This window comes from Molothrus aeneus, chromosome 1 (genome assembly GCF_037042795.1).
Source record: "Molothrus aeneus isolate 106 chromosome 1, BPBGC_Maene_1.0, whole genome shotgun sequence".
In the NCBI taxonomy this organism is placed as follows: Eukaryota; Metazoa; Chordata; class Aves; order Passeriformes; family Icteridae; genus Molothrus; species Molothrus aeneus.
The window spans coordinates 86898154-86970242 of NC_089646.1; the positions used below are offsets into that span (position 1 = coordinate 86898154).

The 72089-nt window shown below is 41.4% G+C and overlaps 1 protein-coding gene across 1 annotated transcript; it reads left to right on the plus strand.

The window, feature by feature from the left end:
* The first annotated feature begins 2757 nt into the window (after window positions 1-2757).
* Window positions 2758-32943, plus strand: INO80C (INO80 complex subunit C). Its single transcript, XM_066545886.1, has 5 exons — window positions 2758-2943; window positions 22953-23060; window positions 25971-26082; window positions 27779-27846; window positions 32217-32943. Exons 1-5 carry the CDS (start codon window positions 2809-2811, stop codon window positions 32346-32348), a joined length of 555 nt encoding a protein of 184 aa, XP_066401983.1. The 5' UTR covers window positions 2758-2808; the 3' UTR covers window positions 32349-32943.
* Window positions 32944-72089: the final 39146 nt, after the last annotated feature.

Below are 72089 nucleotides of genomic sequence, written 5' to 3' on the forward strand. Positions count from 1 at the left end.
GATGTGGATTGAGAACCGGCTGAACAGCAGATCCCAGAGGGTCATAATCAGTGGCACAGGGTCCTGTTGAAGGCCTGTCACTTGTGGTGTCCCCCAAGGTTCAATACTGGACCCAGTGTTGTTTAAATTGTTCATCAATGACTCAGATGAAGGGGCAGAAGCCTGCTCAGCAAGTTCCCTGATGACACAGAGCTGGGAGGAGAGGGTGATACCCCAGAGGGCTGTGCAGCCCTTCAGAGAGACCTCAACAGGGTGGAGATGGGCAGAGGGGAACTGTCTGAAATTCAACAGAGGCAAATGCAGTGTCCTGCACCTGGGGAGGAATAACCCCTTGCACCAGGACAGGCTGGGGGCTGAGCTGCTGGAAAGCAGCTCTGTGGAGAAGGACCTGGAGGTCCTGACAGACAACAAGCTGTCCATGAGTGAGCTCTCCATGAGTCATGGCCAAGAAGGCCATTTAGATCCTGAGGTGCACATTAGGAAGAGCATTGCCAGCAGGTGGAGGGAGGTGATCCTGCCCTTGTACTCAGATTTACTGAGGCTGCCTCTGGAGTGCTGTGTCCAGTTCTTGGCTCCTCAGCACAAGAGAAACAGAAGCTCCTGGAGCAGGTCAACATCTCTCTTATGAGGAAAGGCTGAGGGAATTTGGCCTGTCCAGCCTTGAGAAGAGACAACTGGGAGGAGACCTCATGAATGTCTGTCAGTATCTGAAGGGAGGATACCAAGAAGACGGATCCAGGCTCTGCTCAGTGGTGCTGAGCAATTGGACAAGAGGTAACAGCGAGAAATTGATGCGAAGGAAATTCCACTTGACTATGAGGAAGAACTTCTTTACTGTGCAGGTGACCAAGCACTGGAACAGGGTGCCCCAAGAGGGTGTGGGGTCTCCCTCACCAGAGATACTCAAGAAGTGTTGGGACACAATCCTGTGTCATGTTTCTGCCATGACCCTGCTTGAGCAGGGAGGTTGGACCAGATGAACCACCGCGGTCCCTTCAGCCTGACCCACTCTGTAATTCTGCAAAGCATTTGGTACTGTGCAAAATTCTGTTGTACTTAGCAGTGCTGCAATACACATGGGCCTTGTGATTTTTTTACTAAACCAATTGATAAAAATGGGTACAGGTAAGAAAATGCCTGACTAAGCACTATTTAAAAACTTTCACTGATGCAGCACGTTAAGTCTCTGCATGATTCACTTGCATTAAAGATGCTCCTCTCAGTAAAAACATCCCTGTGATAAGGTATGCTTCCTATTTAATTGGGCATGCCTGGGAGCTGAGCACACAGCATGTGCGTGGGAAAGGGATGGGACCCAGCCCTGGGAACAAGAAAAGGCCGACTGAGACAAGATCAACATTTTGAGCGCACAGCAAAGCAGATCTGGCTTTACCAAGGGACACAACTCCCCTGTGATTCCCAGTGCCCCTGCTAATTCCACACTCAGGTTACCCTTTTGAGCATGCTGTTCACTGAAGCGAGAAGAAAGATGAACTGCAGAGTACACACAAGCCTGAAACACTCACTAAGGGTAAATGCAATCCAGTTTACCAGTTGGCTTTGTGGCGCTGCTGGCAGCCTGTGTGCTCAGACAGACAGACAGCAACTACAGTTAGAAAGGAGAATATGGCACTTGGATGTTTGTACAAAGCCCTGCTTATGCCCCTGGAAAGCAAATCTTGTCCTGCTTTTCTGCTACATACACAGGTGCCTGGAACACAGCCTGGAAGTCCAAGCTTTCGTCTTCAACTCTCTTTCAGGCCTCCTTCAAAGTTTTTGTTTTACACAGCACTGCCTGGCACCCCTACTGTGCCCAAGCCTAGTCCTCATTACAGCACCGTCTATAAACGTGACCTAATTTTTATGCCCAAATATCAACTTCTTGGACCTCTGCCTCTCCGCAAGGCATGTGCTGGGACAGGATTGCATGCAGCTGGAAACCTGGCAAACTGGCACTGCGTACAAGCAGCTCAAAAAAACATGGCAATAAGTTGACCAGCATGTTGAATGCAGGTGCATGCGAGCGCAAAGCTCAGAAGTTTTCTCAGTCACTAAGCAGTTTAAGAACTGTGCAACATCACCTCGCCACCAACCAGTTCTCTAGGGCATGGTGTAAAACAGCACACATGGTAAGAGGACCATGAAAACTCTTTAGAGCACAGTCCAAATCCCTTCAAATCTATTCTACTATGCTTCTCCAGTGCAAAACTATTCCACATTCCAAGAGGAAAAATCACTAGACCAGGCCACTAACCAAGCCAAAACATTGTAGAAGCAACCAAATCTTAAGCAATACGAGTTACCCAGACAGGCAATCACAATATCAGCCAGCTGTAGAAATTTTTAATTTTTAAATTTGCATTTTCAAAGGTTACACAGTTAGAACCATAGAATTGTCAAGGTCGGAAGAGATCTTTAATATCATTAAGTCCAACTGCAAAGGCCTCTGTGCTATAAATGACTCAGACCCAGCGCCTTTTGCAGTCCCGCTCACCCTCTCCGGGGAGAAACCCCTCACCTTGGCACACTTTGCCACCTCCCACGCTCACGGGCTACCCCGGGCCGAGGCTGCCACCGCAGCCAGATCTCTCAGTAGTGGCCCATGACACTGCAGGGCAACGAGGAGGCGGCAGAGCTGCTTCCTTCCGAGCTCTACGCCTCACAAGCGCCGGCCAAGCCCCGCTCGCCATCGGCCTCCCCGACCAGGCCCGACCCGGGCCGGGCCATCACCGCGCATGCGCGGCAGCAGCACCGCCACAGCCGCCGGGGGACGGGAGCGGTCCCGGCCCGGGCGCGGAGCAGGGCGGCATGGCGAGCCTGGTCCCCGCCGCCGCCTCGTCTCCCGCCGGGGCTGCGTCGCGCAGCAAGAAGCGCCCGGCGAGCCCGGGCACCGGCGGCGGCCCCGCCAAGAAAAAGAAGGCGACGGCGCCTGGCGGCTCACAGGTAATGGTGAGAGGGGGGCGGCCGGCGCGCATGCGCGGTAGCGGCCTGCCTTTGCCCGCCCTTTCCCGCCGTGCTGGGAGTGTGTCCCGCAGCCCGTTCCCGCCGGGGCTGTCCCCGCTCCCGGTGCCGCGGGTATCGCGGGACACGCCCGCCTTCCCCGGCACCCCTGCCTCTTCCGTCCCGTCCCGCCCGTGGCCGCGCTGGGAGCTGCCGAGCCCGCTGCGGTGTCCCTCGGGCCGGCGGGGCCCTTCAGAGGTCGGGACGCCGACTGTGGGGCCTCCCTTCGTGCCGCTGCAGCGTGGAGGTTGTGTCCCCTCCCCGCCATGGGCGCAGCTGGGCCGGTGGCGGCGTTCCCCCCCTTCCCCGGGCCGGTGTGCTTAAGCGGGATGCCGTGGAAGGAGGCTGCGTGTGTGAGCACCGAGATACCGCGTGTGGTGACACACACGTGTGGTGGGCGACACGTCCTGAGCAAGGCGCCCCGCAGCTCTCTGTTCCCTTCCTGCATTCGCCTCCAGCAGCAGCAGCTCTGTACGCGGGGTTGTGCCAGCTCTGTACGCGGGGTTGTGCCGTGCCCGAGCTCCCTGCGTGCCCCCACATTCACAAATCTCCGACCCTGCGTGATGCTGATTTCAGTGTGAGGCAGCCGAGCTGTGGCGGAGGAGGGACTAGTGCTGGACAGAGCACGTTCCAGCAGCTGCTGGGTCTGCTGTGTGCAGTGCACATGGCCTTCTCTCAGTTGGACTGAGTGGATGGATAGAAGATTTACATGTGAAATAAAGATGTAACCTCAGAGCCTGAGTTTTGGGGAACAGGGTCAATCAGGGAGGGAGAAGGGATATTAATGTCAGTTTGTCCTAAACTCTAAACCTCAATCCCAGTGGGTGGTGCAGCCTCATTTTCTGCGTTGTGTCATGCCAGCACCCATCCCCAAGTTGATGTCGTCTGCCTCTTGATGATGAGGTGTAGATCACACCATTATAGAAATAAGCAATTACTCAAAAAATTCTGTTCTTCATCTGCCTCTTGATGATGAGGTGGCATCTCATGCTCCAGAATGAAGTCCTAGAAGATGTTCAGAGTCAGCGTGTACATGACATCTGTATAGACTTGAGATGGTGTTATGTCTTGGATTACTTGCAGAAAGATTTTGGTAGCTACAGTGGTCAAAAGAGGGTTGGAAAAAATGGCAGATTCGTTTCTTCCCCCTAGAAATGATTCTTGTCAGTAATATTTCATGAGCTATAACAGTAGCATAGCTACAAAGTCTGCCCTACCCTCAGTTAGGTTGCTTGTTTTCACATCAGGAAAAATACTCATGCATTTTTCAGCAATCTTCTCTCCAGGCAAATAGAAGCCATTTTGCACGCACGAGAGCAAAGACACAAACTCTTCCTCCTTTGAACGATGCTCTTGTTTTCACCCCGTGGTAGTTACATGGTTTCTTTTCTGGTGGGCTGATCCTAGGACAGGGACTACACACCACAGTGCTTAATGCCACTAACAAACTGCGCCACAACTGTGAAAAATTACTGCCTGACATGATCATGTTTGACAACTTTTTCAAGATGTGATAGAGATGATGATCTGAATTTTCCAGTGTGGAGCAGTCTGTTCTGTGCATATGTGTGTGTGTGTGTATGCAGATATAAAGCATTATATATTGATATCAAATGTGTATAAAGGAATTCGTGCTTAAGACTTCCCTTCAGCCTCTAAAACTGTTTTCCAAAGTTCACACCAAACTTAATCTTGTGGACAGTTTCCAGTGTTATGAGACAATCCATGATTTCTTACTCAAGCTGGGTTTCAATACTGTGTGACAAACAGTTTTTGTAATTCTTCTCACAAGTCATTTCAGTGGAGAAAGAAGTAATTTCTCAACACAACATCCAAGTCATCGTACGCATTCATTGACTTCAGCAGTGCAGACCAATCCCACAAGGAAAATAAAAAAATGCCTCGGAAAATGTGTAACCTCAGGAATGGGACAAGAAACAGCTCATTCTAGCAATCTCATTCAATGTTGCTGGCTAGTTCTGGAGTAAGCCAGTTCAAACAGAAATTAAATGGGGGCTCTGCATGTTTTGACTTAAAAATGTTGATTATGCCATAGCACACCAAAACATGTCATACCACAGCTCAGCATTAAATGGTTTGTGTTTTAAGTAAACTGACATTATTTCCTTGGTCAGCTAGCAGACTGCAGGTAAGATAATCCCTCCTGGAAGGTTTAAAACTACCTGCAGGGGTCAACTTAGATCTGGGGACCCCTTGTTGTATTAAGTAGTAACTTCTGCTGAGAACCTTGTGCTGGCCTATGTGACAATACACTTCACATTGTGCCAACTGTGAACATCCCCATGTGTCTGATTCCATCTTTGTGAAATTAAACAAAAAGGGATTTTTGTTAGTTCTGCAAATTGTATATTTAGATTTTCCCTCATGTGCTGTATGTCACAAGCAGCTGTCACAATGCTCACCCTGAAAGACACGCTGGTCTGGTAAAACTGCAAATTTCAAGAATGTGTTCATTTTTTATATAAAAAATTTACTTAAGAATAGCAATGTAATCAACTAGTTTAAGTGACTGTGTATATCCTACAAGAAGGCAGACACCATACAGATTATCACACACCATACAGATTTTTATAAACCATATTTTGATTTTGTTTCTCCAACATGTGAATTGCTACTTTCTCTAAGATACACCTTAGGAACATTACCAAAAAACATTCTTCATCTTTTCTTTAGAGTGTTGTGCTAGTAACACCAAGGTTCTGGGTTCAATTCCCATATGGGCCATTCACTTGAGAGCTGGAATTGATGATCTTTGTTGGTCCCTTCCAACTCAGAACATTCTGTGTGATTTGTGTGAGTTACCGACCCAAAGGTATTGAGTCATGTTTGTTTTGGAAGCACATTGCTCATAGGGCTTGTCAGTCATGTCTGCAGAAGGAGACACATGCTTTTTGGACATAATGCCTGTATTTACCAAATGTAATATTAAAAGTGAGTTTACAGGAAAGCATGATTGCAAATTGATTACTTCACTTTCATCAGCATTACACAATTATTCCTCCCATGTTGTTGTGCCACTGCAAAATACCTCAGACTTTGCTTCAGCCCTGTTGAGGATTATTATGTATATTAAATGGTAACATTAATGTGTCAAAACCAGTGCTGTGTAGTGATTTATACAGCACCATTCCCTTAGATATCCCTGCCCAGTGGTTCCCAGTAGCTGCTGATTCAGCTCCATCCCTGGCTGTTGTTCAGACTTGTTTCCAGGTCTCCTGTCTCATTAATTACTATCACTTAACCTGGGATAGAATCTCTGATACTGATCTTAAAATGCCACCAGTTGCTCTCCTTTAGTGTTCACACCATTATTTTTATAAATTATACTGCAACAGGAAGCTTTTAAAAGAGTATATTCTAGATCAAGATGTAAGTAATAAAGTAAAATGCTTTTTCCTGACACCTAACAATATTTAAAAATAGAATTTGCAGTAAGATAGGAGAATGATGTGGAAAAAAGTTTCTGATTTTATCATAGGAAAAATTAAAGAGAGAAATTATGCTAAATAATGTGGTAAATTAAATTTGCTTATATTATTTGTGAAATAACTTCAGACTTAAACTGGTGAGGTATTTATATTGATTTTATCTATAATTATTATTATTGCAGCAGTACTACTGATATGTCTGCTTAATGCTTTCTGTATTTCTCATTCTATGCTTACCAGCAAAAGCTATATAACAATCTTATAAAATAAAATCAAAATGGTTTTGTTACTATCCTGTTAAATAAGCTTGTCTAATGCACCACACAAGTGACTCTGATACAATTAGAACTCCATTTTTATTTTAGATGTATCTGTATTATGATGTTTTTATCTCATAAACTGAAGATCATCAGATTTCACAGTTCTGATAGACAGCTGTAAGTTCAATAAGTTGACTTCAATATATACATATTAACATGGTTACTGTTATGTACTCAAAGGCTGCCCACTAAAGGCAGGGAGCTTATCCTAGTACATAAACAGCACAGAATTTGACCCTAAGTTTCAATAAATTTAATCAATTCTCCTGTTATGCTGTTTTACCAAGCCTAGCACTCTTAGTAGGAAACCATCAAATCAATTTTAAAATATCTTTTTTTTTTAAAGAGCCCATTTGATCTGGATGTTAGTTCCTGAAAATCAAGACTAGGGTGAATGAGTTTAACTACAGAATTGGCAAGTACCACTAGAGCTACTGAGCTGAGCTGCTGCTGTCACCATGTTCTGGGACAACCTCATAGAGGACCTCCTTCAGTGTGCACAGTATGACAACTCTCTGAGTGAAAATTAAAAATTACCTACTTACCACTTCAGACCTTGTTTACTGCAACCAGTATGATACCAAACTTATTCTAATTATTTTAGTAATAGGCTTATTAGACTTACAGACTTTCTGCTAGACCATATTAGACTTTCTGCTACAGAAAAGCATGATTCTGCTTTGTAGTTGGGAATTTAATAAATAAGTAGCATTTCTCACCAGTCCACCTGCCCTGAAAGACAGAAGAATCTGACACAGTATACTAGTAAGGAGATATAAGTGCATATCTATTTGCCAGTTTATTAAAAAGCTATAATGTCATTATGCTCTAGACTACACTTTTTGTTTTAAAACCTCTCTCATCCTGTAAGATTGTAACAAAAATGCGTTAATTTAACCAGTGAAGCAGTTCCAGTCTGAGGCTACTGCTTGCCTGGAATAGTATCTTTAAAAGATACAATGTGTTCCCACGGGATGTTAATTCAAACCTAATTAACTTGATTTAAATGACACTTCCATTGGATAAAATACAGATACCATGATAGATTGCAGGTGATTGCTAGTTACTGATAAAAACTACTAAGGTGAGCTCTTCAAGTTCAGCCACTTGCACAATTGTACCAAACCCTACCCAAGAGTTTTGGCTCTTACAAAACTGGCAGGCAGTTCAAAACAAATTGCCGTGTCTTAACAAGAGATTTAGCAGGTAGCATTTCAATTGGCAGAGCTATCCCACACATACTAACGCGCTCTGGCCTCACAGTACGTGTCACCAGACCACAGAGAAAATCCCCCAGACTTGCAGCTCTCAGATGGAAGCTCTCAGAGGGTCAGTGCTTATATCTAATCCCTTCAGAGTCTGCACCACAAAGATACTTTCTGCAACAAAGCTGATAGTGAATAGCTGCAATACTCTTCCCAAAATACATCTTATTTTCAGGCACTCCACTAAGGAGAAACGGGATTATCCCGAAGCACCATTTTTTGTCACTTGCACATTTGAAGTTAAATCTGTTAAAGAATGAGAATCCCTCCAGTCCCTGATGAGGAAAAATGGTAATTAAAAGACAAAAAGCAGATTTTCTACAGAAATCTGGCAAAATTTATGTGTGTTTTAAGCTTAGCTGTATTTTAAAAAGGGAATTGCTTTTCTAGAGCAATCTAGGTTAAAATGGAAACTGTCAAAACAGAGCTAAGAATTAACTTTGCTTGACATTTATCACATTTTGAAGGCTTCAGATGATCTATAATCATAAAAGTATGTGAATTTCTAAACCAGACAATGCCAATCTCAAAGAATTACCTACCTCACCCAACCAAATGTGAATAGATTTTAGTTTTACAGTAAACACAGATGTGTTATGTTGTAGAAAGGCAAAAGCATATGTGTGTTGTCTTTTACTATGAGCATCAGTATGCTGGTGTCATGGGTTTTTTACTCTTCTTCAATTGTCCTAGCAGACAATTTTAATCTCTCCTTTAGTTAACATAAAATGGAGTCTTACTATGATTACACCTAGTTTCAGGATTCATAATAAACATGTAGGAAATTTAGGTGACTTAATAAAGATGGTTCTCCACTTCTATCACAAGGAGATAAAATAGGATAGGTTTTTTTTTTGAAGGAGAAAGAGCAATCTAAACCACCTCATACATGTACTTTAGCATGAAATTTTCTCTGGAGAGATAGTACCCCTAAAAAGTGATTTCAGAATCCAGTTAGTGCTGTAAAATATTCAGATTAACAAAAGAAAATTTGCAGTAACTTAACTGTCTAGATATTGTAGATTTGAAGTGGTGTTAGACTGTTTTTCACGTTTTTCTAAAGTGCAATACTTGTGTTTGGTAGTAACTTCAATTCTTGCTGTAGCGAAGCATTTGTAAGTTATATCAATTATATATTATATCTGTTTGTTTAATGTGTTCATTTTGGATTAGAAAGGCTAATATTAATTTATTAGCCAGGAGGGTTGTGAACACATTTTTCAAGCATTCCAAGAAAACAGAATGGAGAGATTGGCTGTTTATTTAAACCTGAAGAAAGCCATAAAAGCTGTGACACACTGTGTTGGGAAGTATTCCTGGCCCTGACACAAGAATTCATATCCATAAACAGTGTGTGTTGCCTCACTGCAAAGCACACCTGCAACTTTAAGAGGCTCAATTAGGCAAATGGATCAGTTTCTCATTACTGGAGTCCCAGTCTCCTCCTATCTTCTTCCCTCTTATCCACCTCCACAAGTCTCAGCTGCATGCTCCAGCTGTGTGCATCATGCCAGCTTTGACTCTCCCCAGACCTGTTCCCAGTGATAGAGGTCTGCTGTCAGGATTTGCAAACATTCCCCCTCCCCTGGAAGCTGCATTGCTGCTGCTGCCCTGGTGAACTGGATGGATTCCCAGGGAACTCTAACAGCCGTGGGGTGTAGCACAAGGAAGAGGCACGACCAAGTGGCAAGGAAAACACTTGTCCACTACAAGCGACCTACTTCATGAGCTTGCATACTCCTAATTTCAGATTTCATTAGTTGACTGTAACAGACTAAATAAAATGCTTGGTTCCGTGTCCCTGCCTGCAGGAAGGCCTGGAAAGTGACAGCTTCAGCTGTCATATTGTTGTCTGTCAGCCTCTAAGTCCCTCAGCTGATTCTGCTAACTGTGAGATGTCACCAAAATAAGTTATCAAGAAATATGTACTGGTCCTAATTATACTTCTCCCTGAAGATTTAGGAAACTCATTCTACTTGGGATTCAGAACCATGAACATCTGCCTTTTTGAAAGCAGGTATTATATCCTTTCTTTCAAAAGCAGAAGCACACTTATGCACTGATACTCGCTTTTTATATCATCTGTCCTTAAACTCCCTAATCTGTCCTCCACTTGATGTTACCTGTTCCTGCCACTGCCTGAAGGGATTCAAACCCTTTTTTCCCAAGCACACCCTAACCACTGGGCTAAAAGCAGATCTGGTGTGGGAGTGTGGAAAGGTGTTCTCCTCTACAGCCAAGGATGGAGGTTTGCTCTCTGCTTCAAAGAGAACAAATCCATAGTTTGGTAATAAACATGGTTATCAGAATGGTCTGCTTATGTATTTTAGGTCTTTATTTCTGTTACATGTTTGGTCTTATGATAATTTTAATACAAAAAACACAGTTCTGCAAACAGGGATCAGAACTTCCTTTCTAAACTCCAAACAAAAAGTGAAATCTAATTTCATCTAACGCCATCTAATAAGATGTGTTTATGTTGTAGTAAAAATGCAATACTGTTAATTCAAGAGACAAATTTGAAATGGATAGAAGGAAACTCTTTTGTGAGTAATACATACTTACACTGTGGCAGAGCCATAATTTTGGAAGGGGTGAATATCTGTGGCTACATGTCTTGTAATTGTCCTGCTCCAGGATGTAAGTACTGGCTGACTCAGGAAGAAAACCTGTCCTTGCTGATTAAAAGACCCTACTGTGGATAAGGAGTGTTTTTGAAAATTAAAAGATAAAATTCCTTTTATAAAGCATTGTAGGCCATTGCTCAGATTTACCCCATGAAAAGAGACTCAGTGTCATATTTGCCTCTTTCTCATTTATTAAACAGAGAAGTATGATTTGTTGTGTAACTAATTAATTTTCAATAAACACACAAAAATCCATGCTTCTGTGTACAACCTGCCTAATATGTGTACTACATAAAACCTGATGTAATTCAAAAACATAGCTCATTCTGCAAACATACACAGGCCTAGAGGTAAAACCTTCTACACAATTTTAAGCAACTTAGGTTTTTGAGTTCTTGCCCTTGGAGTGTTGACATGCTTGTAGCTTTACTTACCCTAATGATCATAAGGATGCAGTGTGCTCATCATGACAGCCTTATATATTGCTTCCTCAAATTTTTACTTTTCTGAGTTAATGAAAGAACAAGAAGAAAGGCAGGAAAGGCTGAGACACCTATGATAGTTTCTGCATAAATTAGACAAGATTTACAGGTGTGGCTAGTGTCACTTAAGCAGTACAGCTGGAAAGCTCAAATCAAATTTCAGGCATTTAAGTGTTTTCTCATATTTGAAAGTGAAACAGCAACTTCCCAAGCCAAATATAGAACTCCTTCTTGGAGTTTGGTTAGATATGAATCAAGGAGACCATATTTGAAGCAAAGTTTATTGGCATCTCAGGAATAAAGGCAATGTTCATCAGGCAAGGGAGAAAGTATTGTGAAAACACTCATCATTTGATAAAGGTGGAGGGAGTTAAAACCCTCTAGGAAACTGTGTGAAAGTTATGTGCCATAAAAAGTCTTTCTGTTGAATCTGTGGTGTATTGGTATGCAGTGCATCCAAAAAACTTGTCCTAATTTTCCAGATAAACTAGTACCTTTAATAAAAGATTACTCCTCTACTTAAAAACTTTGCTACATTTATGCCCTGAAACCATCAGGACTACAGCAAAATACTGCTGAATTGGAACATGCGGAAATTAGGGCAGTAATTAATGTGAATTATATGACTGCTTAAGACCAAAAGAGCTTTTTGTTGCTAAAACCAGTGTTTTCTATTTTATAAGATATTGATTTCTAGCCAAGGAGACGGAGAGCTGCACGGAGAGTTGTGCAATCTCTGCTCTTGGAAGTGTTTGGGGCCGGCTGGGGCAAAGCCCCATGAATCTAGTCCAAGGTCAGTTTTGACCCTGCTTTGAGCAGGAGGTGAGCTGGTGACCTCCTGAGACCTCTTCCAGCCTCAGTGATTCAGTGTTACTGTGTCACCTTCCAGATGTCCGATTGTGTGACTAAGATGGGTGTGTCCTCTCCCTGAACAAACAGTCCTACACCTCTGTCATAGGCAGATTCAAACGTGAAAACTACCACAAAAATCAACAACTCCATTTAGACAGTATTAAGTCTCCCTATACTGTAACAATGGTTATGTTTTAGTAGAACTGCTCTCCCCTTGAAAGGACAGGACAATGTTCTGACAACAAAATTAGCTGGTAAAGTCAGCAAACTGGAATAGAAGAAGGCCATTTTTACTTGATGTATGCACAGTGTACTCAGGCTCCTCAAACCAAAGTAGTAATCTGGAAAGGTCTTATTCTTTAATTGATTATCTTTATTTACATAGTCTAGAACTAGAAGTGCTAGTTTAAGTCTCACATTAATGACCTTGAATTTCCTCCAGTCAGAAATTCCGTTTTCATCTGACTTTTTGTTAAACCTACTTGTTGCAGCCAGAATTGCCTTTTTTTACAGACACAGACTTGCCCTTTTTATGCTTTAAAATTTTATCTGTCCAAAAGGTATTTTTTTATTTGCTGAATAATTCATTGTGGGAAATGTCTTAAAACAGGATCCTGTTAAACGCACCACAAAATGTTAAATACTATGTTTCCCCCCTCACCTACAATTGTGGATGTGATACCAAAACTTCACTGATTCTAATGTAGTGGCAAGTCAAGTCTTTTAATAGTTCTGTTTTATTTCAAGCAAAAAAGGCAGTTGGGATAGAAGTTTATTTGAAAACATGAACTGTCTGGCACTTTTCAGATTTGCTGCAGTTCCTCAACTTCAATATATGGTATCAGGGTGAAGTGCCACAGAACTTGCATAGCTGAGTAAACAACCACCTACTTGTACAAATGTTTCTGCAGAAATATGTCAGAAATTTGCCTTCAAATTAGCTCTACCATACAACTCTGTCTTCCCTTTTTCTCCTGAGCAGCCTCAAAATAGTCTGCAAGAGATACTTATATTGCCTTATTTTCATCTAAATTAGAATTTGCCATATGTTTATTTTGGTTTAGTTGTCAGGTTGGTTTTTTTTCATTATCCAGTTAAATGTAGGTATCCATTGGATAATGCAGTTCTGCTGAGTACAGGAAACTGGTGCACTAGTCAAAGTTGGAATGGTGGGTAGTGAGTTTACTAGGAAAGGAAAGAGAATGCAGTATTCAGGGCATGTGCAACCAGATTTTTTTTGTCCAATAATATGAGACAAACAATAAAGATGATAGATTTAGCTTGAAGAAGTTTAAAGTCTGAGGTATAGTTTATATTCTTGTCTTTAAAAGACCTTTGGAGCATCAGATAAAATTACTGCTCTCTGATACATTATACCTTTGATAACTTTTTGGAGCTCTGTAGAAAGAATGTTTTTATTCTCTGTTCCTGTAGCATTGCAATGTTTCATAGATCAGTGTACCTAAGCTTTGTGTTTCTGACATGGTGTTTCAGTATGGCAATCTTAAATACCTGTGCACAAACGGAAAAACCTTCTTCTAAGTAACTTTAGACTGCAATGCACCATGGCAGAAGTAGTGTGGTTAGCAGAAATGAAATAAAACTACAATTTTAATATCCCCAAAGTGACAAGAAAAACAGAATCAAGTGCTAAAATGTGCAAAAAATAGGGAAAATGCAAAAATGAATATTTGTTTTCTGTACTGGTTTACCCAATAGTCCAAAACATTCTAAAGGTAAAATTTAACTCTTCTTATCCAGGTGTGTTTTTTCCTTAGCAAAATAGATAGAATAGGAGCTCTGAAAGATACCCCCTGTTTTCAGTTGAAACTATTCAATTGACTTTCCTTGAAGAAATGTTGTTTTGTTTTTCTTTGTTACTCAAGTGTTATTTCCCATCAGAATGGATGATGTTCTACAGAATAAACTACAATGTGGAAACTGAAGGGTTTTTTTTTTGTTTATTTTTTTCAGAATGAAATTAGTCTCCCATCAATCATAGGTGCTGATAACTTTTTGCTTTCCTTGTCCTTGATTCAGTCACGTGTAGATGAATGGACTTGGATCCTTCTCCTGCCTTGGCTGAAGGCTGTTACTCGGCACAGGGATTCTGGTATGCTCCCTGGGCAGCATTACAATGTTAATGGCACATGAGCATACTGGAATATTGTAATCCTCCACTCTTTTCTCCAGAAGTACTTTGACCTTAGCTGTTCTGTATCAAATGATGTATTTTAAACTTTAGGATGCAGTTTAGCCAAAGTCCTTGACTGATTTTTTTCTGATAGAGAAAGGAACATACTGGCAGTTTTTTTATAAAAATTCAATTGTGATTTACTGTAGTCTTTTTTGCTAGTATGCTTCCATCCATTTTCAGTCTTAAAGCCCATCAATTTAGGAGACCTTTTTATTTAGAGGGATCAAAATATTCTGTTAGCTGAGCTCACTTTTATCCTTGATACAAGTATGACCCAACATGTGCTTTTGGATTCTACATAAACTGAAAGTTTTAGCTCTAGGGCCACTTTGGCAATGCCATTCAGCTTATGCTTATGAATAGTAATTTGTCCAAGTTACAATTTTCTTAATAAAGAAAACTGTCAAACTTTATAAACAAGGAGCAGTCCCAATCCACCAAATGAAATCTAAAAGTGAGAGATCCCTTGCTATTATTTAAGCCAAAGGGACCTTTGTGGCAAATGCAAATTAAACCAAGTTTTTCTGGGATAGCGTGAAGCTATTCACAGTTGTGTCCCAATTACATTTTATTTGAGACTTTTCCCCACAGGAAATAGTAATTTTTTTCTTTTAAATATCTGTAAGTTATAAAAATTTGCCTATCACAGTACTTAAATGTCTTTAAATGGGAAAACATATTTGACATTTGAAATCTCTTGAGAATAAATCCAAGCTTTTTACTGAGGCTTGTCATCTTATTCTGTGTTTGACTGCTTAATAATTTTGAAGAGAAGAAATTGAACTTGAGTTTTTCTAGGTTTGTTTGTTGTTTTTTTTTTTTTTTTTAAGTCAGCAGTACCATTATAAAAGGAGATCTTGTGTCATGAAATTGCTCTGTCTTTTTCCCCCAGGTTTTTAAGAAATGCTTGAGAGGTGGGCAATGTAATTAAAATCTTATTCTCCCTTTGGTTGCATTTTTAATTTTGAATTCTAACCCTCACACATCATAATAGAGCTTTGCATTAGGGTGTTTTATACCTCTATCAAAGTGACTAAAGTAATTAGTATTTTATACATTTTGGTAAGTATTTTGTCACTGGAACCACCAGTGCAGGTGAATGATAATGGTTTTATGCTCAGGCACTGACAGGACCCTAAATGAGAATGTCGCCTTTTAATCAAGAGCACTTGGAGTCTATGGTATTGAAATGCCCTACAGAGAGCATAGAAAAGCCATCCATCACTTTGTGACAGTCCAATCTTTTAGTGCATGAGTAAAATTTTATTCAGCCTTTCTGAGGCAGTTGGAATGTGAGATGTTTAACTCGCCTCTGAACAGCAGAAGTTCGAAAGCATAATGTCGAGATTGCTATCTGGGCAGCTTATGTGGCTTTGTGTATTATCTTTATTTATTTAAATTGCAATTGAAGTGTTTTCCATGTCCTGCTTTAAACACCTTCCCCCATACTCTTATATACCCAATAGCAGAGATTATATCTAAATTTTAGTCATATGTTTGAGTTAATTTGCACAGTTGATTAACTCTTGATGCTCAGTGGAAATACTCAGCAAGTCAGAGGGAAAGAACCATTGCTTTAGGAAAGGCAGGTTTTATAAGTCTTGTATAGGTAAGTAGTACGTGACTCAAAAATCCTCTGGGAAATGGTTAGAAGAAGTGCATTTAGTGATACGTGTACTTGGAATTGTAAACTATTATTATAATAGTCCAACAATCTCATTTCAAACTTTGTGCTGTTATGTTTGTTTTTAACAACCCTCTTTCAGCTTTCTTGATAAGTGAAAACAGCAGTAGCATCTGAGGACAATGTGGTAATTTAAGCAAAAATATTTTTGTTGTCAGGCCTTTGGGATATTTACTTGTGATGTCAGTGGAAGCAAAAACCTATGCCAGGACCTTTGTCTTTTAAGATGAGTTGATGAAACCCACTGACTTAGATGGATTTACTCCCAATTTAAACTGGATACACAAATGACTTGCCAACCATAGTAGCTGCTTGAAATTGAGGACAAGGATCTGCACTGTTCTTATTAGCTGGATACTACTCAGGATTTCAGGGTTTTTTAAGTAAATTCAGTTTTTCAATGACCTATGGAACAGAATTTGCTGTGAATGTGCAAGATTAGGATTTGGCTTTTTTTTTTTCTTCTTGGCATTTGAACATTTTCAAGCTGAACTGGTTTTTGTCCTATGCCCAAAATAAGGTAGGACCTTCTGTGAAGGGAGAACGTTCCTAAAATACTATTGTGTATCCAAATGCTGAGAGAGAAAAGGATGGGGAAGTTGCACTGTGCTTCATTTTAGTGAGTGGAAAGGAAGAGGGAAAAAGTTTTTCCTGCTGAATCCAAGAACTAGTAAAATGCAACCAGATGAGGAAGACATGTTTATAAGTCTTACTGAAAAGGTCTTTGCAGCAAACCCTTCTGTCACAGACGTGGATAGAGTTAATCTTGTTCTAGACAGTCCTGCATTGTTACTGAGTCTTCAGTAAGTTTGCTTTCAGAAACGTAGCATGGTTATAATGTTGGCAATGAGAAATTTTTTAACCATCATTTTAAGTTGAGCTTAAACACGTCTAATTCTGACACCTTTCTCAGTGAATTATTCCCAGCAATGTAAAGAGCTGCATTTTTGTCTGCCAGAGGGTACGTGTTCAAGTTTTAATGGCCCCTGTCATGTCATCATAAAGTTAAATGATTTAAATATTCAGAATGTGCAAGAGCCCGGGCCAGCCTTGTTATAGTGAGAGCTAATATATTAATCAAACAGCTTAATATATGTTCCAGTATGAGCAGTATTAGCTGGCACTCCGTTAAATAGCTGACATTCAGGTTCTACTCCCAATTTTAAAAAGTCTGCTCATATCATCGCAGCTGTCATCTAGTGACATTTGTGCTCTGTTTCCACATGGCATTCTCACTCACTGTAACTGTCTGCTAGTGAAAATACAGGTATTATCCATCGATTTTATAAATTACCATTTTCTTCCCTGGCTGCATGCCACAGCTCTTGTCAGGATATCACAGAACTTACATACAGCTAAAAGCCAAGTAAGTTGCCACAAGTTGGATATTGGTGCTTTGGAAGTAACCTACTAGAGGAATAATTAGACATGCACCACTATTGAAGCTGAGTTAAAGAAACATTGTAGTATTGTGATTATGAAAATCAGCTGCCAAAAGAAGGTGAAGGTAATTAAAACAATTTATTGAATTTCGCATAGAAAGGTTGAAGACAAGTGGGTTCCTCAGTAAAATGGGTGCTTGGGGCCAGACCCCTCTAATTACTTAATTTTCAATGGTGACATGCAACACTCTCATCATCACTATAAGACAAAGCCAGCATTTCAGAAATACTGAATGCAGAAAAAACCAAACCAAAATCCAACCTGTGCAGTCACTTTCATCTACAGTTCCTGTACTCAATATATTGTCAAAGCTAACAAATTAATGATTTGCAGAAAACAGAAAGAATCAATGTTTTCAGTATTGTTTTTGCATCCTTAAATTAGAAACTCCCTTTCCAGTTCTCATAGAATTTAGTTATGCATTTAAGTTTTGATTTACCAACACATTGTTCAGTTACCTTCTGTTTGTAAATTTTTTTAGCATGTAAAACTGTTAACACCTAGTGAAGCTGGCCACTGATGGTCATAGTATACCTTCAGTGATGTACAAATCCATTTTTTTTCTAAGCCATGACATGCATGGTGTGCAGCGACAGGATGCCAGAAATACATGTATTTACATCTTGACTTTATGTTTCATATTTTCGTGGGTTTTTTAATACATAGTAAAATCCTATTAGTTTAAAATAATAAAAAAAGTTATAGAATATAATCTGAAAGCAAATAGGTAAGAAATTTTACTTCAGTATATATCAGCTATTCTGATATATACTGATGTGCAATTTTAATCCTTGCTGGGGGATTAAAAAAAAAATTATGTGTGAAACAAGGACTTCCATAATAAGCTAATTTCACCTGGTATTTAGTGTCATTGCAGACACCCATCCCAAACCCCACAATGCTGATTCCACCTAGAAATAGCCAAAACAAAGAAATCAGCTTCCATGGTCTACCAGTTTTGCTTGTCCTCTCTAAATAAAACCAGACAGATGGCTCAGTCTTTGGAAATCATGTGAAAACATCTGCGGTAGGGAATTTGGAACAAAATATACACAAAACATTAATAGATCTACCAAAGCCTAATACTGAAAGTAGTATGTGAATAGCCAGCCTCCCAGTGTGTTTCCTCCCAGTACAGACAGCATATACAGCAGGGTCCAAACTAGGCTCATTCCTGGGGTTTGGCTTTACTCTAAAGAAACCAGTGGAAAGGTAGCAAAGCTTAGCTCAGGTCTCTTCCCCAGACTTGGCTGCTCGTAAAACAAACTTATTAGGACTCCCAAGTGTTTTGCTGCAGGTTTTCAGTCTCTCTCAAATTTTTGCTACCAAGTTCTCTGCCATCTTCCTCCCTTGGGTGACTGTCACCCAGTCCTAGAACACAACAGGGAGGGCATTGTCCCACCCAGCAGGGATGCTCTGAATACTCGATAGATGGTCCTGTGAAAAGAACTGCAAAATAGAAGCTCATCCCCTCACTATTTTTCTCGTCTGTCTCAGGAGGGATAGAGGTTGCCAACTTGCCATACTGTGGTTGTAGTTAAAATTCAGCTGCAGCACATAAACACAACTTTACAGAGGGAATAAAATTGCACAAGTGCTCCTGTAAGAAGTATTTGACCTGCTGCTTATGACTTTTAATACATGCCATTCCAGTCAAGGTAGTTCAGTGCCTGGGGATACTGGGAGGAGGAGGAGAAGAACAGAGAGGGGTAACATGAGAAGTGGCAACGTGGACTTCAGTGGGGATTAATAGCCACAGAAGGAGGAGCTGGGAGAGGATAAGTTACTGATAGTTACTGATGACTTAGCTGCAGTCTTTACTGCAGTGTTTTTATCCTTATTTGAGGTAAAACTAGCATAAGCATGTTCAGCTGTACTGATGTCACATCTTCATTTTTCCATGCAGGTGTAGCCTGTAAATGTAAAGCCACTCTAAAATCTTTGTTGCTATGATCTTCAACAGACTATGGAGAAAAACATACTGCTTAGTGACTAATGTAGCACAAATTCCCTGTAGCCCTAGTTACATAAACTACCATTTAAAAGACACAATTTAGTTATAAAGTACACGTTAAAAGCTGCTCTCTCCTTGAAGTGTATATTGAATTTCCCATATAGATTGTTTACAAGATCAGTTTAAAAGAAACTTTAAAGACGCTTTTGAGCATTTCAGCCCATGGTTTCACCTTCTTTTTAGCCCCACAGCAAAGCATTTGGGATTATCCCAGGAGTTTGGGGATGAGGGAGTTAGCTAAGAGAGTGGCTCGGTAGGGAAAATGTGCTGGGGATGGGCTGTGGACTGGGCAGGAAGGGGAAGCTGCCCCACACGTGACTGGGGGTTACAGCACACATTGAGCAGAGCGTGTTCCCTGGTGACAGACACTTCCTCACTGTGCTCACGCCACCACCGTCACTTCGCAGGACTACAAAGGGCATTTGAATTCTTCCTGTTTGTTTGTCCCGGCACATGACAGTGAAGGATGAACTGTCTTCTAATCTAAACGACCAAGAGAACAAGCACATTTGGGAGAGATTTGTTCAACTGATATTAAAAGTTAAATATTACCTTTACAGTGCAGTAATTGTTCACTGAGGAATCTCTTTTCAGGCCGTAAATAACAGTTTGTATTATCACTGTATTATTCACTTTCAGGAAATATGTGTTTTGCAGAACAAAGGTAGATCCATATCCCCTGCCATTAAAAAACTTTCAGAAAACAAACCTGAAAAATTACATGAAGTTTCCTGTGCTTTAAATCCTGATGTTTAAAACATAGGCCAGAGAGATTTGTAGATTTTATTGGCACTTGCAATTTGTGGCTATAAAGCTGCAAAGGATATCAGCTGAGACTTCTGCAGGCTGCACGGGACGAGCTTTTCAAAGCTCTGTACTGCCAGAGTTCACGCCTCTGTGCAATAGCACATTATTCGGGAAGCAGTGCTTCTGCTCAACTCTTTAATGTTTTTCCAGAAAGAGAAGCACATTAGCTGAGCATCTCTCTGCCATGGTCCTGTTGCTAAAAATCAGAGTTTTTGTACAAGCAGTGCTGAGTGAGGGAACTGGCATGCCTCTGCAGTATGTCTTTATCTCAGTTCCCAGCATTTAACTGGAATCATAATACTCAGTCTTATTTGCTTCCCAGTCTGTCACAGGGCTCTGAAATCATGGTATCAGCTGCATACCTCAGTGATATGAAAACTGCTTTACAGCCCTGCACCCTTTGCCTTGGACAGGAAACTGCTGCTCTCAAATTGTCCATGATAGATCCAGAGGCTACTACTGACATTATGTCTCACTGGCACTGGAGGATGACGTGGGTGATCCCATGAACCTGATGCTTTGATGGGCAACAAACCCAAAAAGCAGCAGTTGCTGCTCTAGATTGTGCTGCCTCTGCCACCATGCAAGGGATACTGGCACCAACAAAATCAACATCTGTCCTGTAATGAGAACTAGCCTGACTCTTAGCAGCTCTAATACCTGAAATCCCTTAGGAGCTGGTACGGAAAAGAAACTACATATAATATTTACATTCAGGAATTGTCCTGCCAGGAACAATTCCTTACTTTCCTTCCCACTGCACCAGCAAGATTAGCACTGAATCCACACAGAAGAAACCACTGAAGACAGTGAGGGTAATATGTAAGTATATCCAGCTGCAGAAATTACAGACTATATGTATAAGTTTCTTCCCCTTTACTATTTAACTATTTTTATTTGCTGAGTCTCAAAGTACTAGCTACTATTTTGAGTTATGGTTGAAATACTACTCAAAGCCTGTTTCATAGAAACCAGAATACTTAGGAGAAGATCACTGAAGGGGCAAAAGCGATAAAGTAATTATCTGTAGAACTGGGTTTAAAACCAACCAGATGGTACCAAAGAAAAGGCAAGAATGCTTTGAAGAATAAATCTGAGTGCTGATTCTTCCACTTAAGAGAATTTACACTGATAATGAGCAGTATCAGAGATAATGAATTCATGAAAAATAATCTTGTATTTCAAGTTTTGTCTTTCTCAAAGCTGACTAATGTTTGCTGCTGAAATCTGAAGTGCTGGAAGCATGCATGTACAAGAATATACTTTGAAACCTAGGAACTCAGTGTATAAAGCCACTTTACTCAGGATTGATGAAGATATTTTCTCTGCTCACTGCCACATAATGTGCATGTTTCTAAACATCCATCTGCATTTGTTCTGTTTCTCTGACAGTCACTGCCTTTTAATGTTTTCTGTCCTCAATGGAAGAATCAAGTTTAAGCTACAGGCTTCATGTGTTGCTTCTGCTGATGTTATTATTGCCTTATCTCCTGTAATATGAATTTACAGATTGAAAACAGATTATTTCTATTCATATTTTTATTTTAGTAAGGCACTAGAAACATTGCTTTTTTATTTTATACTTCAAATATTTAAGACCTCTCTTTGCTATGTTGAAAACAGGCAGTGTAGAATGACTGGAGTATTTCCCCTAAGAGTTCAACTTGCCTAGTCCCTAATCCTGTAATTACTTCTGCATGTATTAAGAGTAAAAACACTTCCCTTGTAGTCACATGGAGAAAGATATGCTGAATCATGGCCTTTGCTCTATAGCCCAGTTTGTAGAGGTGCTTCCAATAAGCCACAAATAATAGCAGTCCTTTTTTTCATACTTAAATGAGTATTGTATCAACACAAAAGGTTTTTACAGGAAAGAATTTTTTTCCCCTAAGTATTATCTGTCTAAACATAACATGAAAGAACATTTTAACCATCCACTCAGTAAATACTGACTTAGCTTTTAGCCAAGCTTTTATTCCAAGTAAAAAAAAAACAAGGTATGAATTCCTACTGACTAAACTACCAAACTCAGTGGCAAAATTTGCACTGACTTTGGGGTAGACGAGGATTTCAAATAAATATTTATGTGTGTAGCATGGGCTAATTCTGGTAATGTGGAGCCTTACAGGTCACTAACAAATTTTTAAAAACCCATAAACTCAGCCGTGCAGAATTATCAGAAATTGCTTAGACTGCCACACGACTTTTTTAGCTTTCCAGTCACACACATCTTTTCTGACTGCTCTTCCTGCTAAATAAGTAAACAAACCATAAAGAAAACCTAGAAAATACTAACTAGCACCAATGTAGATTTTGTGAAGCTTGCATATAAAAATAATATATAATAAAATACTTTTTCTCCGTCCTCGTTCAAGCACAGCTGGCACCAAGGATGAAGAATAAAATTATTAATTCATTTTTCTTTAGAAAGTTGATGAAAAGCCTTTTTATAAATTTTATATATTCCTGTTAATACTTTATACAGAACATTCTAAAAAAGTGTACATTTCTGCTGTTTTGGGTTGCACATACTCTGTCTGGCACTTTATCAAGTGAGATGAGGTGGCTTTTATTAATACTGCAATAAACCCCATGCAGTTTTACTCAGTGGGCTTTGGCCATTCTATTCCTCTCCTCCCTTTTGTGTGTCAGTTGTAAATTGATTGAGAAATACTCTGTTTCATGCTTCCCCACTCTTGGCATACAACATCTTTAGATGCAAAAGAGATAGGAGAGCAAAAAGGCAGCAGATGCCTCCATCTCTAGTTAAACTTGCTCAGAGTAACAAGCACTAAGACTATTTTTTCTGCAGAGTGCAGGTGGAGAGGCTGTGAGTGAAAATAAACTTCTGAACACAGACTCCAGCACAGGATCAGAAACTGCTGCCAAGCCATTACCATTCAAAGACCCAAACTTCGTCGTAAGTATATTATTTGAACAATTTGAAATTTCAAACTTTTCCCATAAAATACTTAAATAGGATTCTATTTAACCATGTTCCTAGTGTAAATATTAAGAAAATAAGCTTAATAGCCAAATAAAAGGTTGACAATTTTTAAGAAATTAACCTCAATCCATGTAACACCATGGTCTAAAGTACACACTGTATTATAGCATGAGAATGGCATTGGTCCAGAGGCAGAACTGTTCTATTAAATTCTGGAACAGGGTGAGGAAACCTGTTAGGTATAGGTAAGTGTGGAAGTTTTATGATATAGTATCTCACAAACTACCATAGCTAGAAAGGAACAATTAATACTATGAATGTATGAATCCCATGCTCCAGTTCCAAGTCAAGGGAGGCTGCAAAGCAGTTGAGCTAGAAATTAGCCAGAGAGTCATTAGCAAATGGCATTTTGCTCTTCTTCTGGTCCCTGAAACTCTTAACAGATTTGTGGTGTCTTCTTCCAATCATGGCTAGAGTTAGAAGCAAAATGCTATGTGCCCCCTAGAAGTCTGACCTGCCAGCATGCAGTCATGTAAACACTGACAGCTGATGAAATGCAGGCTCCTATCACTCTGAGGGTTAAACTAGGAGAGAAGGTGAAGAAGATTAAATTAGTAATGCTGGGTTTGTTTTTGATATCTTTTTATCTTGCTGTGCCAAGGCCAACTCATTGGCACACTGTACAAATGCTTTCTAGACAAGCAAACCTCTCAGACTGCTGGTCCTAAGCCAGTACTTAGAAAGAAGGATTTTGTCCCAGATTTCACTCTGCATGAACAAGATACAATATCCCACAGCACATAATGAGTAATCAGGCAACGCACAGCTCACTAAGCACAGGTTTGGCAGGGGCTATGAAATTAATCTCTGACATGTGAGTTGCTCTACATCTGCTTTGCAGACAACTTCAGTCAAGAGAGGGGCATTCAAACGACCCTATACTTTGCTCACTAATCCTCCAGCAAGCACCAGCATCTTTGAGAAATGGGGCTTATTGCAAAAGCTCCTTTTGTGCCCAGAGGCATCCCATGTAGCTTCCACATAGGATTTAAATATCTATGAAGCCCTGAGCTGATCCTTCAGTTCTTAGAGGGATGTCACCATTTCCTAAGAGGCAACACTAATGTCTGCATGCTTAAAATAATAATGAATGTACAGGGTCTTTGGCAACCGCTGCAGAAATAATAGGCAGTTATAATAAGAACCATGAAATTGTCCCCTCCAATACAGTAACTAATTTGAGAAGAAATGCGTGTTAATCAGCATTTCATTGGTATGACCTGGCAGTAACAATTTGGATGGATTTTTGCATCTTTCCAGCCTAATTTGCCTTAAAAGGAAGAAAATAAATCAAATAGTGTCTCTCTCTCATATGTATGCCCAAGTTTGAACCATTAGCTCACTGCAGAGGATAGACTTGAGAGAAGAGAAGGAGGAAGAAATTACCTTTTCCTAAACTTTCTGATTGGAATTTACATCCTTTGGCAAAGGGTGAGGGGAAAAAGACTTTCTGACACTTGCGTAAAGCAATAGCTGCTGTAAAGCAGTAGCTCCACCTGTCCTAGCTCCAGCTTTCTCTGAACTTCGTTTGGTTCATATGTGCTTGGCAGTTGTTGCCTTTTCATTGTAGGTGTGTGAGGTGATGCTCAGCCCCATTTTTAGGAGGCATAAGTTCATATAAAAACAGGTTGGCTTTGAGAGTACAGAACAAAAAATCATTTTGCAGTGATTTGGGGGAAAATTCATGCAATGAATTTGAATTAGTGGTGTGGAAGTACGTGTAGTTTCCTCTCATGCTGTAGCAGTCTCTATTATGCAATGATCTTTAGATGACTAAGGTGTTACCCTCAGAGCAAATATTTGCTTCTGTCTTTTAAATCAGATATCCATCACCAAAGCCCATTATAGCATCAGCTTGTGAGCATCTTTTCTGAATATATCTTATGTCTACAAAAAACCCTTTCTCATTGAATCCTTCCTCCTGTCATCCTCATCAATTTAAGTGGTTAATTTATAAACATTCAAAGCAAAAGTGTGTTTACAGAACTTCGCTGAGTTTCAATGAGACTCATGGGGCAAGTAGTAATTATTAACAGAAATAGCAACTTCTCAATTGTAAGAACATTTTCTTTTTCTGATGTTAAGCTGTAAATCTGTGTCCTTTGATCATTTAGAAGTAGTACAGTATGTTGTGCAGCTTCTGTCTCTGGAGGGACATAAATAAATTACTCTGTAGCAATCGCATTTGATAACTGCAGCTGCCATTATAGTACCTGTGGCAAGCCTTCCATTAGTGTTCCTTTCAAAATGCAAAATTGTCATGGCAGCCAACATTCTATTTATTATTCTTTTTCTATTATTCTGTCTTCTAGCCTTTGATAGAAAAATAAAATTTCCAGAAAGTTTCTCAGTATTCATTACATTTTGCAAGATCAGTTGTGTTTTCTGCAGTCATGGATAATTTGTAAAAGAGCTGCACCTGTAATTTGCCATAAAAAGGAGAGAGAAAATTTAGCTGTATAATCACAATTTTAGAAACAACTTCATAGTAATAACTTCTAATATGATGGGAAGTACATACAGAATCCTGTAATCTCAGGCTAAGCCTAACCACATTGATTTTCTATTTCCATGTAAAAAACAGATTTTAATTTCCTTCAGTTAATGGGAAACATAGAAGCTTTGACACAGTCCAAAAAGCTTTGTTTTTGCTTGCAACCAAGATTAGAGTGTACAGTATAGTAGCCTGCTGATGAAATAAGTGAGAATAACAAATGGTTCACAACAAGATGAGACATATCAGAAAGACTATGAAATAGAAGTGTCATGCTCTGAAAGAGTATTCTTTATTTTTTTCTCTAAACACCATATTTTTAATTCTAGCACTCTGGCATTGGTGGAGCAGCAGCTGGCAAGAAGAACAGAACATGGAAGAACCTAAAACAAATTCTTGCTTCTGAAAGGGCATTGCCATGGCAACTAAATGATCCTAGCTGTAAGCTGCTTAGACTCTTTGCATGTATTTATAAATAATAGAATCCACACAAATAACTTTCTTTAAAACCAACCTAAATTATTTCATCAGTGCATGCAGTATCCTGCTTGGACAGGGTCCAGTGGTACATTTAAGATTGCTCCAATTGCACTCATCAGCCCTAAGTGGAAAGTGGGGAGAAGCAAATAGTTTGGAGTATCATGGCGAAGTTCAAATACATCTGGAGGGAGAGTTTAATAAGGAAAAAATATTTATCCAAACCAAGTCAGAAACCCTTATTCCCAAGAGATTTTTGTCACCTTTTCACTGGTTAGGCACCTCTTCCTTTGTACAGTCCAGAGGTCTTTCGGTGGGTGGCTGCTACTTGATTAGCTATATTTGAGTACTTTTCAAATAGTTTCTGCTAAGCCACATACCTGCAGTAGCTTAGACCTCAGCCCAAGCTTCCTATCCAGCTCCTTATCCTAGATTCTTGGGAGATTTAAATCCTACATCCTCTCTTTAGTGCATCACAGCTGAAACTACACTATTAGCAGTGCTGATTAGCAGTCCTAGCTGGTTACATCCACAGGAGCAGAGTTACAGCAGTGGTCTTAATCTAGATACTCTTCAAGTCTGCTTATAAAGTAGGATACTATTGAACGTAGCTGCCAGCAGAATGCAATCCTCAGATTTTATTTAGGCAAGTGGAGGCATTTCAAAACTGAGAATATGCATTCACTTTTTGTCAGACTTGGTGCTTTATCCAAAAATAGCTTGCCGTTTTTTGAAGTGTTTTAGACGCAACTGTTACAGAAAAATGCAGACTACTGTGTGTTCCTGGCCATTGTAACTGACAATCTGCTGATGTTGCTATTTCTACTCTGCTCTGTTTGCAACCAGAAATTTGCAGTATTTTTTATAAGAAGGAAGGAAAAGAAATTCAGCTTCATATTTAAAACCAGTTGTCTGTGGCATTAGGGTCTTTTGAATTATGAGATGATGGGTTAGAAATTTGATATGGATGGAGTGTTTGAATTGAACACAGCATCTGAATGAATTGCAAGGGAGATCAGGAAAGAGGAAAGAAATCATTCAGGTACAAGATATTTTTGTAAACATCCAAAATTGAGGATTTAACTACTTAAGCATACCAACTGTATCTTAAAAAATGTTTATGAATGATAATTGCTATCTAAAGGGCACCAAAGAACAGCAATTTCCAACCCTCAGTTTAAACATTCAGACAATTTTCTAGGTCATTGACTGGGCTTAAAGTGGTACATGCTTAAAGATTTAACTGATTTAAAAGATTACTTTGCTTTTCTGGATTATAGTATTTCAGAGCTGCAATCTTGAGCAATGTTTCACAGTCTTAACATACAGTATGCATTTGATAATGGTTATTCTTTGCATGTGACTGACTGCAAGGGAATTCATTAAGACTTGGAAGAAATAGACACATTTCAAATGTCTCTGGCATTTTCCTTCTGGAGAGGGCAGTTCTGCTTGCTGAACTCTATTAATAGATGAGCAGGATCAGGTTGTGATTTACATGCTAACACAGGGTAAATGTTGTAGAGGTGATTCTGCTTCATATTTCTTTGCCTTAGTGTTGCTAGTTAATAGAAACATCAGACAGTAAGTTTATGTTATAGAATATATATATATACATATATATGTGAGACACTGAGTTTATGCCTTTGTTTCTCTCTAGATTTTAATATTGATGCTCCTCCTTCTTTTAAACCTGCTAAGAAATACTCAGACATCTCAGGACTTCCGGTAAGTATTTTTTTTTTCCCTCAAAATTGACATCTCACCTTCCACAATGAAATAGTGCTGGTGCCTTGTTTTGTAAAAGATGTATATGCTGAAGTTCCTATTCAGAATTTGGCTTAATAATTATCCAGTGATTTATGACCAAACCCCAAATACTTGTCACTACATCACAAAATCCTTAGGTTGTTAATAGATGTCAGGACAGAGTAAATACCTTGTCCTGCCAAGTAACTCCTCTGACACCTCTTTCTCACCTGTAGAATTTACATTGGTGCCCATGATTTCTAATTCTTAAAATAGCTGCAGGGAAAGCTGGTAGTCCACAGTCTCCATTACTGTTGACTTCTTTGCCAAGGTATACCCACACTGACTGAAACTTTCCATGCTGTTTGCCTGATGTGGATTTATTTCATTGTATCTTGTAGAGGAAGTTCTAAAAAGATGGCTCAGCAATTTTAAATAATAAGATTAGGCAAAATTTTATTGTTTGTCCTCTTTTCCACCAGGTTAAAAAAAAAACCCCAACCTTGTTATCACTGCTCTCAAACTTTGCCTCAAACAAATCAGCCTGAAACAGACACTTGGCATAGACTGTTGAGAATTTCAGATACGTCTATGCTTCAGAGCTGGAAGTTGAAGTTTGGCAGATGTATAGCCTGTGTGTCACAGATGGGCTCTTTTACGTGTTTTTGTTAAAGAAAGAGGAGAAAGGGAAAAAACACCAAACCACATTTGACTTAGATACAGTTTGCACATACTCCAGAAAGTCTTGGTAGTTACAATTTGGTGCCTGAATTCCCCAAGGTAGCTGTTGACACAAAACAGGAGTAAAGTCATTGAATTCTGCCCAGCAAAAGTTCTGCATCTCCTGTTGAAACTGTTCCTATGTTTCATGAATAATTTTACTTACAACAACACAGGTATTAGTTACAGCATATCTTTTCACTTTTCACCTTTTAACCAGTGATTTATTTTGCAGAAGTCTGTGCATTTCTTACAATTGAAATGAATGGGAATGTTGGATTTTGGAAAAAAAATGCTTAAGTAATGGTTACACTAAATAGATACACTAATGAGAACTTTGTAATATCAAAGAGCCTTGCACAGAATTTCTGTGTCACTTCCCTCAGTTTAATCTGCTTCTCACCCATAGGGCACTAGCCCTAGTAGCACCTTCACAGGCTTGATATCACCTCCTGGAGATGTCCTTAAAGGTACATATTTGTTATGCAGGTTAGCATACCACCCTGCATTCTGTGCACTGAATTAGGCAAAAAGTCCTCATTAGAACAGAAAATGGGTGAGCACTTAACTAAGGGCTGCCTTATAGTGAATATTTAGTGTAAGGCATCAAAGAATAGCTATAGCTCCAACTGTAATCCTGCACATCCAAGCATTTGATCTTGATTTGGTAGCATATATTTTCTTAGACTTTATTTTTTAAGTAACACATTTAAATGAGGCATCTATGAGGTGGCATGTGTCCAGCCTGTGCCTCTGAATGTGGTTTGGAAAGGCAGTGAGTTGCTCAGATAAAGGTTGGTAACTGTTGGTGTTCAAGAGGGAGTGGAAAAGCAACATTTCCCTCACACATGAACTGGCAGACAGCAAATGGAAGAGAATGCTCACAAACCCAGGGAAGGTAATTCCCTCCAGCCAGACAGACTCCTGCCCCATTTCCAAGGAACCAGATAATGCTTTCCAGCACTAACTTTTGATGTATTTCAAAACTAATGAGTCATTGCACCTATAGTGAGCTGATGGTGCAGGGTATAGATGAGAGTGGAGACCACATCCCTACCAGTGAAAGGTCAGTTAAACCTTAGGAAATTCTCTCAGTTCCTCAGCTTTTCTTTACCAGCAACTCTGTTACATCAGTGATTTAAGTACTGTAACTATTCTAGCTTAGTATAGATACTCTCTATACAAATCCATTCAGTGCTGCTTTTGTTTTCTTTTCTTCTCTTTCCACTTTTTCCCCTTTATTTTCCATCCCCTAATTGCACTGTGAGTCGAGTTTCCTATTTTACCTGGCCTGCAAGGTTTCTCCAGACTATGATAAAATTACCACATTTAAAAAACCCCTTTGTTATTAAAATAGCTGAGACAGTGTGCCCTTTAAATTGCTAGGCTAGAAATGTTTCATAAGAAGCACTAAATATGCTTTCAAGATCATGTCCTAGTAGGAGCATATGTGGGACAATAGAATATTGTAGAAATGTGGTATTAGAAAAATGCCCCTGTATTTTCTGTGTAAAATATAAAAGCATTTGTGTAAGAATATATTTTCTGTGGGAATGCTGGATTCCCCTTGTGGGGGGGGGAAAGTATTCCTTAGCATTACCCATTTAGGGAAGAATTAAATTGTCTGCTAGGTACAAAAAGAGAAGTGTATTAAAACATTCTCAATCAGCATACTTGCTCTCATATTAGATGCCACAATTAAATTCTACTGATCCCTTCTCTTTCTGTGTGTAGCACAAATGGAATTAAATTTACCAATGGTCTCAGCAGAGCAGCCAATTTATATTTGTAAGGCAGCCTAGAATTCTAAAGCTATTATATGCTGTATTGACACTGCAAAATAAACCTATTATTTCCAAACTTGCAAAATGAATATTTAGATATTTTAACATTCAAAACAGAGTAATTTATTGTAAAGCAGATTAAAAAAAAACCAAAAAAACAAGAAGCCCAAACCTTCAAATGTTACCATTTCTCTTCCTTTTCTGAAAATGGATCAGACCTGTTACTATAGAAACAGATTGAGATACCTAGTTTATTGTACTTTAAGAGCATGTCTCCATGGCCTTTGATTTAGTTTTTAAACATGACAGAGATTTTTCTTTGCAAATTCATCTTAATTTTATATTCTAATCTCTAATTATTGCTGGAGTATTGGTAAAGTTTGTTTTCAAGCTGAAGCCATGGCATGAATGGCTGGTTATGATACATGAGTGTCTGCAAACAGTACAGCCCAATACATAATACCAGAACAGTCAAGAGCTGCCATAATATTTTTAACCTAGATCAGTGCACAATACAAATTGCAGATATTGCTTGGTTACTCTATTTATTACAGAATTATGCACATTTGAAAAGCAGTCTAATTGCTGAGCTTTTTCTTACATGAGGCCAGATGTAAAGAGTGAAATAAAAGTAAATTTATACCTGCTGTATAAATTTATACCTCCTAATGTTCTAACTTTGCCATTTGTTTGAAACTTAATAGATGGCTTGAACTGTTAGCTGACTACATTTAATTAACCTGGCAGCATTTCTTTGTAAAGAAAACAAAGCTACAAATAACACTAAATTTTCCAAGTCATATCAGACCAAATGATTGGCTGGACTGTTACCATGGTCAACAGGTGCCTTCCAACATAAAAATGTAGAGAGCTCTGCACTATAACTGTGTGGCATGGGGGACTACTCCAGCTCTTTCTGGCCTTTCCTATTTTTAGTATCAATGCCTTGAGGGATCTCAACTGCCTGTGCCTTGCAGCCTGCCACCATCTCGTGCTAAAGAAAGGCACAGGAGACACTTTTGGAGCCTTGGCAGGCACTTGGTTATCCAGTGCTGAAGAGGCAGGGATTGTCCTGGAGGCTGAGTGTGGAGAGGCAATGCCCTGATGCCCGCCTTCCCCCAGTGCAGCCTCCTGGCCTACCCCTGAGCTCAGCCAAGCTCCAGGTTTCTGTAGCAACAAGGAAAGGGAGAGGATAGAAGGAAACTGGCACCACTCCCAGGCACCCAGGGTCCAAATATAGCAGAGGATACGAGCGTAGCCCAGGGTGAGCTGGCCAGGCTGCTATCCTGAAAGCAGGCATCTGGAGCAAACCACAATGCTGGGTTCAAATCTCTTATCAGTTCAGTCACAGAACCATAAGCTGAGACTCCCTAGCTTTAACAACCACTTTAAAGTAAATTAAAAGCTAAGTTGTATGCAGCAAGAGAAAGGCAGTCCAAAGCTATCAGAGCACCCATAATTCAGCCTCTTTGTGGGTAATTTATTGGCAACAGCCTGACTCTTTGGAGAGCTGCCTTGAGAGAGACTGCACAAGGCACAGAGTTGCTAGGGTGAGTTTAGAGAGTTGAGGAATTTCTTTTGCACTGTGTTTTATAGGAAGCTTACTTCAGCCCTCTGTTATGTTTAATGCATTTCTAATCTGATTTTGTAGGGGGTCTGTTAACTTCTCATAAGTCCTCACATGAGAAGAAAGAAAAAAAGTCTTGTGGCCACATGGTAGAACAGCAGTGCTGTTATTAGGAAGAGAAACTCACTGCTTTGTGGTCTTGTGATTAAGTTACTTATTTTGCTATTATGATTAGAAATTTTATTTGAATCATATCTCTACCATTGTTTCTTTTTCAGGCAAATTACACAGACCCACAGAGCAAGCTAAGATTTAGTACTATTGAAGAATTTGCCTATATTCGGATGCTCCCTTCAGATGTGGTTACAGGATACCTGGCTCTAAGGAAAGCAACAAGTATTGTTTCCTGAACAGACTAAATATTCTTGCATATTGCTTGTGAACAGTGCTCATTTGGAGTATCATGGTGGAAACTGACCGTGGGACTGAGATTTTTTAAAACTACCCATGGATTTTTACATCTGGAAGTAGTTGATGATACAGGCATTTGAAGAACATATGGATTTAATTTTCACAAATGCTGATATTTGTTAGTTTCCCAATTTGTTAGCAATTTAGTTTGGTGAACAGAATAACTTAGACCGTAAGGATATGTATCTGTACTAAAATGTCTCATGTACTATAATTTATATTAATTTCTGTAAAGACAGGATTTCATCTCCACCCTGTATATTTTATGTACTACCCTGGCTCAGAAGAAACTGTCTTTTGATTTAAGGAAAAGGTAACAAGATATCCAAATGTCTTAACCTGCCTTACCAGATGTGCTTGCCACTTGGCTATGAAGTTGTCCCATCTGTAAAATGAAGCTAAAATACCCAGCAAGTGCTGCTGTTGTGATGACTTTTCAGGGTTCTGTGGCACTGTGGAAATGAAGACATAAATGTTTGTATTTAATTAACTGCCAACATAAATAAAGTTGGACTCAAACTTGCTTGTAAAATACATTGCTTGTTACGTGTTCATCTGTGAACATGTGTAACAGGATCCAGTCAAATCACTGTGTAACTCTTAACCATGACAGTTTTTGAGTGCTTCATTTTACAGCCTAAATATTCTTCTACCTTTCCTAGTGATTACAGTATTTATATTAATTAGTATGAAGAAAGTACTAATTTCCCAGTGTTTAAAAAAAAAGGTAAGAAGCAGGAGTTCCACTCTCCATTGGCATTCTGACACCCAGATGGCCTTCAGCAAGGCAAGACCTTCTACATTAGAACACTGAACTTAGCACCATGAGACACCAAAAGAATACTTGAGAGCAACAGAACATTGTCATACTTTAGAAGAAGGAGACTCTAAGAAAGTTGGGACTCTTGCTGGGGGAATGGCTGACAGGTACATGCCAACACTCCAGCATAAGAATGACCATGACCTCCTGAAACTAAGTCTAGGGGCAAAGGGGCAGAGGGTTTTCTGCTTATTCTTTCTTTCTGTCTTCTTTCTTATGACAAGCTACTGTCTTCCCACTTCTGAGTCTTTATCCCAGCCTTAAACTCTTGCTAGGTTATAATCTGGACTCCAAGTTCAGTCTCAGCTGTACCTAGCCCCCAGTTACACAGCCTTCACTCCCACACTCCATCAACAGTCCTGTAGTGGTGGCACTAGAACTGGCTGCTGCACAAGTTACCACTTGCTGTGGGAATGCTCTTGCCCCACGTGCAAAACTGCCCAGTGGAACACTGGTGCCATAGTTAGTCCTGGACTCCCCAGGTCCCTGGGGAGGTGAGGTGCTGGTCAGGACACAGCACTCCTGACTCAGCAAACTCCACCATCCATCAGGATCTTGTGCAAGGCACACTCTTCTCTTTGCCTGCACAAGCAGCACACAGTGGTGACTATTCAGTGTCTAAGCTGTGTTTTGAATGCATTTTTCTATAGACATGATAACAGTGAAGATTTTTTTTTCTGATTGAAAGAATAAATATGCAGAGTGTATTAATGCTAGTTTAATTTCAACTCCAAAACAGGAAAAACAATAACTTTCATTGTTTAATGAAAGTTTGTGGGACTCATTCCTCAGTTTTTGTGATCTAATAATGCCAAAACCAAATTCTAGAAGTCTTTGACATGCTTACAATAGATCCTTCAAAGCCCTAGATATCTATAATGCTACAAGTGTATTGCAGTACAAAAAAGAATAAGACAGGATATCTCTCTGTATGCCAACAAGCATCCAAGCCACATTCTCTTTGCATTGAGTTTTATAATGGATATTTTAAACTTACATTACATAGCAAACATGTGTTTATATGATAAGCTTAACACTGATATGAAAAGGAAACACATAGAACTGCTGTAAGATCATTTTTGTTTTAAATAAGCAGACAGCAGCTCAGAAAATCGATTTCACAAGCTTGTACTCTCCCACAAATATTTTTAACATTCTTTGGGAATGACTGTGTAGGAGCCCAGGCTCCTCCACTGTCAGAAGTGTTCCTTGCACTCCCGCACTCTATATTAAGATGTTGCTTCTCAACTAATTTCTCCCATGCAGTGTTTATACATTCTATTTTCAAAATCTGTCTCGCTGAATGAATCAGCATCAGAAAATCAAATACATCTTAAATTTGGCAAAAAACTCTTCTCTCAGTGCTCTGTGTCCATATGATGGCAATGAGATTCCCTTTTCTTCCCTTCCATATTTCTTCCCTTGTTGGCTTTTTGTTCCTAGTCAGTAGTCCCTCCCTTTTACTCATTAGGTTGTGCAATGGTCTAGCCAAGAGTGATGAATCAGCCACCAGCACCATTCAGCATTATATCAATCAACAACAGCTTTCTATGTGGAACAATCAAACCATGTTTCATTTAGCAGGAAGCTGAGGACACAACAGATCTAGTGGCCAGCATGTGCAATGGCATTCAGTCCTGCTGGGTTCCTTTTGAATTCTACTCTCATCAGTGCCTTCTATGAGAGAACTGAGCAGTACCTCCCTTGCTTTATTTAAGAGAAAATATGTATGAGTGAAAAGCTTACCTGTGCCACAGAGCGGTTTTAAAGTGTTTTATTGACAGTTTTAGAAGAAGTAAAAATTGAGAAGTACATTTATGTGTAAAAGTACTTACAGGATATTATCTAGATAATCATACATGAGTTGAATTAAAATTGAGAAGAGGACAAAAGGGAAGCTTTTAAAAGAGAAACAGCAATGAATACCATTTGAGACTTGGGGAGAATGTGTTTTGGCTAATAGCACTGCCATATCACTGAAGCAAAAGCCAGCAGTCAGGGTGAGGGGTAATCTGTTAAGAGTACAACCATTACTGAGTGGGAAGTATCACCTGAGTGCATTACTTCACACAGACCATGGATGGTTCAGCCTCACACACATTTGCATTGTGATGTTCCCAGTCATTCCCCTCTAAGGGCCTGCAGCACACCAGTTGCTAGGTGCCCACAGAAATCCCACTGCCATTAATGAGAGGTGAGCTTGTCCTGCAGCTCTCAAGGTGCAGTCCAACTGGCAGAGCTTTAGCCTCAGTCTTGTTGGCAGGTGGAAAGCACGTTTTCCATGCCTCATTTACCCTATCCCAGAGGCCAAGTTCCTGTTTTCCTGTGCAGCTTCCTGCCCAGCACACGCCCCTGGCCCAGTAAACACTGGAGATGGGAGTTGTCTCCAGCCTACCGTGGGGTTTTCTGTTTTTGTTCAAGACTGCAGTAGCTTTGGGTGGATCTGCTTGCCCCCAAGGCCAAGACAAAGCAGGCAGCTGTTGCCCCAGGGCAGCAGAATCAGCATGGCTGAACTGCCTGGTGTGGCCCCGGTGCTGAGCTGGGGCAGGGGCTGGGCCTGTGGGGCCAGGGACTGCAGAGCCAACTGCTCCCAAGGGAAGGCATCTGCTGGGAGCTGTGACAGGAATGAAGCAATCACAGCCACAGCTGCTGCCTCTGTGCTCTTCAGAGGAAGGGAAAACAGGGTGCTGGAGCTCCATGGCTCTTCCCTTGATTATTCACTGCTGTTTCAAACAGCAGGTGTGTGCCCATGGAAACTTCCTGCCCCAGCACTTCCCTCTGCTGCATCTGAAGTAAGAATGACCTTGGCCTCACATCCTAGAAAGCTGCAAAATTCAATTGAGAGAGGCCTTGGGCCAGCTCATTTTGGAGCCCCTCCATTTCACTGTCCTGTATTTCTTGGCTTTCTCCCATCATAGTGTTCTAGATCCCTATGGAATTGCTATATATGGGCTTCCGTGGAGGACAGGAGGAGCAGTCATACTCAAGGAGATGTGCCTTAATCTCCTTTGGCAGAGGAAAATTAAAGTAAGCAAAGGGGAGGGTTTTTTACTATTGCAAAATATCAAACTGAAAATTAACCAGTATAAGCTTAAAAAGGTTTTTCCAAGTCCACCCTGTTCAGAAAAAAAGCTTGAAAATCATGATTACAATCATTTTCCTGAAGGGCTAAGTAATCTTTAATAAATTCATGCAACAGTAATTTATTACTAGAAAACTAACCAATGGATTTTAAGGTCTCTTATAATTTCTAATAATGTGTGTGGCTTACATTCTCAAATAGCACATAGTTTTTCTTCCTGAATCACTTCAAGAAAGGAGAGTTCCACAGACTTGATGTCAGGTTTCAGGAGGAAAACCCGGACTTAGTGCTCATTTAAACAAAAGTCAAGTGGTATCTGTGTTGTTACTGAACATTCAGTCACACTATGGTGGTCATACCACTAATACTACAAGTCAAGAAATTCCTTCATTATTCTCTTTTTATAGTTAGTGTTCCCCAATGAAAGACCACTTTGTCTGTGGTCTGTGGATGGGTGGAACATAATAAAATAATACATCTTCAGGCAAGAAAAACATTTTAAGTCCATTTGGTATCTGTCAGTATTGCTTGGCTGTTTTTTGTATTACCTGAGAAGCTTAACAAACCCAGTATTTTCAGGTGATTACACTACTGTAAATCACAGCCTACAGACAGCAATAGCACTAAGCTCTTGGGAGAGGTAATAACAACAACTAACAAACACTGTTTGAACTACTGTAGTGGTTTAGTACTGCCTGTGTAATTGCACATGGTTTATGACTTATGAGGTCACTTGTACAGACCACTGCTGTCTCTTGACACTGTAGTCTAAAATCAATAATCTCTACAAAAAAGCATAGAACTAGTGGCCTAGACAGTAAGCTGGGGCTGGCTGTGTTTTCTGTTTACCAGTGTGTTCTCCTGTGGGCAAGAGCTCCTCTCAGGTATTACATGCTGACTGCTGTGGATACTTGACTGCAGCATTGCACCCAGCATTGCAGCCCAGGAAACTGCATCTGCCTCATGGACTGCCTGAAGCCTTCTCCAGTGTCCCCAGTCTGGGATGTCAACACTACCCATGCCTCAAGTGCAGAAATCGTTTACAAGTCAGAGCCCATGTGAACAGTGTCCCTTTTCTCAGCAAGTCTTGAAGCCAAAGCACAGTTTGGTAAAGGAGAAGACAGCTGCCTACCTGTACATGGGAAGAAAGTGTTTCCTGCCTCATCATATAGAAATAAATGGGGTGTGTGTGCATTCAGTGCTGCTGTACAGAGCTGATAAATATAGAGCAATAAACCCTTGTGAGCAGAGAGGCAAGCCTGGTCTGCTTGGCTGATGCCTGGTATGAGTTGGGCACCGAGCAAGCAAGGTAATAGGGAGTTTTTGAATTTTTGCTGAAATCCTACTTATATCCTGGGGAGCAGCAGCTTCTCTCAATTCTCTTCTCCCAGGAGGAAGAAATGCCTTTAAAAGGACACCATAAATACCCATACATTGCCTACATACTGTGTGTCTGGTCATTAGTTCCATGACTAATGGATAAAGACAATGCAAAGGGGACAGAATTAAGGATCTTTAAATAAATTGTCTGTGGGCCCAAATCTTGTTCTTGCAGCGGAGGCAGTGTGAGATCTGATAATAACCTTAATGAAGAAGAATCTCAGGAATTCCAGCAAGATTTGGACATAGACTAAGGTGGAAGGACAGGAAGTAGGACTGTAGAAGCAATTGCCCTGACAATATAAGGCTATGTTGAAGAGAAATCATTTATAGAACACTCTGTGGTGTGATCTGTAATCCTCTGAAGTAACACATATAGCATTATGGTGGCCTTAATATTTGAAATAAAGAATATAAATAGAGCTTAAATGACCACTTCAAACTGTGCCTTTTAAGAAGGTGTATATATGTCATAGCTGGTGATGTGAAGTCAATGGCTGACATCAGTCTCATGTGCACAAGTGGCAGCAGCTAATAGGCACAAACCTTATTCTCCTCCAAATAAAGTGGCTTGTGTTACTGAAACTGGTGGTAAAGCACAATCAACCAAAGATTTCTGGCCTCTAACAACCAAGAATTAATTTGTTATGCTTCATCTCTTCTACCAGGCTGTACAAAATCAGAGAGCTAAGAAATAAGTACCAGCAACTCCTTTCCAGTGTTATGTGAGCCCTTCCCATGAGCTATGTAAACTGAGAATTACCATCACCATTTTAGTGAGGTACAAGGTGTTCTGTGTCCATGGGTTTGGCCCATGCCTCCTGAACCCTTGGGAAACAGCACATTTACTCCCACTGTGAAACAGCCCTGAAACACATGAAACAGCCTTCTCCACATGGGTATAATTTACCTAATTATGAATTGGAAGCCAAAATCTCTGTGGACCTTGAAATGTCGTTCTGAAGCATCACACCGGGACAGGGAGTGCAAATGCCATTCTTCCTGTACATTTCCTGTATACAATGCCAATGGGACACACAGACTTCTCCAGAGCCTTTAGGCAGTAACTGTCACCCCAAGGTCTGTTTATATCTTTCATGAACAGTAGGCATAAGCCACAGGGATGATTTCTGGAAGAAGCAGTGGAATCCTGCTCTTCCACCTTTCACACACATGCCTTGCTCCCTGCACTTCACAGATTCTTGGTTAATCCCTCCAACTCTATGAATCGGAATTGCATCCACTGCAAAACAGTTATACACAACCCTGGAAGTTCAGACATGCCCCAGAGAATGGGAGAGTTTCTTTCAATCTGTTAGCTGAAAGAAAGAAGCTGAAAGATGAGAGGACCAGGCTGGGTGCAGGGAAGCATCCTCACCCTGGGTGGTGGGGTAAGGAGAACAGGAGCTGCAGCAGCTGCAGCAGCATCCCTGCTGTACTTCAAACAAAGGCAGTAGCCTACAACAGCCTTTCTGCAGATGCAGTCTGGAAGAGCTGCCTCGGCTGCTGGGGGACAGACCTGGCACTGAGCTGCTCAGTTCTGCTGAGGCTGACATGCCTCTGGGCATGCTGAAAGGCAGGAGCTTAGCTAGCTTGGTAACACCAATTCATGCAGTCAGCAGCGCTGTGAGACTAGAGGAATGCAGATTTGGGCATAGGCTGTCTAAGCTCCAGCCCAGATTCTATTGGGGATCTGCAGCTCTCTGAAGATTTGGGAATCAGTCTTACCAGTTCAGTGGATTTTGACTCAACACCTTTATCATCTGACCAGCTCACACAACACACACTTCTGGTCACCAGAAGGCACATGGTGTTGTGCCCAGCACTGGATCTGAAGTGGTGAAACATGAGCATTAGAGAAACAAAGAAAATAAATTAGGTCCGACAAGGGCCCTCTTATCATTCTCCCAGAACTTCTTTGCCTCTGAGGCCATGTTCCCATTACCTTCATGATCTGTGCTGCACTACCCTCTACCTCCAGCTTTTGCCAACTTGACATGGATAAGACATGGACAAGGTTAAAAATCCTGTCCTACCACATACATTTCTAAGGAGTTCTCAAAAGACAATCTGAATCCAGCAGTAAGGTGGGTTCTAAAAGAACTCCTTTGCACCTCTGTACCGCTATAGGTGGTAAAGTTTTGGCAAGAGGAAGGCTGCAGGCATGGCAGCTGTTGGAAGGGGTTCAGGGGCTGTTAGGACTCATAAGAATTACAGAATTGCAGTTCCCTGAACCCCTACAAATGAATATTTGAAGTAACAGCTGGCTTTTTGGGTCATACAGAAAGAGAGGCTTTATTTTGTCCTAAATAGCACACAGGAGTTTGATCAAGAACTAATTATATCTGAGGCCATGAAGTAATAATCTCCAAGGCATAATTAGTAATAGCACCTTCCCTGGGAGATGTGATTCCCTCCATCTCTCACTTCCCCTCCCTGCTCCAACAACCCCAATCAGCAATCAACCAAAACCCTTCACAAACCACAACTCTGTGATGTTCATCTTAAGAATGAGGACTGAAAAATACATGACTGATTCAATAAAAGGAAAGAGTTTATACAGAGTGCCTAGAATTCACCTGCAGATCTGCAGAAACTGCTTGCTGAAAAGAGAAAAGAAGCACTAGAAGAAGAAAACTCCCAAGTGAAAAGCAAGAAGAAATGCTGAAACCACCAGAAGAAAGCTAATGGCCCATGTTGCCAAAAAAGACAGACTTCTACAGAGGATAAACAAAATGCCAGGGTGGGACAAAGCCAGAAGCTTCACCTGAAAATAAAAAATGTCTTGCCATGGGCCCAACCAGCTGTCCTAATGCAGGACAAGCATACTTCAGCAAGTGTAATTCTCCTGCCCAAGGCTTGCAGTTACCACTTGAGAAACTTAAACCTTCTTAAGTAAATAAAGAAAAAGACACATGCACACACTCCAGGCTCATTAAAACCCTCCAGGCTTCACTCAAGAAGGCACATGAACACTTATTCTGTTCTTTTAGTGTTCCTGTACTTATTCTATTATTTTCCTGCCAACTTGTCTAGATAGGGATATTTGTCACACTGTAACTATATCTACAAACCCCGAGTGTAAAATGTACGTACAAATCCTGAGTGTAAATATATACATTGTAAAGACTTTGCCAGGAAGTTAATAGTGCATGAGCACTTCAGGCTTATCTCTAGGTAAGGACTTCCATTTGATTCTGCTAAAAGTAATTCTCATCTAGACCAGCCCACATCCGGAGCCATGCATGCACCAACCTCCAGCCTTGGCCTCAGGCTCCTGTGGGAAGCAGTTCTGGGGATGGCACAGTGATGATAGTCACAAGAGTGACAGGAAGATTCTTTACTGGAAGATTTATTTTTCTTTGCTCCAGCTTCATTCACTTCACATCTCCATACAGAACCCCCCCACATGACATTTTTAATGGTACGTGTCATATAAAACAACATGACTGGAAAAAGCATCTGCATGACATAGGGTTGCACCTTATAAATAATTTATTGTAGTTAAGCAAAAGCTAGGGGTTAAACTTTGATTTTGTTTGCTAAAATATAATACCTGAAGCTGCTAATAAGTCACTAAGAGCTAATCAAGAGTCTGCCTATTATAAGAAATGTTACTAGGACCAGGACACTCAAGCAGTTTATGGCCTTCTCAGTTATCTGGGGAAAGGTGAAATGGGTCTAAAGTTCTTGAAGTTTTGTGGGGTTTTGAGAAATCCAGACATGTATTTTAATATTTGGAAAATCCTGAGATCAGTAAGACTATCACCTGCAGGATTTAACCACAAGTTGAACCTACCTCCTAGCAAGACTGAAAGTCTTAGAATTGCTATTAAAAAAAAAAAAACACCAGCAACAAAATACCCCACCAAATAACCCCAACCAAGCAAACTAAAAGACCCAAAACAAAACACAATCTTTCTTCTAAAAATGTGCACATAATAATGGGATTTGTGCTGTAAAACATTTATCTTTAAATGATAGAGTAGAATATCATAATTCATGCTCTCTTCATAACCAAGCTAACTGGATGTGTCACAGTGACTGATTTAAGTAACTTGCAGCTTTTCGCCCACTTGTCTGCAATGTGTGAGAGAGGTGAGAACATCTGAAAGGCTCTGCAAGACTCATAGGCTCAGAAAGCTCTCCCCCTGCCTTCTAGATGGTCCTGTCACCCAGCTACCATCACATCTACCTCTCATGGTGGGATACTTTTTAAACATGAGTTATGTGGTTCAACAAAGAGGTGCTGCATGTACACAGCAGTGGTTTTTGCTGTCGGGCACAGTCTTCAAAGTTTAGCATTTCCTCTCTTGTTACTTGTCCTTCTACATTTGAAATTCAGGAAAAATGGGAATGCAGGCCCAACTCTTCACAATATTTGAGATTTTTAATTGAGGGGGACATTGAAACAGCTCCAACACTGTCAGCAGGGACTTCCAACTAAAAACATAATAACACAATGACTTCCCTTTCGACGTAAGAATCAATCACGTCAAGCACTCAGATTTACACATCCCTTCATATGTACTAATCTACACCACCCTAACTGCTTTACACATTTCTAGTATTTACTTTGGCTTCCTACATCCTCTGTTAATCAAGTCTTATTTTTTCCATGACACAGGCAGCTGTCTTGAACTTTTCTAGAAGCTTATTATGACACACTCTCCTTTGGAAATCAAATCATGGATGCACAGCTAATGCAATAGCTACAGTAGAGTCACTGCTCATTAAAAAGTGCAAATAGATGGATTGTGCTGTGTGGTGCAGCAGTGCTGTGGCAGCAGTACAGTACTGCTCCAAAATGAGAGAAAAACCTGGAAATGTTAAAGCCATTTATGGCACTTATCTCCAACAAGGACACTAATTTCAGGTAATTGGAACAAAGAACACAGTGTACTTTACTCTTTTTAAATCTTTCTGCTTCTAGACTGGGCAAATTAACATTGTTTTCTTACCACAAACCTCTGGAGACATCATAGTTTAAGAATGTTTTTCTGAACTCTCACGCTAAAAAGCAATCAAGCAGCTACTGAGCTTTGCAAGAAGGGGGTGGCATCTTGGTTCATAAATCCACCTTAAAATAAATTTTCCTGCAGAGAGCCAGGCTGGGTGAACTGAGGCTAGACAGAAGCACTGCAAAATCTTCTCCCCTCCATCCAGAGCCAGTGCAGCTCACTAAAGCCAGTATTTCACATGCACCATACTGATGAGCTTAGATTAAAAGACATACACTCCTCTTCAGCATGCCTTATCATTATCTAAACACCATATGCTGACAAGAAAAGTAGAGAGGCATGATGTCCCTCTCTCCTCCTTCTCCATACAGGGGGACTGCTTCTATTCCAGAAGGCTGGCCGGCTGCCTGCTGTCCTAGCCCAGTCCCAGTGCAGCAATGCGTGATGGAAGTTGCCCAAAACTTCAGTGATTGGAACCCTACCACAGAAAAAATGTATGTGCATGGCTAAGAGGGAGAGAAACAGAAAAAGGAAAGAAACATGACTGTCATCCAATCTGCAACACATTTCTCTGGAGAAAAGTAATTTTTCAAATATATTAACCATTATATTTGACTCTTTTTTTTTTCCTTCATCGTGGCTAAGTTTTAGTGGAGCAAAGCTTTAGTTCGTTTCTGAGAAAGGAAGCAGAGGTTTGCTGCCTTGGCAGGGGCAGTGGAAGGGGGAAGAACCGAGAAAATACCCTTTGAACTTTTCCAGCAGGCTCACGCCTGCCAAACCCACCCCAAGCCGAGAGGCTGCGGGGCAGATCCAGTGCTGTAACGCGTCTATGGGAACCTCCCAGAACACACGGATGCTGGGCTTGCTATCTGCCAGACAGATAAGTTTCCGGGGAAAACCCGTCCCTTCCCCCGCTTCCGTGCCTCCCGGCCGCCGTGGAGCGCAGTTCGGAGCCTCGGCAGCGCCGAGCCCCGGAGCAGCGCCCGCAGCCCGGCCGGGCACAGCGAGCGCCCCGCTTCCCGCTCCGGGCGCTGGCGCACGGCGACATTCCCCGCCGGCAGGGCACTCCAGGAAGCGAGCTGTTTGCCTTGGACACGGGCACAGTGACACACACACACACACACAGACGCGCAGGTGGCTCCGTCTCTTGCGACACAGGGTCAGGCTTGCTGCAAAGGCTCCTGCTTTCCGCAGTTGTTCCTCTAGGGATCAGGAAACGGGGTGAAAAGCACACCCCCCTTGTTGGAATTACATTCTCGGGATGTCCACTCTGGGTGCAGCTCCGTGGTGTTTCTTGATAAATCAGCCCAGGCCCCCAACAACATTTTCTGGTAGCAAAATTTCATTTCTGTACTACATTGGGGGACCTTACAACCCAGACTTTGAAGCCACTTTGTGGCTAACAGAGTACCTGTGCCCTGAAGTAGGAACTCCCTGACTGAAAGTTATGCTTGCTAAGATGTAGGGCACCTCTGGATGTGTGCAGTTTTGACTATGAACTGTTTCTCAGCTGGTTTTGTCTCTTGATTTTTGGTGTAGCACCAATTTTAATGTGTTTGCTGCCATCTTTTACCTGTTGGTATTTTCCTCCTGTGGGAGAAAGTATCAATGTTTTAAACATACTTGAGGGAAAAACAGAAACTGAGCTGTCTCAGCAACAGGGGCTGTTTCCTTTTCTGGATGGTCTACACATGCTGCATTGCTTTTAGTATTATTATTTGTATTATTCTGAATAAAATTAAATGGAGACCCCTACCTGCCAGGCCTGAGGCAAGCAATTCATGGCTTGAATTGGCCACCACACGTCCGACACTGCTTGTAATAATGATTCTTCTTTGCCAGCACTGTTTGATTAAGATGCAGGAAGGAGATGCTCCAATTAATGGTGGCAAATGCTGTATGAAAAGGCAAATTTCAGAAAGGGAAACAAAGCACAGTTCTTCCAAGTGGGGATCAGCTGAAGCAAGGCTGCAGAGCTCAGCCTCAGTGGTCGCTTCCCTCCTATTTCCGTCTGCAGGCTCTTTGGCCAACATGAGGAGTGATTCACAACTTGGAGCTTGTGTCCCCTCACCCCCCATCTCTTTTTCATCACTGGTCTGGCAGGGGAAAGGCTTCCCACATGATCCTTGAGCCAAATCCTGCTGGAACTGCAGTTGTCTCATGGTGGTTTCATCCCAAGTATCTTAGCTGCTATGCTGCCTTCTGTAGTTAAGAACTGCTCACATTTTCTGTTTTCTTAGTAGAATGCATCTATTGATCGGCACAGTGAATCTGAGACTGGGAGCAGGATTATGGCCTGAGGAACAAAAAGTCCAGTATTGCACAATTGGTTCACAAATTTTCCAAAGATTTCATTTGTAATGCCCTCCTGGAGTTAAAGCAAATCCACTGCCAAGTACAGTAACTGAAGTATTCAGTAAGGGTAATTTGTTGTACTTGATACTTCTGACCACAAATGGATAACATTTCTTACAGTCTTTTCTGATGACCATGTGGTGGAAGAGGTTCAGAAAAATCATTTTTTTGCCTACGGCTTGCTGAATGGTACCAGCATCTCCAAGAATTTTTGTTCAGGATTCAAATATGCTATGTGACTGGTCACTGGTGTTAAACAATATGGTTTCTATTCCCTACCCAGATTCTTACAGAGGCCAGGACTATCTGGAAAATATAAAAAGGCTCTGAAAGGAGGGAGAGAGTAAATTTTAGAAAATTCAGCAGTCTTCCCTCCTCTTGCAAAAGAAAGTACCTCATATAAACCTGGACATGTGCAGTTCAGACTTGAAAATACCCACCTTCTTTCTGTGCTTGCAGATACACTTTCCAAGATGATGTTTTATTCAAGACATCTACTCCAAATCCTTCCTTGTACATGTATACCTCGAACTTTTTATTGCAAAATGTGCAAACAGGTGAATTTACTGCTTTTAAATATAAATGCCAACTTGAAGGTTCACAGAAATGCTTACTTTCATATGGCACATACTTCAAACTGCTTTACACATTTACTGGTTCTCTGAATGGGGTTGTCTGCTTTATATCATGGTGTGGCTGGCTAAGTACAGCACTTGAGGTGTGTAAGGGGCACAAGAGGGTCCAGGAGCCCAAGGGCCTTCTTGGTTGCTGGGAACTTCAGACCTCACCTAGCTCAAAGTTCTCTCGTTGACTTTTTGCCACCACAAAGAGCAACAATGAGCTGGAAGCAATTGAGGCCCTTTGATGTGGTGTCCAGACAGAAGTCTCCAAACTGGTGAGAAAAGTCAAACAGGGGGAGACTGTTGTCTCCTGTCAGAAATTTCTGTCTTCTGTGTTTTTCTGCTAAAGAATGTGTGTTTAATCTTGTAGGCAGAGGACCTTTCTTTCTCCTCTATCACCCATCTCTTCATCCTGCTTTTGTGCACCCTGGTATTCAGGTTAACAAGTTTTAAAACACATCCTAAGATGTATCCATTAGAAAACATGATTAACACCCAAATTCAAGCAAAAGCACAGTCAATGAACTAAACTGTCAGCCTGTCCCAAAAACCTTATCAAAACAAACTGTGTGCTGTCTGTGGCTGGAGGCAACTTTATATTTCATCTTGTAATGCAAGCTCTGTGACTTCTCCTTCTAAAGACTGCCTAGGATACTAAAACTAACAGCTTCCAGTCAGGTGTTATTTCTAAATCTACCAGTCAATTAACAAAGGCAAAACAAAACAAAACAATCCAACAAAAAACCCCAAAAACAAATGAAAAACCAAACAAACCCAAAACAAAACAAAAAGACACCTATATTTTGATTGTTAAAGCCTGTAGTCTGCATCTATGACTGGTGAATATGTTGTTTATTAACCTCCAAGCAGTAACTACTTTGCTTTCAAGCAGTTTCATAGAATCACTAAGGCTCCCTTAGTGATTGGAAAAGATCTCCAATATCATAAAGTCCAACCTTCGACTGAGCACCACATGCCCCCTAAACTATATCACCAAGTGCCACATCTCCTTGTTTACTGAATACCTCCAGGGACTCCACCATTTCCCTGGGGAGCCTGTTCCATTACTTAGCCACTCTTTCAGTGAGGAAATTTTTTTCCAATCAGACCATTGCATGGTATATAAGGATTTGCAAATTTCTGCAGTGTGTGTGCAGCAGCCAGCACTGTTGTATTGGATAGTTTTCTGTAGCTTCACAGAACAGATAAGGAGCAGTTCATTTTGATAAAACCTCTAGAAACACAGTATTGTTGCTATTGGTCTTTAAGTGGTAGCTGGCTCTGAGTGCTGACTATCTATAGTAACACTGCATCAAGCTCAGCGAATATGGATAAAGTTTAAAAGTCCATGTTTCATTTATTTAAACTTGCATAAGCATACTTAAAATATAAGCCGCCCCTAGCTTTGTATTTTTTATCTTGAAAACATATTTAGGCTTCAAATAAATATTTTCCTCAAGATACACAGGCTGCTGCAGAATATCAGCTGTAAGGATTATACATACAAGCCCTCAAAAAAGTGAGGCAAATAACAAATGAGAAATATGCAGTGCTGAGAGTTCAGTACTGAAAAATAACCTCAATAAACCTTGGTTTACATAACCAGCTGTTGGGAAAGCATATCATATGTTGAAAAGAGATTGAATAACAAAACCTGAATCCTGTCTGCCTTTGCTACTTATACAGGTAATCTTCTGGGGAGCTCAGACTACTTAAATACTGTTATATAAATGAAACTGGAAGTTTAAACACCCTACATGGGTTTCACAACCTCTACAATATTTTAAATGCTTTCTCATATAAAGAATTTGGTCAAGCTAGAATATTATATCATCAAAAATTACATATTTCAAACGAAGATTTGGTTAATAACCCAAGCAAAATCTCTTCTGTATATCAGGTAACAGAATACACAAATTGAACTCTTTGAAAATTGTGAAAGAAGGAGAAACTAGTAAGCATGCATATTATCTGTACCATAAATTCAGTGACAATACAACATGTGGTATGAATGGAATCTATTATTAAAATGCATTTCCTGGGCACCAAAGCAGAAAATGTGTTATCATTTTCTGGAACCAGTGTAAATAAATATCTTCCAAAGATTAAAACAATCTACAAGGCAACCTTCCTGTGTCTAATGGTACTATGTGTTTAACAATTTTTCTTTCTTCATATTGGTGTTTGAACTGGGTCACATACATTGCTCTTAAGGTGACAGTTTAGAACCTGTTTATAGATACTCATCCTGTCTACAACATCTTGTTTCAATTAAAATTTTATCTTGAAACAGGCAGAAGGATGGAAGTAGGGGGACACTGTTGTACCAGCTACTGATGATCTATTAAAAGTTTTTTCTGCCCCTTGAATGGAAGGCTTATAGGAAAACACCAGCACTGAAGCATTGCCCTGAAAACCTGCAAAGCCTCCCTCTGTGGCAGGAGGACAGTCCCAGTTGCCTCCACCCCTTCCACTGGCACTTCATGCTACCCTGAGCCTTTTTTGAAGTAAGCTTTTGCTCTGCAGGCCCTGTTGTTCACACGCCTTTTGTCTTTTTATGCAATGCTTTTTGCTCCCCTTCCCTGGGTTTTTCAGAGTGTGAGACCATTGTCTAGTTTAGAACAAGATTTTGCATTTCAGACTTTTATTTATCAAAGGGCTTTGTAGATTTCTGTTTCAAATGTGCTTCTGGGACACAGGTAGGCTCTTCTGAGTGTCACTGATCTCAGGAATCCTAGCTAGTCTGGGATATTTAATCTACTCCTGCAACTCCAGTTCATGTCTTCCAGTCACAGTGAACTCAACCTTCCCAATAATACTGCCACTTCTCCTTTCCATGGGTCTCCTCCCTGATATGTTACCTCTGACTGACTCCCAAGGTCCCTGGGTCCCCCTTGAGGAGGACTGAGATCTCACATTTCAGTCTGGCTGAGACCAACACATGTGGACATGAGCAGGGTCAGGGATGAGATAACATAGGAGGAGGAAAAATTGATAGAAACACCAAAAGGCCTAAAAGGATAATCTGTACATTTACAGCTATGGCACCCCCTTGTAAGAGAAAACACCTTCAGGTTGCATATGGTAGAGTTCACGCTTTAAAATAGTTGTGCTCTTTTGAAAAAGGCAGGGAGATGTGCCTTGGGGCATCTGGAAACTCCCTCTGATGGAACTCCATTTCCACACAAGCAGACAGTACTTTAATACCTAGTGACCCTCTGCCCTCTCAAGTGAGGCTGAAATCAGCCAGCTGGTTCACAACCTGCTGGAGAAATGGTGGAGAGAACTTGCACAGTACAAATGTAAAATAAAGCCCTCAACACTGCTGCTGTCAGTGCCTTCACCAAGCATTGGCAGTGGGGAGCAAGGGGATTCGGGAGCACTGTCCTGAGCTGCCGAGCACAAGCCTGGTCTCAAAACCACAGCTCACACCTCATGACAACAGGCACTCAGAGCTGCCAAAACACATCATACACATTTCATACCAAGCCTGAAGAAGAGAGAGACATTTGAGCATCTCTACTGTCACTCCTGGGACTCCTGCTGGCCCAGGCCCCACACCTCTCCTTGCCTTGTGCTGCCCTCCAAGGTCACAGCAGCCCCCAGCTGACCTCACAGCTCCTGCATCCCACATGTGGGGGGTCTCACCATCCCAAGCCTCCTTGGCAATTGCACCCATCCCATGCTGGCCCAAGTGCTCCTGTCTCCTCCTTCTGCCTCTTACATTACCCCAGACTGCCTCTTACATTATCCCCTCCTGCACACAGACACACACTCTCACATTTCCTTCCTCCATATTTCTGTCTCTGAAGTTAGACAATTTTAATGTTTTTATGTTAATTGCTTTTGAATAACAGCCTTTCTGGATAACAAAAGGTTTCCCAGAGCACTGGTTTCTTTGGAAACGTTCCCATGGCCAGCTACAAGCTGAAATAATAACAGTAATAGGAAAATTTCCACATAAGTATATAAGACTTTTTTCAACAACTGGTGAAAAAAGTTGTGGAGTTCTTTTTGGTTGTTTGGGGTTTGGAATTAGTTTGTTTTTTGACATTTTCAAGCAGGTTTTCCCCTCCAGCCTTGCAGTTCCCCCCTCCTGCCAGGACAAGGGCACAAAGCAGAGTCTTGTTGCAATTTGCTTCAAGAGAGGGAGAGGCAGCGACCTTGTTTACCGAGAGCAGCCTCAGTGTGTATGAGCAACGAGCTGTGTGGAGAGGCTGCCTGCCTTGGCTGCCATTCCTGCCTTGTTAAAGACCACAGGAAATGATGGACATTTCTAAACCGGAAAAATTTGCATGCAGGCTTGGGCTAACCACAAGAAAATAAAGCACATGGCAGGAATCACAAGGCTCATGGCAGAAGAGGAAAAGCTGACAACTTTTGATTCATGCACTGTTAAAGGTTATGATGCTGCCATCTAAAATTATGGAAATAAAGCCACTCTTTTGAACACTAAGCAGGTAGCTGCTTCAGCAAAAAAATGCAGGGTTTGCTCTTTCCATGTATTTGTATGTGAGCTGGTGGTGAAGTTGGGCTGCTCTCAAAGAGACAGTGACACAGGGCTGGAGAGGGCCAGCTCATATGCAGAGCATACAAGCCCTCGCTTGCTTTCCTGGAGCCAAACCATCTAGAGCACAAGCCTGCTGAAGCCTGCCTTGGTCTGGCTTCCATCTCCCTGAACTTCTGGAGTCTTAATGCCCCCTTCCTCCTTTATAAAGTGAGGGTCCAACAGGCAGGGGCACAGAGCTAGCAGTCCCATTACAGTCAGTGTGAATGGGTGAAAGATGAACAACCATGTGGATGCAATCCTACCTTTTTGCCTTTTGCTCTGATAGCCACAAACTTGAAGATTTTCCTTTCAGTTGGTTCTTCTCAGCTTGTCCTGTCTTTCTCTGTTATGCTCCAGTTCCACAGACTTCTTAAAAATAATAAAGACAAGAAAAATAATTTAGAAGGTGTTGTAAAGAGAGGCATACTTTACACACCATCTCATTTCCATGTAGGATTTTTCTTACAGCATGCACATGTTTGTTAACTACTAAAATATCCCAAAGAGTACAACCATTTCATATGTTGTGTTGGCAGAAAGAGAGGAAAAGCATTTCAAATCTTAGCTTCCACCAGTGACTGGCACACTTAGGGGCTTGGCAAGGAAAGGAACTACTGAACAACCTTCTGCCAGTGCAGAGATTTCCCCTGAGCTGGCTCTGGCATGGCTGTGCTGGGGGTTGTCTACACATGGGGCTGCCAAGAAAGAGGGGAGAATCATAGAAGGAAAGAGACCCTTAAGATTATCTAGTTCCATTCCCTTGCCATGGACAGAGACACCTTCCACTGGACCAGGCTGTTCAGAGGGAAGAAGGCTTTGCTCATCACCTTCGTTCCAGAGATCCCAGGCATGCACAGGGATGGAGGAAGATAAAGCAGAGAAGCACAGTGGTACTTGGTGCTTTACAAATCTCTACCTTCTGACAGGGTTGATGGGCTTCTTGAAGGTTTCCCAGCACACTGCCACATATGGGTACCAGAAAGAAAGTTTCTGTGTCCTCTACCAAATTTTTCTCGTGACCAATTATCTTAAATCACAGAGGGCATTAAAAGGAAAGAAGAAAGGAGTCCAAAGGTGAAAAAAGGACAGGAATACTTGCAAGATGAGAGAGAGAGCACACTGGCAAGCGACAGCTGTTACCAAATAAGCCCAAAAGGCTGCAGATGCTCATTTTTCTCTAGGTTTAAAGCAACAGCTTGCAGGAAGGCTGCTGGAGCTTTGCAGGGGGCCAAAGAGTCAGGCAGGGATCATCAGCTATTTTCAGTGTGGAATATCAGTACAAGCACAAAAACCAGAAGATATCATAGAATGGTTTGGGTCGGAATGGACCTTAAACATCATCTAGTTCCAACTCCCTAACCCCAGGCAGAAACACTTTCCATTAGATCAGGTTGTTCAGGGCTTCATCAGCCTGGCCTTGAACACTTCCAAAGATGGGACATCTACAGCTTCTCTGGGCAACCTGTTCCAGTGCCTTGCCTCACAGTGTTTTTACTCCTTTCCAAAAGTATTTTCTGAGTGCAGTGATAGCCTTTGTCTGCCTGCTAGAGTAAAACTTCCATGAGGTTTGTGAAGCTGCCTATCTTGATTCCATCTACAGTAAAAGAATGCAGCAGATTTCCTTGTGGGTAGATGAAAATATGTTTTCTAAGATGGTCATCCATATGAACAGTGTTTTGAGACTAAGCCTGTTGTTGGAGAGGAGTTTCCATTTCCTTGGACATCCAGCATTTGCACCATGCTAAAAAAGAGACAAACAGCTTGCTGTGAGGCCGCAGTGTTTGCTTGACACCCACTGGGTGTGCATCCAGACTTGAGTGCTGACAGAATGGTAAGGCACAGGAGGATCACCTGTGTCTTACCAGCACCTGCTGCTGGGAATTGTGTTAGAACAGCATCCAAAAAGCCCTCAGTAAGAAATTCCTCTCCCATAACTACTGTCCTGTGTTGTCTCTGCTCATTCTGGTACAAACTGGGTGTGGATAGACAGACAGAGATACCACAGACCCTGGTACTGTTTTTAGAGCAGACTATTTACACAGACATCAGGGTCTGTATTCCCAAAGGTACTCAGGAATCTTGTACACACCACAGCCACAGGGGTCAGCTTCCCATCTGCTACATGTCCCTATTCCCATAGTGGCTTTGTCCTTTCAGATCCCAAAACCCAGGGAATGGATATCAATGTGTATCTTACACTGAGTATCATTTACAGTAAAGGTAGATCCTCAAGGTATGAACAGGGTGGTCAAAGTTGGAGGGAAGAGTCAACTGAAATGACAAATATTTGGGAGCCTGAGATTATGAGCATACAGCTGCTGAGAAAAAAAGCTTTATTCATTTCGAGATGGAAAAAATAAACAGAAAAATCAATACACTGTCCCTCTGTGCTGTACATACCCAGATGAAAATAATTAAAATGCATCTCTCTGCCTCCTGTGCAAATTTAGCAAAGCATAAATGCACTGTGCTCTTCTACTACTCTGGAGGCATGGAGGAGGGATGAAGCAGTGCCAGACACCAAAATGGGTGAAGTAGCCACTTCAGCTCTGCGAGCTAGCACAAAGCAGTGTGATACAACCACCAGCCATGTGTAAGCACCAGGCTGCCTCCTGGCTGAGTCAAATTCCAGCATGCAGAGAGCACAGAGGGACAGGCTGGTGCTGCTGCAGATGGATCTGCACAACAGAGGTGCACACTCACTGCAAGGCAGGGAAATGCTGATCGGGCCTGGAGACGTGGAGAGATAGAGAGCAGAGAGGGACTTCTGCATAATGATCTTCATCATTGTAGGATTTTCCCCTTAATCTCCCCCCCTTGCCAAGAGAAGCTACAAGCAACTCAAGTTATTTAAGTAGGGGCTGTCTACATGCTGTCAGCAAACTGTTTGAAGTTCTTGCTGTTGAGGGATAAGCAGCTTTTATGCAGAAAAACCTGGCACTTCAAAACTTTTAAAAATTCAGACATCACACAAGGAAGTCTTTAAAAGCTGCCACTGATAGAGATTTTGTGTAAAGAACAACTGCTTTTCCCTCAAACAGCAGGGAGGTAAAGAAATGGCACTCTCCTCTCCTAGTGTGCTGAAAGCAGCTATGGGCTAAACCTGTCAATTTAAAACAGAAACTGAATGTAAATGCAAGAATCCAAAAATACATTGGATGACATGCTTATATAAAAAAAAAAGGTTGTCAATAATTTCTACTAATTATTATTGTATATGGAAAGTAATGAGTGCTCAGCCCTCTGAGACTGAGTTACTGAATTGTCTCAACTTTGGACATCCACACACCAGTGTGTTATTCACTATTGGTTACAGGCAGCTTGAAGAGTGCCACAGTACAGATAACCCTGACCAGCTCTCCTGCACACTCTCAATCATGTGGGGAGTAAGCAGTGCCTGCTCTCTGCCCTTACCTTACTAGAAATCAGTCCTTTATTAGTCTGGGGAAAGCCCAAATCTTTTCATGGACACACATGAATCATGTTCCACCTGTGGGCTATATACCTATTCTGCTGTTTAATTTACTGCCCTTTCACTTAGTATCAACACTATTCACATTTTGCAAACAGGAAAACTGAGTCAGGAAGTTTGGGAACTTCTTTTATGTCATGGATTAAAAAAATACTTAAAACAGCACATCAGTTCCTGTATTGAACAATAGACTAATAAATTCTAGTATTGCATATGCTATACAGTAAAATTTAACAATCCCTTATTCTTTAGATTAAGTGTCTCCTCACACAAAGTACACCCTGAAGCGCTCAGTAACAATATTTTTATCATCTATCCAGGTACTTATATGGCTCCCATCACTGCAGCACCTGCTTTTATGGTAGCTGTGAAATACAGAGCCATAGAATCTATTATGGAATCAGAACCAGGAAACATTGTTTGTCCAACTACTATATAAGTCAACAAAGGAAACTAAACTAGAATTCCAATGAGCTCTGAGCTCTTTTTATGATGCTGGATCAGTTGACATTTACTTCATTGATCACAAATTGCTGTTGTTAAGATTAGGTATAAGAATCATCTTGAAGAAAGTTACCATTTAGTGAGACTTCATTTTGCAGAGAAGGAGGGAAGAGTGTGATTCCCATTTCTTCTCTTACAAACCCCTCAAAACAGAGAATATTTGTCTTGCTGTCGACCATCAATTGGTATGAGTCACTCCTAACTTTTCTTCTGAAAAAAACACAGGGAAGGAGAAATGAGAAGTGCACACAAGAAAGTAAGTGCACGTACATCCCATCTGTTATGACCTGCCTCTCAGAACAAAATGGTATTATCTCCTCAGGGAGGGACCACTTCATTTTGCTCCCACAGTCATTAACATCTTCAGAAAGTAAATACAAGAGACAGCATTGGGCATTGTTTTGTACTCTGCAGGGATATGATTGATGGTACGAGACTGTGGAAGAATCAAGACTGTGAGAAGATAAAGCTTTCCTATGCCCCTTTCTCTTGTGAATGTGGTGCACTTTAGTAATGAACACGCTCAGGTATTCTAATCTCAGACAAAACCAGGAGTTTTACTTCTGAGGAATCATTCATGTGAACAGGATGAAGCAGCCAATGTGTGGGGCTGAGGTGCAGCTCTGCCTGCAGCTGCAGCACAGCAGCGCTGCTGCAGAGAGTGGAACTGCACAGGGATTGTGTGGAAAGTACCCTCAGAGCTGAGAACAAAGTGGATGAGAGGTGAAGTGGGGTGGTGGTGTCCCTTTGGCAACAGGGAGATGTAGGGAGCAGTATGTGCCAGAGGGAAGGGAGGTTGGGAGTAAAATGGGCATGATGTAAAATCAGCCTGGGAACACTGATTACCTAGAGAAGAGCAGCTGCCATGCATATGGAGATGCATTAAGATTTTGTCTAGGAGATGTTCCCCGGGAACCCCCACAACAGACAGGCTGCAGCAGTCAACCATCTGACCAGTGGGTCAAGGGAATCACAGGAAGTTCTCCCAGATTCACCTCACTAGGCCATGATCAACATGACTTTTTCAAGGATCAATCTCAGCTTTCATGAGTGTCTCAGACAAATTCTTACTCCGCAAAACACAGGAAGTCTAGGCAGCAAGACAGAGAGAGAGCCACCCACCAGAGCAAATGTGAAGTCAGGGCCAGGAGGTGCTTAGCAGGGAACTTCATGACAGGTCAGAAAACATGCAGAAGCAAACATGGGGCTTGAGACACAAACAGCGTTTGTGCTGTGAGTGCTGGATTTAAGTCTGTGTTTCAGACAAGACACCTCTCATATGCTATAGCTAGCTCTAGGGTGACCAGCCTGTACATGAAGTCTGTCTTACTTGATTAAAATACAGGCCAGAATCTTCTTAGTTCACCCACTGAAATGTCAAGGAGCAAGTGGAAAAGAAGATGTTCCTTCATAGGAAAGATATCTCTCTGACAGTGTCACTTCACAAAGGTGTCAAAATGAGACAGGGAAAACACCTGCAGTGGTGTCTGTTCTCTGTTTCTGAGGCAGGAGAGAGAGAAGGAGAGAGGGCTGGCAGATGATGCCATTTTGAAAGCAGCTTTTCTGCATCTGAGTTACCAGGCCACCCATGGGTGTAGGTGATGCCCATGCTGACGAGACATTGCCCAAGGGGGAAGCCAGGGAAGGAGGCACAGGTTCTGCAGCACCCAGGTTCACCCAGAATGAATCACTCAGGGTGGGAGAGCATGACAGAAGTCCAGACCCACTCTGGCTGTCAGAGTTCCCTTCTCCAGGGGATTGGGTCCCACCTGTGCTCCAGGGCTATGGAGGGTTTACACTTAGAAGCAGCCCTACACAGGCAAGGGGGCAAGCCACAGTTTATATAGGGCCAACAATTAACACTTGCCATTCCTTAGCTTGTATTGAGGCTTTATTGTGGCACCCTAAGTGGCAGGAGGGGTGACTTCCTCTAAGGCCCTGGTGCTCACCCTGTTCTGACATGGCAGCTTCTGTGTGGGTGCTGAGGGAGAAGCTGGGGAATTCCATCTCCACTGCAAGGTGCCTGCATGGTGGAGAGGAAGAAGCACATGGGGTTGAGGGTCATGGGCCTTCAGGGACTCACTTGAATGGCTTGGGTCACTGCTTCTAGAGAAGAGCCTGTTTCAGAAGCAGTGACATGACCTCCCTCCTGCCCTTCACTGGCTCTGGTCGCTCTCTCAGCCACACCAGCTGGGAACACTCTTTTTCTGACCTCAGGTCTCAGCCTGTGTGACAGAGAGAACAAGTGAAGGAAGTTTCTACTTCTTCCAGAGCTTGGCTCAGGAAGAAAAAAAATTAGAATCCCTGGGTTTCTCTTCTGTCCTCTGATACTGTCACCTCTCCTCCCTGGAGAATTCAGGGAGGGAAAAAAAAAGATCAAAATAGTCTGGCTAAGCCTGTGTGTCTTTTTACCGCAAACACCTTCTGTTCTGGCCTTTGCAGTTGCTTTCACAGCTGGAAAGGGAATATTTTTTTACCTTAAATAAAAAGAAAAAAATGGCTGGACTGTTTTCAGAGTGCTCTAGGGAGCTTCAGGAAGCCACACAAAACTAAAATGCTCTCCCATCACACCTCTGGCACCTCTCCACAGCTCCCTGGGTGTCACTGTGAATTAAGTTATGTTGGCTACACTTACAATTTTTTGCAGGACATAACTCATCAAAGGTAAACACATGGAAAAAACTTCTGGCTTTGGTAGTAATTAATGGAGACATCTTGATGGCAAAACCACATGTTCTTCCCTCAGGCCTGGCCCAAGGCCTTCTGCCTTAGTGTGCTTGCACCATGCTCCAAATTTTGACCCTCAGAAGAAAATTTCTACTGCCTGCCTCAAAGGCTGGATGAGAAAGTCTAAGGGGAAGCTGAAACCTGTTACAGCTGAGATCCTGCTTTCAGAGCAGATGTCAGGTTCAGAGCCCTACAAGGACACAGGCAGGAGGGAACAGAAAGCGTGTGCCTGGTCTTTATAAAACACTCCTCAGCTATCTAACACTCCCTGTGATGTTCTCCCACCAGAACAGCCAATCCCTCCAGTAAGCTGGGTGACAGTATAGTCCTTCCAGCCAGTTTCTCCTCATTGGCTCTTCCCATGAAGAGCCCAGCTCCTTCATCTGCCTTCCCTCAGAGAAGTTCTTTGGGTTTTTTTTTCTTCCCTTGCTGGCACCCCCACTGGCAGTGACTCAGGATGTAAGCCCAGGAGCAGCCCACATGGGAGCACAGATAAGACTCTTTTGCAAGGACTAAACACTGCAGCCAAGAGCTCTGTAGAATTCATGTGACTTATTCCTGAGGAAAGATGAGGCAGGGAGAGATGTGGCCATGGCTGCTCTCTTTCCAGGTGGATATTCAAATAAAGAAAGTTTCTTCCCCGTGCAGATGTGCGGACACGGTGGTTAGCATGGCCTTAATTTATACAGGGCTAGGGGACTGAGAAGTTTACATTTTCTCCCTCTTTTCATTACATTCTTTTGAAGAGACAAGTGTTTAATGTACTGGGACCGACCCTGACCTTATACCAGTAGAACTTGGACTTCACTGATGTGTATTTCTATTTATACTGGAAGAAGAAAACACAGAATCACTTTCTTCTCGTAGCAGCACTACAAAGATGAGAAGAAAAAGGACTGTGAGCTGCTTTAAGACTAAGTTGTCATAGCAGCATAATTACATTTGAGTCTACTTTGTACAAAAGCAGACTGCCAGAACCTCATTTTGGAGGGAGAATTGCTGTCAGGAGAAAAGGGGAGGGCTGTGCTGTTCCCACTAAATTGTGTTAGACAGCAAACAGCAAACTGGATCTGCATCTCCCTACAAATGAGCCTCCTTGTATGAAACCTAGCAGGCCATTTTCATCTGTTGTGAATTTAGAAAGAGATCACGTGAAACACTTCTTCATGGACTTTGAGGGAAGTATATCAAATTTTAAACTATGAAGCATAACAATCTATTAATTATAGATGCAAGCAGTGTTTTCCAGAGGTTACATTGTCACTGAATTAAAATTTAAACAATGATGAATTGGTGAGATAAGTAACTGTTGAATAAATCATTTCAGTAATCATGTAAATGATGGCTTCCCTAACCAGCAGCTTACAATCCCTGTTTTAGATGCTCTGATTATGTAAAAAAATCTCAAACAGAATATCCAGAAAAAGACAAATTAAACCAAAATGCACCCTGATTGCTTATTCTCTGGTATGCATATAGGCTGGCTGCTCAGTGCAGGTTTTCATGGCATATCTCAAAGTGAGACTTCTCATGGATGCCAGCTCTGGCAATTTTGTACCCCTCTTTGCATCTTGGCAAACTATCCTAAGGAGAGACATTTTCCCACTGTAACATGGCCATATTCACACCACATGCACAGAGGTCAGGAGAGATCAGGTCAGACTGGCTTTACTGCACACATCTCCAATGAGCATCTCAAAACCCTCTGGCTGGGGTGGAGGCTGCAGGCAGCGCGTCCCCTTTTCTTCTGGGAGCCTCCTGCACTGGTAACCCTGAGTCAGCAGAGCAGGACAATGCACACTTAGTGCTGTCAGGGCAATTCCTTTCAACAACTTGAAAATCACAGAGTCACAGAATGAGAATCATAAGAATGGTAGAAAGATACTTTAAAGATTAACTAGTTCCAACCCCTCTGCTGAAGGTAGGGATGCCACCCAATAGACCAGGTTGCTCAAAGTCCCATCCAGCTTGGCCTTGAGCACTTTCAGGGATGGTGCATCGACAGCTTCTCTAGGAAACCTGTTCCAGTGTCTAACTATGCTCACAGTAAAGAATTTCTTCCTAATATCCAATCTAAACCAAATCTCTTTCAGTTTGAAGCCATTCTCCCTTGTCCTAGCAGTGCGTGACCTTGCTAAAAATTCCTCTCCATCTCTCTTTATACTCCCTCTAGGCACTGGAAGATGCTATAGGGTCTTGACAGAACCTTCTTTTCTTCAGCCTGAACAACCCCAGCTCTCTCTCCTGTCTGCATAGGACAGGAGTTCCCCCCGCCATGATCATCATCTTGGCCCTCCTCGTGACTCATTCAGAGTTTATGTTTTGTATGAATAATTTGAAAACTGTCTTTTTTATAAAGAAACAGATAATGACTGACATAAAACAAAAACTGAAACATGCTCCAGATGGCACAAGATTACTAACCAGAAATAAGTAGACACACAATTTCTACAACAACCTGGAGCAGAAGTAAGCAAAACTATACAAAGTCTGAAATTGAAGGTCAGGGAAGTAAAAGAAGGGAGGCTATGTCAGCAGTAAAGCAGAAAGAATATATTTTCTAGCAGAGAAATTATTATTGCTAACCAAAACTTTCATCCAGAGTAAAATAAAATTCCTCAGTAACTGTTTTTTTTCCCTTCATTTGACACTATTATTTCTTTTTCAGAATATAAAGACTTTTTTTGGTTGATGGTTTGTATAACCTTTCTGCTTTGCTTGTGAGGAAAATCTTTATCATGAAAAAAGGTGTAATTGATGTGGTGTCTGAAAACAGCACCTATCATATGCTGAAATAGTATTTCTGAATCATAAGCAGCTTCATTCATCTCCAGAAGACATTTGTGCTGAAGCTTCACTGTGACCATCTAAGTGTCAACATCATTAAAAATTTTGCAGCCACTTAAAGTTTACTTTCAAGAGAGGAGAAGTGTCCTACCAATCTTTCTTCCTATATTGATGGCTGCATCTATATTTCTGAACAGTCAATATTGCCTGTGCTATTTTTTATTTTTGTGGTAAACACTAGATAAAATGAAAATGCTATTAGTTTTCTCTTGAATTTACCAGTCTGGCAAAATACCCTGACTCACTTTGCAGGTAAACATTCACATTAAAATACATCTTAGGGACTCCTACATCTTTATTCTTGTCATTTTACAGTCATTAACATTATCTACCTCTGAGGCAAACTTCTTCTTTTTCTTAGGAGTGACATTCAAAAAAAACTTCAAAAGTTTTGTTTGGTTGGTGGGTTTGGTTTTTTACAAAACATGGAGCTGGAGCTTCCTGATTGTTAGGTCGGATGTTGTACTGGGGTGGAGTAGGCCAATATTAAAAGGACAACACCAGCACAGCTATCAAAAGAAGACAAGACCTTTTTTTTCAACCATTTGGTTCCTTTTTCAAAAATGCTGCAAGCCCAAGTTCCTTGCTAGGGCCAATGGAAACCTTGGAATGTCCTTGGGGAATCAAGACTGTGAGGAGACCCACACTGCTGCCCAGTGCTGCCCCACAGAGCCCTGGGGGCAGAGGGGAGGTTGTGGAACCACATCAGACCTTAATGCCAGATACAAACTCCTCTTTCAGTCAAATCATTTGCTCCCATCTCTAGTAAGGATTGTTCCTATACTCTCCAAATGTTTTCTAAACCTTTATCTGATCACCTTCTCCCTCTTTCCCGTCTGTTTTGCAGCATAAGAAAACACTGAAACCAACAGCTGTGTGCTCGAGCAAGAAACAGCAGCTGCCCATCACATCCTGGGGACAGCAGAAAAGCCACTGTCTGAACACAGCTGGGAGCCACAGCATGGCCTCCCCCCTTGCAGGAGTTCTAATACATGCAATTCCCCAGTCCCACTGCTGCAATTCCCAGGTTGTGACAGGGAGAAAAGGAGAGGTTATTTAGAGCTCTTAATTGACATCACCACCTCCCTGTTTGCATCCAGAGCTGCTCTGAAGACCTGGTGTCTGAGCATGTAACTATTTATTATTGGCTCTCTCAAAGAGATCTGTGTCTGCTCACAGAGCTGCTTCCGGAGGGTTCCTTCTCATCCTGGAATGAGCCAGAGCTGTCACAATGCCCTACTTTCCCCTGCAGCCTAGATCTGCCTGTAGCTCCAAGGACACAGCTTCAGGTCCACTTTGTTCTCTTCTCTTCTCTAATGATCTCATTCTTGCCCCGCCCTGTGCTCTGCCTCTAACTGTACTTTCTAAGCAGCTCAGCATATCAAATTAGGAATCTGGTTCACCTGGGAGAAAAACACATTATGTTCCCCTGTCTACTCTTCAGCTGGATCAGTTTCCCAACATGGTCCACTAGATGGACACAGAAGTACTTCAGCTAGCCTGAGCATAGAGCTACTCTGGGGTCAGGAACAAGCAGCTGGGGGGCAGGGATATGTTTTGAGACAGATCAGCTCCTTTAACCAGATCTCAAGATGTCTATCCCTGCATCAGTGTCTGCCCAGTGGAAGAAGCAGGAATAAGGGGCAGAGGAAGAGGAGTCTGGCAGCAGCTTGGTCTTGGATTGACTTAATTAAACCAACTTCAATTACTAAGGGAAAAGAAAAAGAAGAGACTTACCAGTTGCTTACATTTATTCTAGTTTCCAGGAAAATCACTTAAAAAGATTGGGTAGCTGGACACCCTCCAATGATCATGACCTTGTAAATCTTCGGGGTTTTTTTTTACTGTTGCTTTATCAGACTTGATAAAAATCCCAAGGCTTGTCTATCTTTCCCTTTTATATTACTGGATGTAACAGAAGAGGCTATACTTTTATGCAAAGCTGGTCTCTGTGTTGCTATTCACACTGATCAAGAACACAAGGAGCCCACTTATTTCTGTGGGCAGAGGGGCAGTTCCTGGCTTAAGGAATTCAGGACCTAAATAAACTCTGAGGGAGGAGGTCAGGAAAATTATTTTGAATATCAGATTCCAGAGAACAGCAACAGCAATTGAAGTCATAGCCCAGAAATGGCCAGAGTACCATCCAAAACTGTAACTGATCATCTTTTGACCAATTTAATGACAGGGTTTTGACAGAAGATTGCTATGTCAGGGCTACCCAAGGTTTGCTACTGCTACAGTGACCCATGGCAAGGGACTGGCAGAGAGAAAGCACCCTAAACCTAATCCTAACCTAAAGAAAGCAGCCTCCCCAACATTGATCATTAATGGGTCCAAACAGGGAGAAATTAATGGAGTAATGGCCAGGGCTTTCTTAGAGACCCAGAAAAAACTGATCCTTGTTTGTTGCAACCTTAAATTGGATCTTGAAGCAACTAAAATACACCTAGTTTACCAAATGATCTCAATAAGTGTAGCTAATTCTGAGCCTCATGGGTTTTTCCAAGTCAAGCACACTCCAACATCTGCTTGCAATAAAATCAGATGACAGTGCTTCTACACGTTCAGCGGAAGATGTCTGCCCCGTAAAAGAGGAGCCCTCCCATCCATTAAATAGAGTGTAACTTCTGACTTGCTTCCTCCAGATATCAGTGGATGTAGCTTAGAGGGTTTGAGATCTGAAACAGAAGAGGCTAAGATGATCTTTTAATATCCCATTCTATTGAAAGTGGGGATCTTGGCGACAATGTCTGATTACTCAGGTGGGTGAAATGTGGGTAAAAGTGCATGGAAATATGTGTCCCGCTCCACAACAGACAAACCCACCCACACAGCAGGGAGAAAGGATTTGAGTGCGTGAGTGGAGCATGGTTATTACCAGCCAGCTTCAGCCTGCCTGATGCTGAGTTAACATGCCATTTTCCCTGTGCTGTCAAAGCCTTTGTCACGGTAATAGCCTGTTTCCTCTTTTTGTTAATATCTCTGTCAAGTGAATGAAGCAGCAGAATTGAAAGTGCCATGGTGTGCGATAGCACCGTTCTGCTCAGGCTGCGCTGGCAGCCTGCTGTGTTTTGATTAACTAGATGTTCCTCTAAAATTTGTATGAAATTATTTTTCCATGGAAGCGCAGGGTGATGAAAGGAAGAAGTGGAGGGAGCTGGAGGCTGGTTGTCTGGTCACTCAGGAGCAGGCAGGGCTGATCAGGCTGTGCCTGCCTGCATCTTCTCCTGTGCCTTGCCCATAACCTGAGGTCTGGTGAGGAGAAACTACTCTTTTCTCCTCACAGGACACCTCCAGTTTCTACTCAGCTCTCCCAAGAGGAGTCTGTCAATAAATGCAAATTGTGACCTGAGGTACATGGATGGTAATTTGGAATGAAACCCTTAAAACCTTGAAGCACAAAATCTTTAGCTATCTGGCAAGCATACTCAGTATATCAGCCTCTATGTATAGACACTGTCATGCCCACCACACATAAACACCACAGTACAGGGCAGAGGATGTGCTGACTTTCAGTTCTGCAAATTTCTCAGAGACCCCATATCTTGCTGAGGCCCTACAGCACAATGCTGCTAGCATGGCTGACATGCCTCTCCTCTGGCTCTCCTGCCAGCAAAACCAGCAAGGATTTTGCCAGTGCAGGGCTTGGATTTCCTTGCATGTCTCGTTGGGCTTTGCAGCCCCCACCAAAAGAAACCCACTTCACTTTGCCTGCTCTTGGCCTCTGTAACTGAATGGGACAAAACTGATGAACAGGGAGCTCTAATTTTTATTTGCTTGGGCACCTCACCACTCCGGAAACAGGGATCCAGAATCCAGGATCCCATTTCTAAGATTAGGCACAATTCACAGGCAAGGTGCAATGAATCTGAAAGTCTGGTGTAGAAACTGCTGGTGTATAAGACGACCAAGGTGTTACTTGCTGCAGCTTGGAGAAATGGACAGAATAATCCAAACTGACACATTTTCATTCTGATTTAGCACCAGTGCAAATGACACAGGATGTAAGATAGCCAGGACTCAGGCATTCCTGTCATTGATCTCTGGTTTTACTGCCTCACTGAAGCTGTGGAGGGCTTTTGTGTTACAATCTGATTGGTTTTCTGCTCAGAATTCATGAGTAAAACAGTTCTGACCTGTGCAACGTCCATAGAATTTTTTTTACTTGCATCTACAGACTGTAACACCATTGCTCTGCAATCAATTCAGATTCCTGGTATGAAATTGGTATGAAATTAACTTTCCCACCACTTGAGTTTGTACTCAACCTCATGTTTCACAAAATATTTCAGTTTTTTTAATGAGTTGGTTTGACTTTTCAATCTGCATGCTTATTATAGATATTTCAGAATATTTTATATATTTTATATATTAATAAAAATATTATTCCAAATGCAAATTTGGAATGTATTTGTGATTATACCTCTCACACTCTTCTTCCCCCTTTCCCCTTATTACACATGCTTGGTATTCTCTCTACTCCAGCAGCTTTGTAACACATAAGAAGTTTGAAACATGGGGTTTGTTTTTGTAACTTAAAGAGCTGTATATATATAAAAAAAAAAAATTGAGGACTGGGGAAACACAAGTGAAACCTGATGTCTGACTACCTCAAGAAAGTATGCCCTACTCCACACAGGCAACTTCCAGCTCTCCTGTCTAGGGCCAGTCCTCCCACACCCGTCCCCATGCAGAGAGAGGACTGAACATGTCTTAGACCTCTGCAACTCACCATAATAGGAAAAATTAGTTTATTTTGTCACCAGCTACCATTTGATTGCCTAACTCAATTCAAAGGAGAGCATGCCTGCAGAAAACTTCATATCCTACCTATAGCAGAAATTGCAAGTTGTTGCTCTGTATGAGGTTTGACTATTGCTAACTTGCATTAAGCAAGCACTGACAGCTGGTTTTGATTTTCTTTGGAGTTTTTTTTTTTGTGTCGTTGTGTTGTTATTTTGGTTTTTCTTCTTTTTTTTTTATAATGAACAACAAATATTGGCATGGGATGGAAAAGCAGGATGCCATTTATATGACACATTGTACTCTAAGGACTTTTACCAGAATGCTGAGACATACATCCTGAAAAAAGAGCATGCCTGGAAATCCAGCCATTTCCAAGTCAGAGAATACTGTGCATTTAAGCACAATCATTACTGTAATGCTTGCAAACCACTGTTTCTTACTAAAGATCAAATGGGCAAAGACAGAAACGAAAATAGTATTGCACAAGGCTGCAATACAACAATAGCACAAATAGCTTATGGCTCTGGAAGACACAAGAACTACAGGTGTGTCAGAAATTAAGTATGACAAATAAAATGTGTGAAAGGAGAACTTACAAATATCAAATCCAACAGAGGTGCACCAGAAGAAAAAAAGAAAGAAATGTTTACAAGGAATGGGCTGTTTTTGCATTTCAAAACACCAGATAATTGTGCTGGATAAGAGGAAACAAAAAAAACTTATGGGAAAGATGTGGGAAAATGACAAAGGAAGTTTTGCAAGAGGAAACTGCCTTGGCAGAGAACGTGGATAGGATAATGTGTGTCTATGGAATATAATAGTTAAGTGCCATAAAGCATTCACTGCTCATAGCCAAAAGAAGCAAACCTGCATGGCTAGGCTACAGCACGAGTGGGAATTTTGGATCACAGCAGGAAACACCACACACGGTATTTTGTTAGGCTGCTGCAGTGTTTTGCAAACATGGAGAGGAGGGGGGATTGTAGATATGAAAAGGCAAGGCAGGTTGTTGCATTTGTTTATATTGAAAATAAATAGCTCTTGAAAATATGACCGAGTCAGTGAAGAATATGAAACAAAATCCTCTATTTGTTATGATTTAGCAAGTAGGAAGCAGAGGGAGGTAAAACCCATGCAACAAATGCACACAAGAGCTTTCAAAATTCCCCTCAATCCACAGAAATTCTTTCAAGAGATCATGCTAGTATTGTTCTAAGACCAGCTTGCTTCAAAATCCAGAAAAAATAGGCAGGTTTTTATAAAAGTAACAACAGCTCCTGCCAAAGACCAGGCACAGCACACGCCTCAGGAAGAAACACTGCCTAGCATGATGCCAAAGGAGCTCAGTGGTAGAAAGCCTCTGGCAGTGCGTTGTGAAATGAAACCAGAGCACCCTGAGGGACTGCAAAGCCCTGTCAACTGCCCACTCCCTGCCCTTGAGCATTGTGTTGGTTTAAGAACATAATTCTCAGGTTGTTTCTTCTGGTATCACTGTAGCTTTTCCTAATCTCAAAAAGTTACTCTGTCTGACCTCCAAGTGGCAGAGCTGTGATAATCTCAGGATATAAGTGAGGTAAAACTCATAGAGAGAGAGATAATATCTTTTATTAGTCTAACCAGCAGCAGCTGAAGAAATCTGCCAAGTGTGGACAGAGCCTACATTCATTAGAAGCAGATACAGTGATTTCCAGCTTTGTGCGCTTCAGGAATGCTGAGACTGCAGTTTATATGGGTCACAAGCAAGCAGGCCAGCTCAAGCATCACACCCAGCCTAGCTAATTCCTTGTGGAGCCTCTGCAGCCAAAGTTTGAATGGCTAGATTGCTGCAGATCCTAGGCTGGGTAGGTAAAGCCTAAACTGTACGCTCTGCATTCTGGGAATGGATATTTGTGTTGTCATCTTACTGCAGGGGTTCCATACTGGCGTCTCCTTATCACAAAAGTTTCATACCTTCTTGGTGTTTCTCGTGGGCATCTCCTCAGAGCACTGACTCCTTCTTCTTCACAAAGCAGCCAACTGACTCCAGTTCCCTTCTCAACCAGCCACCCCACTCTTTTATAGCACTCTTCTTCTCATTGGTTACAGCTGTGGCCTGCTAAAGTCAGGCCTGCTCCTAATCTCTGCTAATTGGCCCAGCTGCAACTCCTTAGGGGTAAGATTACTTTCTACACTATCTTTATTTTCTTATATTCTATCCCCCTCCATACTTGGGCACTTTTGTCCCAGAAGAGCAGCAACAGCCTCATGCAGTGACGGGGTCCTGCCTGGCCCAGACTCCCCCTGCTCCTGACCCAACTATCAGCAGGACTGAATCAAGACTGGGGCAGCGGCTCATTTTAGCAGGGCTGTTTCTCTGAACTCATTCAGCTACTTCATTTATTTCTTCCTTTCATTTGCACACCCTCCAAAAGCACTGTAAATGTACTCGTCGCATTTCACAACACTCAGCAGATGGGAGCAGGATGAGGCTGGAAGCTCAGGTTGCAGTGATCTCTTTTCCCAGAGGATGAGCATGGTGGAGGCTCTCTAAATGTTACCTCTTGAGATAAATCATGAAGAGATTAGAACTTACTAGATGAAAAAAACTACAAGTTTTTATTAATAGGAGCCTTTGAAAAACTCCAGAGCTTGGTTTTAAGTCAAGACCAAGAGATATTAGCAAAATTTTTCTTTGTTTTCTTTTAGATATTTTTGACTTTGAGGTAATGATAATATAACTGCTGGGTGATATGTTCTCTTTATAGTTTCATTATCTGAAATCCATAGACTTTCATCCTTCTCAACACCTTTTGTTGCAAATATATGTATACAAACTTGCATATATTTATACATGTGAAGTAAAGCACATTTCAAGAGTAAACTCATAATATTACACAAAGGGATGAGACCTGAGAGACTTTTAACACTAAAGGTTTCACCCTGTCCTTTGAAGTACCAGCTTTAAGGGGTGAATTGCCATCTTTCTTTATCTTTAAATTAGAAAGTGCAGGTAAGCTTTAAGTTCTGGCTGCCTAGAACTATCTCCAGTACTCCAAGGAAAATTATTTCCTTCAGGCACACAAATTATAGAGCTGAAATCATATCTCTCATATATTAACTTGATGATAGGCCAGGATCTTTGTACTATGATCACATAAAAAAGGATGAAGAATTTCTCACAAAAAAAGCACTTGAGCAGTAATCATATATTTGAAAGCAGAAAATGAAAGTGCTCAGTGTTACAAGCTTCAAGAAAAGACTGAATCCTCTGTTTAAGATCCATTACACCAATAAATGAATAAATTGTCCCCAGACTATGGGAAGCATAGTAGCTGCAGTTTACAGTAGGGAAGTCTCACCCACATAATTGCAATGGAGTAGAAGCAAAAGAGGGGTGCACTAAATTCAGGATGATGTGATCACTTTAATTTTCCTTTATAAAAAGTTAGTTTTACAGAGGCCAGCCTAAGGAGCAGATGTGTTGGTTATGGCTCTCACTCGGACTGTGAAATTAAGAGCACTCTCTAGATTGTGAGAGCAAAAAAGACACTGCAGGGCCTTCTCCCAGCTCATGGAGCTTTTTGTGTAGCAGGTACACAGAGCTTGTAGGTGTCTCACTATCGATTACTTTTGCTCCTCAATGCAGGCAGAGTCAGGAAACCTGTAGCTTCAACTTTTTGGAAATCCTGGCCTTTGGGGGATATCAGGATGAGCAAATTTTAAAATCAGAAATAGAATTAAGGCCAACCCACTGAAAGTATGTATACATACATGTATACACACACACACACACACGTACATATATATTTGTATAGCCTCAGGACAGACAAGGCATAGCTCTTTTTTAATTGCTTCCCTATTTCATTGTTACCAATACTATAACTCTACCTGTGTTACTTTAATGAAAGCTAACACTGAAATAAAAATAATTATGAGCCTTCCTCCTCCCTTTTAATATTCTTTTTTCAATACCTGGGGTGTAGAATAAATAATACAAACTATTTATTGGAACATGGCTATAAATTATAAATTTCAGGCCATGCTTACTTTTAAGGCCAAAGAATTGTGGAAGGTAAAATGTGTAGTTTTAGATCCTCACAGGAATGAGTTCTTGTTTTAAACAGAAGAATATTAATCAATTCCCTCACCAGTCCATTAACCAGTGATGTAGGTAGGTGCTTCTATCAACACTTAATTCTTCAGGGAACAGCACAACACCATTTTTGTTGTTTTGTAAAAAAAGAAACCAAACAGTTTTGTCTCATACAACAGCCCTGTGATTATCACTGAGGGTCAGAGAGTTCATAAATGAGGTCAATTCTTCCCTTGAAATTTTTCAGAACAGCACAATGAATCATTTGCAACCCAAGGTCTAACCAAAATAACTGTGGATCTGCTTTTTCCTGTTTTATCATCCCTCTTCTTCCTTTCTGACATTTTAATGAGCTATCAGATGTTTCCTGATTCCCAGTCTGTAGGCTTAGTGGCAGCATTCAGAAGCACCTCATGTGTAGTTTTTAAAGCATGCCTATTTTATTAATTTAAACAAGCTCATTCCTTGATCATTTGAATGAATTCCAGTGTCCGTACAGAAGAGATTTGGTGCTATACCTGTCAGAATAGAAAGTGACCTGTAGTCAGGAGGAGGTTGTTCACAATGAATTCCAGTCCTTATCATTCAATAGGTTTAATTATTACTCAGATCCAGCTGAAAAATGGCTTATCTAGTGTCCAGGTACAAGCAAGTACACATGTGCTTCTTCTAGCCACTGTGTTTCTCAGCCTAAAAAATTCTAGAAAGTCAATTCCATTGCATTCTTCCCTTCAGTTACATAGGCACAGAAGAAACAGGTTGAAATTAAAAAAAAGCCTAAATCAAGTCTCTCAAAACAGCTGTTAACTTATAATGCCAGGCTTTGAATTAAGTAAAAAAAGCCCCAAACCACCAAACCCTTCCTAAATGTCTGTTTCTAGTCTAACATGCTTAGAAATAAGTCCTACTGTTTCTGGTCACCGTCCTGGAACAGATATATGGCTTTATGATCAGATTCATCTGCTTTAATTCATCACAGGCACATCATACATGTCACTTAAAGTATTTGCTGCAATCTGGAATTGTCACTAATAAGGTGTCTGGAAAGAGTTAAAACTCCACCCAGGACTTCCCACCCTTGTTACCCTTATCTTCTACCATGTCTTTGCAATAAGTTTCTGCAGCTGACAGAAAATTCTGCAGCTGCTATTCTCTCCATGGTTCTGGCTCTTTAAAATGAGTTTGTGCTAGAAGAACGCTTAACAAACAGAAGAGTTTTTAAGTTGTCAAGATGTTGTCATCTTGATAGCTGCCCTAATAAAAGCACAGTTTTTACCTTCAGGAAACATTGTTAATGGCAACACTAATCTGTTAAGGATTTAAAATTAAAGGAAAATTTCAAAAAGGTTCCAAAACCAAAGAGGTCCCAGAACAGTGTTATTTATGAAATCCAGACAGAAGTGGCACAAACAGCACTGAAGTTCTCAAGAATCCTGAAGCAGAAGCTGTGAGAATGCAAGCAGGCACCACAAGATCTAGTTAAGCTGTGTTTGAGCACTGTGCCATAAGATGAGGGCAAACTTCACTGTAATCCATCTGTATAATTTATCATTTATGCTGCTTATAACTCCAGCTGTGCACAGACCCAACACACCATGCCTTTCTTCTAGCCATGGTCTGTTAGTAGGAGACAGGAGCTGAAGCTCAGCTTCCCAAGTTGCTGCATCTGTTGGAGGGACTTCACCTGCATGGAAGCCATAGGCACAGACTGATGCAAGAGGGACTATTTGGGGTAAAGTGACTGAGCCAAGACACTGAGGGACCAACACCCACTTTTCAGCTTTATATTGTGGGCAACACCACAATGTACTGCAGAAAAACATTATGGATGCAAGGGATCAATAATTCAATTGACCAATGATTGTCAGATCTAGGATTGTTTGTCCGGCACATTTAAAAGGATCAAGTGTTTCTGAAGTAAGGACCATGGCATAAGCTTCCCAGCACACTGAGGGAAAGTGCAGATGGTAGGAGCTCTGGCAGGTGAGTGTCACTATTCAGGAAGCCTTGGTATCTCTGTGAGGTAGCTTCGTTAGGGAATTCTGATGGAAAAACTTTGAAATTTTGAGGATAAAATCCACTAGGAAGGCTTGGCTCTAACAGATCTAAAAGACAAAGAATTTCAATTAAAGCCACCTATTCTTGATCAAACAATTCTACCTTGCATCCCTTATCCTTACCCCAAGGTCTCATCTTGCCACTATCTCTATGCTCACCTGCACCCTCCCTCTCCCACCATCACAAAAAATTCTGCTTTACCTTTTCAGTCCATTCACTACTCTCCCTCATCAAAGGCCAACATTCATGGCACTGGCCACTTCTCTCTCCTGTCTTCTTGCTATCTGTAGCCTGTTCTGGTAGCACATGGGCTACCTGGCCAGAACCTCTCTCCTCATAGCAATCCTCCTCATTTGTGCTCCTCCAAGTCATGGAAATAATTTGACCTCCCACAAACTGAGTTGCTTTGGTGCCTGTGAGCATTACTTTCCTGTGCCCTCTCAAAACAAACCAAAGGAAGCCAAGATGATTAGGAATAAATAAGAAAATAAGCAAGAGCAATAAGAAAATAAGCAAGACATCACTCCAGTATTAACAGCAATAGGGTTTTGTAGGGTTAAAAGTGGATCAAAAGTGTTTCCAAAAACCCTAAGCTGCTGAAGTTTAGGTTAGGTGTGGTTATAATCTTATGAGATACGTGGAACAAGAAGATGGTTCCAGAGGAACGCATTTGCAGATATTGGTTAGCCAATGCTAGCTGCTCCACTGAGCAAAGGTCAGGCAAAAAGTGTCAGTGTCTGCTCTTGGGTTTCAGTCCTCCCTTCTCCAAGGCCAACTGCTAGCTCAGTGTAATATCCTTTTGGGATATGAAGCTGGAAAAGCTCAGCACAGCTTTGTTGGCTGACTGGGCTGAAAATGAAACGCTTTATTTTCAGATCCAGCACATTACACACCTGCTTCCAAAGCTGACAAGAATGTATATTCTTTTGATTGGCAAAAGAAACATTCTAATATTGTCTTTGAAGGCTGCTAAATGTACAACTGGAATCATCATGCTTTAAATGCTGTGGTATTAGCTGATACTGTGATCACTGTCAGCAAAATACACGGACAAAAGTATCTCCTTTCACCTCTCAAAAGTGCATTTCAGAGAACAGATGGAAGCAGAAAGGTTGGGAATGGTGGAGAAAAGCCAGTAGTAGACCTAGTAGCCTCAGAGGGATGCTAGGAAGTATTTTCCACTCATGAAAAAAGGATGATTTCACTGAGACCCTCTCAGTAACTGTGAAATCCACCTTACTAGGGAATGTGCCCCAAAAAAAGGCTTGAAACTGTCAAGGATACCTGATTGCCAGAAGGCCTCCAGAGAGGCCAGCTAGCTTGTGCAGTCACCTCTGTAAACAGTGGGAAATCTCAAAGTAAATAAAAATGTGAACTTCTATTGCCCCTAACTATAAACCAAACTGTTTACCCCCATCTCTTCATCTTTTTTTTTTGGGGGGGGGGGGGTGGGAGAGGGCACAAATAATTGACTTTTCAGTTTT

Coding starts and splice junctions, on each gene's coding strand:
- INO80C (XM_066545886.1), top strand. CDS start 2,809: ATGGCGAGCCTGGTCCCCGCCGCCGCCTCGTCTCCCGCCGGGGCTGCG. Junction 23,061..25,970: donor TCAAAGACCCAAACTTCGTC/GTAAGTATATTA, acceptor TTTTAATTCTAG/CACTCTGGCATTGGTGGAGC. Junction 26,083..27,778: donor GCAACTAAATGATCCTAGCT/GTAAGCTGCTTA, acceptor GTTTCTCTCTAG/ATTTTAATATTGATGCTCCT.